General features: G+C 41.5%; 1 protein-coding gene and 1 pseudogene across 2 annotated transcripts; one reads left to right on the plus strand and one right to left on the minus strand.

Annotated features, from left to right (window-relative positions):
- Window positions 1-7693: 7693 nt before the first annotated feature.
- Window positions 7694-47257, minus strand: Chic2 (cysteine rich hydrophobic domain 2). Of its 2 annotated transcripts, none has more exons than XM_021163817.3 (6): window positions 46845-47247; window positions 28305-28359; window positions 28012-28167; window positions 12445-12501; window positions 12223-12282; window positions 7694-7948 (listed from the first exon to the last, which is right to left on the minus strand). In XM_021163817.3, the coding sequence occupies exons 1-6, from the start codon at window positions 46961-46963 to the stop codon at window positions 7898-7900; spliced, it is 498 nt and encodes a 165-aa protein (XP_021019476.1). In that variant the 5' UTR covers window positions 46964-47247; the 3' UTR covers window positions 7694-7897. The 2 variants fall into 2 exon arrangements, with proteins under 2 accessions (XP_021019476.1, XP_085692892.1); XM_085836766.1 differs by lacking the exon at window positions 7694-7948 and adding an exon at window positions 7958-12136 and having other exon boundaries at window positions 46845-47257.
- Window positions 47258-51059: 3802 nt separating this feature from the next.
- On the plus strand, window positions 51060-52578 carry LOC110294870 (histone-binding protein RBBP4 pseudogene; annotated as a pseudogene).
- Window positions 52579-72089: the final 19511 nt, after the last annotated feature.

Consider the following 72089-nt stretch of genomic DNA (forward strand, 5'->3'; position numbering starts at 1 on the left):
TAGCTGGGATGGGATACAAAGGAATATAAACCCAATGTGATCAGTTAGTCTTTTTCCAAGGTGATGTGAGTATGTCAGTCCTGAGGACAAGAACTCACTCATGGAGGACTTCATTAGCAACTTAAGGTCAAAGGGCACATGGAGGAGGCCTGGCCTCTGCAGGCCTGGGACTCAAAGGACTGAGAATCATCTCTTGCCTGCTTGAGAGCCTTGCTCACTTTTAAGTGGTCCCGTACAGTGAGGTAATCTATGGTGTGTCAGTTTGGGCTCCAAAAGTGGGTGGTCTTTGCAGAGGGAGGTGCTCCCTCACTCTGCCTCTGGCTGGAGCCAGTTCCTGCAGCTGGCCTGAAGGCAGCCCACAGACTGCACTCACGCATTTCTTCATTTCTCACTTGAGTGCCCTTCTTTGGGTCCCTTTCAACTGCCCACTTTAGATCGGCTTCATTACACCACCGCTCCGTTTGTCATGTAAATTGGGGGACTCGGGGAAGTTTTTCTTTTGGCCTTGTCTACTGAAGAATACCAAGAGGTATTCAAAACGTATTAACACAAATCAATGGCACCAATAAAAGCGAAATCTCCTTAGCAACATAGTCTTGATTGCAAAAGGAGAACGGAGAGCATTTAGCAGAACACTGGCCCACATGGAAGACGCATTTGTCTGGAAGAATCCAGCACAAAGCCTAAAAGAGAGATTTTGAAAAAATCCAAAATTAACTCACAGGGAACAGTTACTCTTTTTTTCAAAAGTCCACAATTGGCTACATTAAATCTATCGTGTGCTTTTGGCTCAGCAACATTGTATCTCAGCTCTTTGCAAACTGAAATTACAACACCCTGCATGCTTCACATGAGTTACAGGGTGTTTTTTGTTTGTTTTGTTTTTTGAGGTTTTTTTTCCTCGGTTGATTTCTTTGGGAGAGCAAACAAAAAGTCTTAAGAAATATTCATCTCACACACAATGTGAAGAAAACTGAATGGCTATTTAACAATATCTAAGGCTGTAGGTACAAAGGTTGGGCTATCTTAGACTTTCTGCAATGGAGTCTAAAATACTAACTATACTGTGGGCAGCAATGGCATTTTGCTGCAGTCTCTATTTGAGAAAAAAGAAGCAGAATACAATTCTGAGAATGCTCTCATTTTTGTTTGGATAAAAACAGTAAAAAGAAGAGAAATTCAGAAAGTAAGGTATCAGGAAAAAAAAAGAAAAAGCCCCCCAAGTCCCTCTAATAGAGGTGATTCAGCAAAACAAACAAAAATTTCAAAAATTAAGCTTCTCTCTTAAAATGTTTCATTTTCATTTTGTATCTTATGTAAAACAATTCCGTCAATGGAGGTAAAAAAAAAAATCTTCAGTGCATACTACAAAATTTTGAAGCAAATTGAATTGGGTACTTTTGTCAGAATCCTACCTCTATGTGGTATGTAGACACAAATGCAACACAGCTGAAAACAAAAACTGACTTTCTTATGGAGGATAACTGACTTGGTGGGGGGGCGCAGGAGGGCGTCAGCCTAATTACAATTTCTCCTGGGCTCTCTATATCATTAGCCACTTAGTGGTCATCTCTCACACCCTTTTAACAGGTACAACCTTTCGTGTGTATTAACACACCACTGGCTTCCACCAACTAAAAGGCTAAGAATGTCAACAGACAGCATCTGAGACCCACAGCTGACTGGTGGACTCCACCGACCTGGTATTTCAATAGTTTTATTTCATCGCCTATGTAAGTTCTGCAAGGATAAAAACTGTGTTTTAGTTTAATTTGGCCACAGCCTTACAGGTTGAAACCACATGCTACAATTGATTCTGCTAAAAAACGGCACTTTTACACCAGGTGTGGTAGTACACCTCCACAACCCCCTAACTTAGGAGGCTGAGGTGGGAAGAGCATGAGTTTGTACAGGCCAGTTTAGACTAGAGTGAGCCTGTCTGCAGATGACCGGTCAGAGCAAGCAGAATAACACAGCATAAACCTGTAATTCTCCAGTCCATACTAGATCTCTGTTTGAATGTTTAGTCCAGAACTCACTCGGTAGCCCAAGCCCGGGCTAGCTTTGAACTCAAATCCTCATGCCTTAACCTTTCCAATGTAGGCATGACAGGGGTGCATTCCTACATCCGATTTGAAGAGTTATAAGAAAAGTTTACAGTTTGTGACGTTTAATTTTATTAAAATTTTTATACAGTTTACTATAACCTACAAGAGATCACAAACCATGCCACCATAACTACAATCCAGCAACATAACCCATCTACGTACCTTCTTAAGTATGGATCAAAGTCTTAACTAACCAAAAAAGAAAGCTACTTAAGGAAAACAGACCGTGTTTTGTTTAGCAATGGCTTTAATTTGTTAGGAATAGTAGAATATATATATATATATATATATATATATATATATATATATATATATATGCTTTTGAAATTCACCTCTGTACTTTGTCAACTTTGAAGACTGCTACCAGCCCTCCTTGTATGCTTCAGTTAGCCAAATGCTCAGGCAGGAAAGCACTTTTCTCAGGACAACTGCCTGCTCAGCAGGAGTTCTGAAAACTACCCAATGATGCCCATTTAAACAGCTAGAAAGATTCCCCTACAACATACTAGAAGGTTTGTCTGAAAGTTATCACATTAAAAAAATAAACAATAATTGCCGGGCGTGGTGGCGCACGCCTTTAATTCTAGCAGTTGGGAGGCAGAGGCAGGTGGATTTCTGAGTTCAAGGCCAGCCTGGTCTACAAAATGAGTTCCAGGACAGACAAGGGTACAGAGAAACCCTGTCTCGAAAACAAACAAACAACAAACAATAAAAAGAAGTATTCTGTTCTCAGTGGCCTCCTGCTACTCTCTCAAAGAGCATCAACACTGGAGGGAAACTCTGTCTGCAGCAGTGTAATTTCAGATAATTCCTGTTTCGAGTCTGCAGAAAAGAAAGCACAAGGCTGTGTGCACTCCTGGCCATCCTTGTGAGCTAGCCCAGGGTACCAGTGCAGTAACCTCTCTGGGTGGGAAGGAGATTTTAGCATCTTGTCTTCTAGTCCTGCCTCGCTTATTTCTATTGTCACTACTAGTAAGTTTATAATACTGGAGTTTTTTGCTGTTGTTTTGTGTTTGAGATGGATCCCATTGTGTGGACCAGGGTGGGCAGGAACTCTTTATCCTCCTGCCCAAGTCAGACTACTCAATGTCATCACGCCTGGCAGTGGTTAACTCTTCTGGGGAGCCTCAACACTAAGAGCTTTAGCAGATGAAAAGAAACAGAAGTTAAATTAAAGGGTTTGATATAATGAGAGAAGGCAAGTCCTTTTATGAAGACTCCATTCATAGCACTGTTATTACCTAGTTAAATCGACTCTTAAGTGGAGGGAATGGTCCTATCAATGTAGTATCTTGTAGATTTTTTTTGTGGGGGGTAATAAGAACCTAAGACAGGTTCTCACTCTGGAGCCTTGGCTGGCCTAGACAATGCTCATTATGTAGACTTGGCTGGCTTCCAAATCACAGTGAATTCCCTCCTTCTGCCTGCTGAGCTATGGCATTAAGGGCATGCACCACCATATCTAGCTTTTCCTTCTAGACTTTTAAGTCTGTTACATCAAGAGAAAAAACTGGACACGTTTTACTAAACTGAGAAGCAAGAAGAAGCAACCCATGCTCTACAGCACTCTGTTCTGTCTTGCTGCTGGGTGAGACTGTCTAGCCTCAACTGCAGCAACTAGCCATAGCCTCCAGAGTGCTGGTCTCCCAGGCCTGCACCAGGCCCTGGGGGAGGGAATCTACTGTTGGAGATCGGTTGATACTGTTTCTTTACACGACAGTAACAGAGCAGAAGTTAGATAATTCACCAAAAGCTACTTAGTGTTCAGTTCACTAAAATACTTGAGATACAAAGCTAAGAAGACCTTATATTATTTTTCAAAAACAGAAAAAACAGTTAACTCTCAAATGAAGAGCATTGTGTTTGAGAATGCAAAGGGAGAACATAGTCTGTGTATCTCAGATGCCTACATTCTAAAAGATCACAGATAATTTTCTTTCAATATTATAGCCGATATTTTCCCAATCTTTAAACACACAAAGCATTTTAAGTACACACGGGGAGTACCGCACCTCTAATTTTAAAAACACAATTTAACAACAGTATGCTGTCACTGTTAAGTACGGCCAAACCATTACCACTGAACTAGACGTCTAGGTAAGTACTCACACATAAAACTTACTAAAAAGAAAAAATAAGCAACAGCTGAACAAAGATAACATCATGAGGTAGTCATAGCACCCACCATCCTGTTCTGGCAAAGTAAGTGAAAATAAAGAGGCCAAATAATTTGATGACCTTGTAGACCATCAGAAATGTCCTGCAATCAAGATGGGCATCTTGCTGGCATGGTCATGGCTAACGCCTGTAATCCTCAGCTGCATAAAAGGTTTCAGGCCACCCTGGACTACATGGAGCCTGTTTCAAAACAGAACGCAACACAAACACAGCATCAGCATCTTGAAGTCTGTTTTCAGTGCTATCAGGATCACGGAAATATCAGCCTGGCACAAGCCTGTGATCTCAGTACCTGGTAGGTTAGGAAAGGGGACTGAGAGGTGAAGGCTAGCTCGGGTTACACAGTAAGATGCTGAGAACAGAACAGAACAAGAGTAAAATGGAATTAACATTTTCAAGAATGAAAATAAAAAGCTATTCTCAACTATTCCCAGGTCTAGGTGGAAATTCTAGATCCCCAAGAGGGCAGCAGTGCTTGAGAATACAGCTCAGTAACAGAGCGTTAGGGATCACCAGCCAGGCCTTAGGAACATACCCAGCACCACAAGTTTTACGGGGACAGAAGGGCCACGACTGGATGCTGGTGTAGTGTCAATCAAAAGCAAATCTGTACAGTGGAATATCAGGCATGCAGCTAAACATCACAGGGTCAACTGTGAAGTCAAATACCATAAAGTCAAAGGGTCCGATTATGTACAGAGCCACATATAAACCCAGTATAACTGGACTCTCGCAGACACAGGTCCTCCTGCCTACATCCCCACTGAGCATCTTACATGTGACTGCAGTGGGAGCTCCAAAACCTATGTGGCTAGCCTGTGTGTACAAGGAAACAATCAGATACACTCCATAACGACCATAGGAGCAGCTGTAGTTCCAACTGACTGAACTGTGCACCTAGAAAACTAGTCTAATAATTAATGCAAATTGTTGTTTACCATTATTCAAGGTTTTGTTAAATTTATTTTGTATATTTTAAGACAAAATTCCATGGTTTATATTCTAGATGACTGGAATCTAGTTATTAAAATGATTGTTGGTCTAGTATCTGCTGGTAATCTGGATAGATACAGTGAACCCTTCACAAGGGAAGGGCAAAGTCACCTCAAAGCTAAAAATGTCACATCAGCTTTACCACTGCTACTGGACTCTGGAATAACTATTTTAATCCAAATATCCACAGTTGTGTGCAAAATAGTTTGTAAAATACATTGTCAGAAAAAAGAGTTTATATACAGTAATAGTGACTACCTGTAAAAAGCCAGTGATATACCAAAAAAAAAAAACCATAGGTCATTCATTAGCTTATAAATAAACATTGGGATTTCTGGCCAGTAATCCATTTTATTTTATTTTATTTTATTTTTGGCCAGTCTAACCACTGCCTATGGTTCATGACTTACAGACCTAAAGCCAGAGAACAGGAGCTAAGAAACATCCCCAATGTTTCCTTGGTCATATAACAAGGTTCACTGTAACAAGTTTGCTTTAGACATATAATTCCCAGCACATGGTAACACTATGAGCTATGACCTGAAACTTTAAATGTCCGGAGCACGACTGGTGTGTGGTAACACACACATGTGCACCCTAGTTTCTCTGTGTGTGTATGAAGTATGGGAGTGCACATTTCTAAGGAATTTTTTTCAGCACTGAAGACATTTTTAATTACAGTTATAAAAGCTTTTAAAATCCTATACTTAATATTAATTGTGAAAATATTCTTACAATGTAATTTTGAAACTACAACTGGCCAACAATAAAGGGTAAACGACCTCTGCACTCGGTCAGTCTCCTCTCAAGCCCACAGCTGTGTCACTCTACAGATTGACAGCTGTACACAGGGAACACTTGCATAGACTGTGTGGTCATCGAGGAGTTCTGCTCTTTCTGAAGCCTGAGGCTAATTCAGCTCTGTGTGAATATACAATCACTTCACACTGAAACACTGCATTTTGGAACCGCATTACTTTGAACTACACTAATTATGGTGGTAGGACACACCTACCCTGGATAGACAAACGTTAAATAAAGATGTGAAACCATTAAAATCCTTTGCACACTTAGTGCTTCACAGAAAAGTTTTCTATGGATTCAAGCTGTTAAGTTCCTGTGGTGGGGGAAGGAGCTGGGGGTGGGCACAGACGGAGACTTCCTTAAGTCAAAGTTTTAAAGACAATTCCTAAAGTCCCATATAGGATATGAGATACTGGCATTTAGCTATTAAAGTGTGTGTGTTTGTGTGTGTGTGTATGCACAGTACTTTAGAGAAGTACAAAGCAACACTTTTTTAAAATATAGGTATATAAATTAACAAAATTGGTATTTAAAAGGTTTAATACAAGGGGGAGTATCAATTCTTTTTACAAATTATTAAGCATAGCTTATATAATTTCAAACGTTATTCATATTATTGCTCTAGACCACAATGGTATGTATGGAACAAGTTCTTGACACACATTAAAATGTGTATAATTTTAGGCTTATAAAAACCAAAGTCTACACATAGGTCATTCAGAAATCTATAGTGTGGAGATATGTACAACCAAGCAGAAAAAAAATACATGTATGTGTATATTTAAAAGCAACAAGCTAACCTGATCTGAACTTAAATATCCAATTTTCAATAAAATTAAGTATGTAACTAGATGAAAGTGAATGGGAAGACTGAAAATAGTATTAAATATCCCCTCTATTTCTTAGTAACTACCTGCTCTATATAACTATATACCAGTGGGGTATCAAATATCAGATGATTTTTAATTCTAGAACTTTTTCTTTCCAAACTATTCAGAAACACATCCGTTCTACAATTATGTTAGATTGGGACACGTTTTACCTTTAACTTTAGAAGAACAATCCTCTACTTCAGTAGGTAAGTAGACACTAACTGGAGCACAGCTTCCTCGCTGCCCTGTCCACTGGAACTCGGGAGACTGAAGCCACTCTATGCTGAGCCTGAAGTCTAGCAACCATAGGCACACGCACACCATTTGTGATGTGTCTACTCTAAAGAAATGACCACTTTTGAAGACAGGTATTTTCAAACCGGCTGCTAGTTCTTCATAAGGCTAAGCTGTATCTACTGAGACAAAGGATCCGGAACTGTGAGGTTCCTGGGAAGGTCAGCTCAGGGCCCAAAAGACCATATGAGAAAATTTACAGTTTCCAAACAACTGCTGTGGCCAATTCTAGAGGGAAGCCCACAACAGTGCATGAGCATGTTGTAACAGATAATATGCTTCTCTATGGTAAGGGACCAACAAGTAAAGGACTGTGTGTGTGAACCTTGTTGACAAAATAACAAAGGCTGCCCATTTTTATGCTAAGTTCGAATGTATTTTTTTTGAGAATACAAAAAGTAACCCTTGAAAATCAGAATATATAACAGAAAAGAGCACAATAACTTAAGTATTAAACATCTGTATGAAATAACTTGCAAAGTTTGACAAATATGCACACATAGAACATGCGGTTATTTAAAAAACAAAACAAACAAGAACACCACCCGATTCTGTAGAACCAGCATCATGTCACCAGCAGGAGAGCACCAAGCAAGGCACCATTGGAAAGACAACACACTTGGAAAGTCTCTATAAATAAAGCAAATGCTAATCTGGTCGAAAAATCGGTGTCTTTGGTAAAAATTCTATGAGGATGACCTGTAAAAGGAGAAGAAAAAAAGTTTTAAACAACTTAAAACAGATTTTTTTTTTAACCTTAAAACAACATCAGTGGCACAGTCGTACCCACTGGGAATGGCGAGCACATCAGTCTTAAACCAGACCAAACCAGACCTACGACCACAAGGCGCTCTGGGAAAAGCAAGAAGGGAGGGCACAGTGGGACAGAGCAGGGACAAGAGGGTAAGGGAAGAATGCATACAGACCAGACACATCATATACTACAGAAACGTCATGATGGAGCTCAGAGATAACAGATGCATGCTAACAAAACAGTGTTCTTTTGGAATCCATGCATATTTCAAAACTTTAATTTTATAATCTTTTTTAATGACAGGTTACTATGTGACCCTGGCTGGCCTGTAGCCTCTATGTATATCAAGTTATTTGCTTCTCCAGTGCTAGGATTAAAGACATGTGCCGGAGCGTCCACCCTGATCTTGTCATTAAAACAGACATTTAGCTGATAGCCTAGAACCTCATCGATGATTCTGGAGGCAGAGAGGCAGAGGCAGGCATGTCTTTGAGTTTGAGGCTAGTCTCATCTGCATAACCAGTTTCAGGACAGTCAGGGATACACAGTCTCACCCCCCAACCCCCAAATCCCTTTCACAAATTAAACATTTTTATTGTTAAAATTTTATTTGATGTCAGTAATTTCTAAAGTTGGAAGCTCATTTTTCTCACAAACTTTGTCTTGACAAGGGAGGATCTGATCATGTGCTCAGTTAACCTCTTGGGTTGATTTGCCTCAGGAAAGAACACTTCCATTCCAGGTTAAAAACACTTCTCTTTCTCTAGTTACCCTACAGGAAGGAAGCCTTAGGTGAAGCTACTTCTTAATGCCCTGGGACAATGGTTCTCACTGAGAGTGAGCCTGCTGAGTGCTCACCTGCGCGAGGGAGGAAGTAGAGTATCTCTATCCCTCTACCCACAACAAAGGCTCCACTAACACTAAGATGAGGGAGAAGAGAGAGGGAGACCCCTGTCTTCTGGAACCATGCTCACTGCACGCTTGAACCCACACCAGCTGTGGTTACCTGCACTACATTTTACAGGTCAAGACTCCAGGGCGCCTGTGGAAAAGGGATCACACAGCCTCACCCCTTACTGAGGAGTTCCTGGCAATTCATACATAGCTGCTGGGAGACATAGGTGCCTAGTCACATAGGCACTGGGGAAGTTGCCCAAGATCCAGTAAATAATCCTTTACTAATGCACAGGCCAGCACCCTGATGAAACCCAGCAGGTTATTTTTTAAAACAAAGAAATGATAAGTAACAGTGAACAGGAGGAAGCTGTGCAGGGAAGAGGGTTCCTGAGGAGTTGGGAGAGGAAGAAGAAAGAGAAACTGAGGGGAAGGGTGACAAATACACTGTATGCATGTTTGAAATTGTCCGAGTATAAGGAAAACCAATGTTAACATCGGTTCTCAGGGCTGGAAAGACAGCTTAGTAGAGCATTGGTTGCTCTTATAGAGGACCTGGGTTAGGTTCCCAGCACCCACATGGTAGCTCAAAACACTAACTCCAGTCCCAGCATATCCAACGCCCTCTTCTGGCCTTCAATGGCACCAGGCATGAATCTGGTACACAGACACACTTGCAGCCCAAACACTGATAAAACAGAAATGCATCTTTCCAGAAAGTCCTTTTCCTCCACCCTGCTTCTTCTTTGTGCTCCTTTTCCCTGTTTCTCATCATCTTCACCCATAAATAGACTGGACCAGATGGAAAGGTTCTTTGTAGCTCTAAAAGTTAATGATTCACTACTTAAATGATTTGCAAGTTCATACTGAATTAGTACTTAGGTAATCAAACACATCTTCTACTGTAGGGTTTTTAAATTTCAGGCTTCAGGGGTGAGCATACCATATTACAGTATAAAATTTTAAAACGTGAAACAGTAGTTATTTTTTATTTTATTATTTTATGTGCATTTTTCTTCATGGATACACACACACACCAAAACAAACAAAACACATGTGTATGCCTGGTGCCCTAAGAGATTAGGAAAGAATGTCAGATAGTCTGGGCTTAAGCTGTAGACAGCTATGCAGTGCCATGGAGCTGCTGCTGACTGGCCCTGGGCCCTCTGTAACTGTAACAGGTGAGTGCTCTTAACTGAGGAGCCGAACCTCCAGGCCAATGTGGCTGTTTTTGAGTCCGAGTTTGCCTTAGTTTTTAAAGAACAGTCTTCTGAAAATGATTTTGTTCACAAACCCCACAAGTACTTCATACCCAAGTAACAACAACAAAAATAATAGTTTTCATTGGTATTTTTTGTTATTTTATTTCTAACAATCAAAATATAATCAAGGGGGAGAACCTTAACAAAAAAGTTGTATAAAGCTATAGGCAAAAGTGTATGCACAATAGAAAAGTTCAAATTAACTCACTAAAGAGGCATTTTCTCCTTACTAGACTATGTGTGGTCATATTTAAATGCTTTAAAGAGCTTTTCAAGCTTTGTTTATTCCTATTTTTAAGTACCACAAATACACATATTCTAATATCTTTTTAAAAATCACTTTAAAATCAATTTTAAGCCAGGCATGATGGTGCACACCTTTAATCCTAGTATTTGGGAGGCAGAAGCAGGAGAATCTCTGCGAGTTCGAGGCCAGCCTGGTCTACAGAGCAAGTTCCCAGGTAGCCAGTGCTACTCAGAGAGAAATTGTCTTGGGGGAAAAATAAAGGAGAAAGAAAAAAAAATTACTTTTTGTATACCTTCTATGATTATGTGACATACAATTCATTTAAAAGTGCTTAATTATATAAAATTTCAAGGTAAATTAAAAATTTTCATGACGTATACAGTTCAGAATGTTTTAAAGAACTACTAATTTAATTGTAATGAGAGAATTTCTTAAAGATAAAAGAAAGTCCAGTGTATATACTATATGAATGAACATTTTTCATACAGCTCCACTTGGAAATCACAGAATTTAGATTTTTCTTTTCCCAATGCAAGAGATCCAACCCCTTGTGTGGTAGGCACATGCTCTATCATTGTACTATATTCAGTTTGGGATTGGCTTTTTTTTCCTTTCCAAAGTATATTTAGAAACATCAAAGAGTAACTAAAGCTTCATGTTTAAGTTTGGTGTTTTGGTTTATAAATGCTTAATAGCTAATTATTATTATTATTATTATTTCATGAAACCTTTGAAACGCCCCAAATGGCTATGGCTGTTCTCTCAGTAGGTAATAGACCTCTGACCCTCAATGATGAAATGATAGCACCTGCCAGGTCAAGCTCACAGGAGTCTTTCAGCTGTTTCCTTTTTATGGTTATAAAAAAGCAGCATGTGTCTTTCTCAACCTCAAAATTAATGTGATGTCATAAAAGTAAACCCTAAATTACTTAGTTTGTGAACAAATCGTTTGGAGGTTGCAGAGAGAACACATAAAATATCTCTGATGTTCAAGAAGAGAAAGATTTGGCTATTTAATAATGAAAGAACCAGAAAATGGCTTTATGATCATGTTCAACTATTTAAACATTTTAAAAATCAATCTGTTACACACACACACACACACACACACAATATGACAGTTATTTTCAAAGAACAGAGAAAATTTCTCAAAAATATAACAGTGCATCTTTCACAAAGACTAGTTTCAGTTTCAACAATTAACTCCTTTCTTAAATCTTTCTCTTTAATCTAATAGCCTCTACATGTTACACATATGTAAGTGTAGGCAAAATTAGCCATCTTTTAGAGGGCAAGACGGGTTGGCCAACATCTGTTTACATTTAAGGTAAGTGTACAAAGCAATGTTCTAGTAACACTTTGGAAAACCCACCACAGCCATGAGGAACACAGACAGTCAGTCTATAAAGGCGTCTCAGGCTCCAGCGGCCTGGCTGGAAGGTTCTCTTCCATACTTGGAAACTCATTAGCATGATATAAAACGCCATATCTGACGTGCTGCGTAACCAAGGTTGTGGTTATTCTTTATACAGCATCTAAAATTTCACACTCCATCAACACATGTTCAGGCCATTTTATCTTGGCAATTAATTTATTATTTTTCAGAACACAGTGAAGCCTTGTTTTCAAGTCATTCATAACTTTATAAATCAGTCTTGCACATGAAACCCAGGCATCTGTGAACCGTAGAAAATCCTTGCACTAGGGAGATTAAGCTCCTGACACCTTTGCTGATTAATAATCATGGAAAGAATAAGATCAGAAAGAAAATAAATGATCATTTAATAGAGAAGCTCACAAACAGCCCTTAACTTACATATTCCATCATGTTGTTCGTTTCACATTTCCTTTTGCTCAGTCTCCAGTGCAAGCACAGCTAGACATGAGGATGGCAAAAGAAGAGAAATGAGCTCCATTTTCCTGGGCACAAGACTCGCCCATTCGTCCACCTTTCATATTTTCAGTCCAACAAAAGCATCTGTTTCCATACTGTGCAATTCAGACCCAACAGTAAGAAGCTGCTCCCTGCAGGACTCACCTTGTGGTATAACCTATTGTTTTCCCATTCTAATAACTTCTCAATCGATCTTCGTGTCTGGAAGACAAATGAGGGGAGAGTTTACTCTTGACTGGTTTTAGAAAAGCTGTTTTGCAGCTGCTTTTTGTGTGAAAAGGGAAGAAGTATAAACCCACGACAGGGCAAGAGTGGTCTGTATTCCCATGCTCTAGCACTAAGCAGCAACCTCATCACAAACAGTAGTTTGTAAACAAACATGAATTTTCTTTTAAATATATATATTTTAAAAGTATTTTGCACTTACTAGCTTCTGATTTAAAAAAAACTATTAGCCTTAAAAGCAAATATCATTTGCCAAATTTAAACTTAAACCCCTACTTCTTTAGGAAACATTTCGCAGTATTTAAATAGTAATGAGCATTCCTTAATCTCTACTTTAAAACAATAATAATTTAAATATTAGCTAACAAAAAGCATATGGCCTTTAGGGTAAGTCTAAAAACATAATAATTGAAGGTTAATAAAGGAGGAAATGAGCTACAAAACCAAACTGATTTTAGGACTATATGAGAAAACCAGTATGCTGGTTAGTGCAGTTTCCAAACAGAGCCAGACTTTTATTTAACGCACCATGAAAGTAGTATCTGAGACTACAATCCACTTGGTAATCCAACAGTACTGTTCCAGGCGTCAGCTGAGCAGCTGACTTCCCTAGGCTGCTGAAATGGAGACTGCACAGCATGGAAGCTTCTTGCTTGGAAGTGTGACTACAGAGCTAATGCGTGGAGCCAGGTAACAGGGTGAGACTAACACTGCAGGTGTGGAAGAGAAAGCACTGCCTCGTGATCAACTGAGCTATGATGCAGCTATGGCTTGAAGGAAGAGATGGCCACTGATTTTGAATGTAAGTAAATAATAATATATATTATATATTTGTATATTATAAATAAGTAAATAGGTAACTAAATAAGTACTGATAATCACATAAAAACTTGCATGCCAAGCAAGAATGAGTGAGGTGAAAAACTGGTAGGAACAGCTGGTTTTGAAGACTGTTAATAAAAACATTAGGATTTATTTAAAGTCTCTACTGAGTCCAGTTCCAGCATTACATTCACTTCAGCATGCTCAACAGCTATAGACATTGATGTCACATAGATGCCAATTATAATTCATAGCTATCAACAAATTACCACGAGTGCTTATATTTTCCAATTTTATGTCACAAAAATAAGAAAATCAACTACTTTCTGACAATAATATGTCAATGACTAATTTATTACAGTTTTGAACAGTCTTTTTGGCAAGAATGTTGAAGAGAAAGTGCCCTTGTTAGCGCTGATCAGCAGCTCTCACTTGCTTCTTTGTAAGATAGCCTTTTAGAGGCAGCTCTCCTTTTAAATGAAAATAGGGCAGCAGTTATGGTCACACTTTTTGTTAATTTAGTTGCCAGTCAGCCCCAAATCAAAAGAAAATAAGGCTGCAGAGTGTAATTAACATTCAGTTCAGTCGTTTTGTCCCTTGTCTAGCCCCCAAGCTTTGTTAAAATTGCCATCTGAATGCTGAAGGCTGTAGGGAAATCGATTTGATTCTAATCGCACCATGAAAAGAACATGATCTAACTGCTTTCAGCCCTCCGTAAATCTGTACTAGGTCTTTAGCACAATGCAACTTCCAATTTAAAAAGCACTGAATGTCTCGTCAATGACTTTGTGAAGAAAAAAGAACAAGGAGCAGACATAAAAATTCCAATAGTTGTTTAAGCATTAAAGTTCATTTGCATCACAGCGAACCTGAAAAGGGCTGACCTCTCAAACCGCCTCTCAGGTCTATGAAGTTGTAGCCTTGACAAGCTCACATTGACAGAGCTCATTGACTCTGAAAGGCTACTCTATCAATGGTGAAAAATGGCAATAGGTTCTCCTATGAGCAGGCATCTGCCTGCCCACCCGCTGCTAAACCAATGGTAAAACCATTTCAAAACCTGAATCCACCTTGTAATCTTCCTTTCGAGAATCTTTTAATAATAGATTAAGATTACTATACAATTTACTGATGGTTTAAAGGGGATGGGGTGAGTTAAAGAAATAGGGTAGGAAGAAGTAGCTTTAGAAGTCTGTTATTTAATATTAAAATTACATAAAGTAGTTCCTAAAAACTTAACTATATTCTACAAATATTTATTACTCAAAGTATTTTTTTTTACCATACCATCAAGTTATCAGAATTTTAAGAGATGCTATACAGTGAGATCATCCCATCATCATACATACATACACACATACACATGGCATTTACCAATTTAAAATGAGCTTTTACTTATATCAACTACTGTACCAATATCTGTATAAAAGATAATTATGAAGTATGAATCTGAAATTCTAAAATATTTATGTAGGAACTCTGAATTTATTCTTTGCCTCTAATTAGGAGCTTAATGATAGGGTTGGGTTTAAATAATCGTAACCAACAATAATACCAATTTTAAAGCAAACATTTGCTATGTCCTATTCTGTATAATCATCTAAATATTCAGTATTTCTATACTGTTGGAGTGTGAATCAAAGCTGTGAATTAGTGCTTCTTACTCTAAGAGTTCTCTCCTGCTTGCCTGACAGGTGACAAAGGCCGCTGCACGTGCAGCTCAATCCATCACTGCACTTGACATGGCAGTGACTTCCAGTGAGGAGCAGGTGAGAGCACACAAAGCCAGAAAGGACCCTTGGTCTGAGTACATTTCTAGCACACTGAGGTGACAAAGCAGAGTGGTTCTAGTAATAATTTTTTAAAAAGTAAAAAAGAAACTGCCACAAATTATTTGTTAGTAACAACAAAAGATCAAATTAAATGGAAGAAAAAAGGTTTAACCATAGAGAATGTTTTATACTATGCAATTATTTTTAGTTCACAAAAATCAAAATATATTTTCAGGATGAAATACAATACTAATTTGGCAGATAGTGGGGAAAATATGACATTTCAGCATTATGAAAGCTATTTCAAAGCTTTTAAACTTCAGAGAGAAGAAAGCACATTTTAATTACAGTCATCTAGAAATAAGAGTTAAGAGTTTATGTCCACAAGGTTGTCAGATAGCTATTCTAATGAAATAAAAAATTCAACACAGTCAAACCTGCTATCGATTTACTAGACCAGAAACCTCATCATATAAATACTTGTCATTGAGTTTTACGTGATTATACTGCTTTGCAAACTCAAAGTATTTTAAGTTAATATGGATCAGAAAAAAATATACAAATCATGAAAAATGAAATACCAACAAAACATTATCCTTCTAGGCTACCTTCTAAAAATAAGTCATATTAGCTTTCTTAAAAGAATGTAGTGCTTGGGAAAAACAGCAGGTTGATAGCCATGGGAACTAAAACCCTTCTGTCTAGCTGAAAGCACCGGAGAAAGGGCAGTGAAGGCAGGCTTCAGTACAAGTTCCCTACAGTGGCCTTAATCCTTTTCAGTACTCACCCTGGGGTGGAAAGACAAGGTTAGTAGTTCTTTACCACGAATCTCCAGTCCTTTTTGCCTAGGCTGCCAACAAGAAACCTACTTTTATCACATGGAGTTTTGAGTTGAAAGGGCCAAGACCACCAGCTTACACCATGTAAGCAAAACAAGTCTTTGTGAGATGCTCTCATGCAGTGACCCTGATTGAGAATGCCAGTTCCAAGCAGCTAGACCCCATCAACCTGCCTCATCAGAGCCATTTTGAATGACAATTTTAAACAGTAATATTAACATATTTTTCATTTCAACATCTTTACGGTTATATTTTTCCTTACTGTTAGCTAGTTCTAATACAGTTGCTTGTCTATTCAAGAGTGACTAAAATTCAAAAATACTTCAATTACTGAACAGGCAGTGTAGACTTAAGCTAAGCATTTGGCTTTATTTTTGTTGCCTTCGGTACAACTGTGGAAAAGAGTCAGAACATAAAAATTACAAAGAAAACGAAAAGATCAGAATTCATAAGATGGCTAAGAATATTAATCAACAATAGTAAATATGGCATACAGTTTTTAAATTCTAAAGAAGAACTGAGAAGTAATTTAAAGTAACCCTAAAATAGTAAAACATAAACCACAAAAAAACTACTAAAATAGAAAATTAAGATTTCCTCAAAATTAAATTTTGATTTGCTCTAAAGCCTTTTTGTTATTGTCCCTAAGTGCTCTACCTTCCTAAGGAATTATTACTGCCATGCATGGTCCACACTCTGGGCCACTAAACATCCCTAAATTTTCCAGGACAAGGGACCAGTTAGACACATTCACAATCAGCTACTTGGGAAAAAAAATGGTTTTTAAAATTTTTACAACCATTTACAAAAGTTCAATAACTTAAGCCTGCAATTAAAATTTATTTGAACTAGATTTGTTCATTATATTAAACAATGTCAAGGCAAATTTCAAATGTTCAAGATCTTATTTAAAACATTTTGAAATCCAAACTGTTTGTAACTCATCAATTAAGATTTAACTAGAACAATACCGGTAAAGCATTTGTGATTTTATTTTTAACCCTTACATGTTTTTAAATAAGGATCTGTGCTTATGCATGTATACAAATGGAAACTGTAGAAATAAGTGAGACAACAATGGTTTTGAGGCTTTCAGAAGGAAACTGTATATAATTTGGAGCGAACTACTTTGATTTAAAGAGACAAACGATTCACTTCTGTTTGTTCTGGATTAATAATGTTAAATCCCATATTCCAGTGGTAAGCTGAAAATCAGAAAGTGTATCTCAATGTAATTACACATACAAAAACTGGAATTTGCCAAGATAAACAAAAATATGAGCTGATTCCTCAAAGGAAATTCCTTTCCTATATGTAAAAACTCCTCTAAAAATCTACATATGAACACTGACTTTCAAATAGTGTAGCCACAGTGTTACAGTAAGACAGCCTTGGCCAACGTGTGGAGCAGTTAGATGGGGAGAACCCAACAACTGGAGACATGTGCCGAGTAGGAACACTCAGGGTGACTTTAAAGGAGCCCAGTAACGCACAGTTGCATGACATTTCATCAGGTTAGCAAGTGCATCTTATTTTTTTAAAAGGCTATACTGGTATTTATGAATAATAAAAGTTTTGAACTTTTCCAGAAAAGTACACATGAACACATACATACATAAAATGCTGCACAAAATTTTAAGGAAATTGATATTTGAGAATAATATTTGAAAAAATTTCCTTGGTAAGATTTTTTTAAACTAAAATTTAATTTCAAGTAACAGTAGAAAATCAGAAAAACTTCGTAAGTCAAATAACTTTTGTTAAAAGATACAAATGCCATTAAGGAGTTCAAGGTTTTGTTTTGTCTTAGTGAGGAAAGATGGACAAACTAGAAGGCTCCTGCTGTAATAAGACTGTAATAAACAACAGGAGAAACAAAAATGAAAGCAACAAGTATGCAGCCTGTCACTCAGGAGTCTGACCAAGCGAGGTGCTTTGCTCCCAACAAGACGATCAGGCAGCTTGAATTGCTTTCATTTTACATACAAAAATGGAATTCGCTAGGACAAGGAACTTAAAGCTACAGTAGAGCACAGTGGTGCTGTGACCTGAAACCAAGGTTATATTCTAGAGCTACCAACCTCATGTCCTTTCCGTCAGAGGGCAGAACTACGAATATGTAAAGAATATGTTTCTGAAACTATCCTAACAGAAATGTCAACTATTACATGCAAGTTGTCTAAGCTACTAACCAGGTTATCTGCCTTAAATAACCAACTCAAACTAAAAGTATGATTAATATAGTCAAGAAAACAGAAGAGAAGTTCTGATTGAAAACAGAACTTCAGAAGAGAATAGAAATGTATAAAAACATATGGACGGGCTGGAGAGATGGCTCAGTGGTTTAGAGCACTGACTGCTTTTCCAGAGGTTCTAAGATCAAATCCCAGCAACCACATGGTGGCTCACAACCATCCGTAATAAGATCTGATGCCCTGTTCTGGAGTGTCTGAAGACAGCTACAGTGTATTTACATACATAATAAATAAATCTTTATCAGCCAACTGAACAGAAAAGGGAGACCACATCTTTCTACAAGCTACCACATCAACAATATCATGCTGAGACACATGTTAAAATTGCAAATGTTGAGTTTTAAGCATTCATAGTGTTACTGGAACCTTACAGATGCATTTGAATCTGAGAGCTAGGAAAATGGTCCAGTTAGTAAAGTGCTGTAAGATCCCAATAACACTATTAAACATTTGCAATATTTTTATTTAATTAAAAACAGATGATCAAACCGGGCATGGTAATGAGTACTAAAAATTCCAGAACTGAGGGGGCTGAGGCAGGAGGCCTAGGCCAGCCTGGGCTCTATAATAAAAATCCTATCTCTAAACATCAGTACTATCCCTATGAATACCTTAATTTACATAAGAGACACGTCCTTTAAAATGAAGCAACAGTAAATATACTGTTCAGCTACAAGCAGTCTTCTATGAGAGCACTTTTCTAGAGTTACTAATTTAAGACTTCAAAAAAACAAAATCTCACAATAAGATTTTAATAAGGAAAGAGCAGACATGCCCAGACCCCACACCTAGAATTAGATAAGCAGCAGTCACTTCCTTCAGTTTGGTCTCCTGTTTCTTGCGCGCTGCATTAACATTACATGCACTCTCAATCTCTGCTTTCTCTTTGAGATGATTTTATGATTTTTAATTGTGTGTAGATGCGTGTATCTGTATCTGGGTATGTGCACATGGGTGCAGGTGCCTGAGGAAACCAGAGTCATTGGTTCCCCTAGAACTAGAGTTATAGAAAATGCCCTCACAGACTTGCCAACTGATAAATCTTATTATAGAGATATTCTCAGTCGGGTCCCACTTCCCAAATGACTCTAGCTTGTGTCAAGTTGACACAAAATCAACCAACATAATAGCAAAACTTTGTCTCAAAAATAAAATAAGTATTTGTAGGTTGGTATCACCACTCCAGGTAGGAGCTAATGGGAGAGGACCCAGGGATAGACTTATGGCCTGAAAGACAGAGGTAGAAACCAGGAAAAAAAAGGCGCGGGAGGGGAAGTGAAGGTAGGAGTGGGGAAGGTTTGGGGGTGGGACTTCAGGCATGCTTTTGTCTTCCTGTTTTAACAGCATACTGGTATACAGAACTGTGTCTGTGGGTGTGAGCGTGCTTTATCTCTTCCTCTGTTATTCAAACATGATCTTTTCTAGCACACCTACTCTTTCCAGACTCCACCACAGTCAAATCTCCAAGTCTTTGGTTGTGGCTACTAGTTTCTCCTTGGAGACCATGCACAAAATGCCCAGTGTTGAGTTTGTGTATTGACCAGTGATACAAGAGGAGGAGGAGGAGGGAGAACACATGGAGTTGGGTGGGTAGAGAGATGGGGAGAAGACAGAAGAGTTGGGGGAGGGTAAAAACATGATCAAAATACATTGTATAAAAATTTTAAGTAAGAAATCTTTTAAAGATTTGTTTTCAATTATGGGGAATTGGCACACGAACGTGTGTTTGCTGAGTGTAGGTGCCAGTGAAGGCCACAAAGGGGCCATCAGAGTCCCTGAAGCTGGAGTTAACAAGTGGCTATGAGCTATGACATAGGTGCTGGGAACCAAATTCAAGTCCTCTGCTCTTAACCACTGAGCCATCTCTCCAGCTCCTGAAAGCCCTTCTTCCTCAATGAAAAATGGCCTATGCTATTTTCTTCTACAATTAGGCTTTAATATATAATTTCTGCCTTTACATTGAGGACTCCAGTTCTATACTTAACTATTCTAAAAGTATCAATAAAGTTCAGGGTCAAGAGTATTGACTCTGTTGCAGGGGAGACTTCTCTCTCTCTCTCTCTCTCTCTCTCTCTCTCTCTCTCTCTCTTTCTCTCTCTCTCTCTCTCTCTCTCTCTCTCTCTCTCTCTCTCTCTCTATTTATTTTTAGTTTCTCGAGACAGGTTTTCTCTGTGTAGCCCTGGCTGTCCTGGAACTCACTCTGTAAACCAGGCTGGCCTTGAACTCAGAAATCCGCCTGCCTCTGCTTCCCAAGTGTTGGGGCTAAAGGCATGCGCCACCACTACCTGGCAAGGGGAGACTTCTCTTTACAGGACATGATACATAGACATACATCCAGGCAAACTTTACTCATACACATAAAACCTCAGTGAACAAGCTGAACTTAAAATTTACATGGAAAAACTAATCATCAAAAAAAAAATAATAATAATCTTGGAAAAAAAATTCTCGAGGCAGAAATGTAGCACAGTTGGTCCAGCCCTGACTCAGTTGCAAAGCAGAGTCGGCTCCCAGACCCTAATAATAAGCACATGCCTGCAACTGGGAAGGAAATAATGGCAGAAAGATCACAGGGTTTGGATCATCTTCTGCTACACTGTAAGCTAAGACTAGTCTGGGCCACATGAGACACCAACTCTAGGAGGATGGGTGTTGACACACAAATTTGCAAGATTCACACCACTGAACATAATTCTAAAGTAAATAAGCTATAGTAAGTAAGACAGTGTGACAGTGAGGTTAAGAGCAACACCAATGGAACATAATGAAATTCAGTAAGAGATTCATACAATTATGACTTATAAAGCCGAGAGAGTCATATGTCAAAACATGAACTTTGACCGTCTCTTCTTGTCATACCTATATACAAAATATGGGAGAGATCAAAATCTTCACCACTTTGCTTTAGGCGAAAGAGTAGACATGATAGTAAAGGCACTTTTTTTTTCTTTTCGGAAACAAAATTTCACTACAAAGCCCTGGCTGGCCTAGAACTCACAATGTAGACCAGGCTGGCCCTGAACTCACAGAGATGCACGCCTCAGCCTAATATAAACTGGGATTTGTGAGCCTGGCATAAAAGCACAATTTTTTAAGTGATAAACTAGATCACCAAAATCAAACCGTCAGCTCTGCCAAAGACACTGCTAAGAAATAGGAAAGACAGGGTATACGCTAGTATATGCTAGAGCTGACACTCTCTAACGTCAGAATTACATTAACTAGTCTAAAGCCTGCCACAGTGGTGCATGCTTTATACTCCCAACATGTCAAAGACTGAGAGGCAAGATAATACTAAATTCAAGCCTTGTTATAGGTTACATAATGAGACACTGTCCAAATTTAACAAAGAAAACACCATTTTAAAGAGATTCAAGGTTGGAGAGATGGCTCGCAGGTTAAGAGCACTTCCTGTTTTTGCAGAGGACTGGGGTTCAATTTGCAGTGCCCACATGAGGCTCACAACTACCTGTAACCGGTTCCAGAAGATCTGATACCCTCTTCTTGCCTCCATAGACTCACGCATGCATGTGGTACACATAATTCACACAGGTAGACACACAAACAAACAAACAATAAAAGAACCCTTTAAAATATTCTTTTATATTCTTTACCCTGCCCCCTCTTCAGTGCTGGGGTTCAAAGACAGGTCATTCTGAATGCTAAGTAAGCACTCTGTCACTTAAGGAAATAAACTACCTTATACTAACAAATAACTAGTTTTAAACAGGCAAGATGTCTTTTCTTCCATCTTGGAGTCACGAGGTCTGCTGAGAAAAGGACTTGTAAAGGCAAATATGTCTACAAGTCTTTGAGGCCATTTATTTGTTAGCTGTAGTTATGGGGTCTCCAAAATCAAAGGGACCACACAGCTGGTCTAAAATAAAAAGTATTTATGTGAAATCAAATTCTACTTGGGTAAGAAATATAATTTGTTCAAAGTAAACAATAACATAATCCTTCTGGTGACAAACTGAGAAAAACCAGTATAATTTGGGATTACCAGAGCCCAACAGTGGCATAGCTTGTGTCAAATTCCAAAGCAACCTTCCTGCTTTCTGCTAAGGTCATTGGACGAGAATCTGAGTGATGCTACATCCTCAAGGATTTAAACTAATGACAAGTAGATAAATAAAAGTAGGTCAGTGCTCTTACAATAAATAAATAATTGAGAATGCTAAGTGTGCTGGCATCACCTTTAATCCCACATGCTAGCATGGAGTAGCAGGTAGATCTTTCTGAGTCTGAGGCCAGCCCGAGTTGTGAGCTGCTGTGTTAAAATCAGGGGGAAGAGGGCAATTTGTTTCCACTGTTTCATTTCTTACTTTGTTTTGTTTTTGTGGTACTACAGGTTGAAAACCTTGCACATAGTAGCAAGGCACTCTACCACTGAGAAATACCTCACAGCCCTCCCTCCAATACTAAAAAAGAAGATGGACAAGTAGCAAATAAACACACTATCTACCATTACTCAGCAAGAGCGGGGCGACAAGAAGGACCACAGCAGACCATCAGAACACTGCCACTGCTAACCACTACCAAGCCCTGGCCGGACACTGAGCAACTGCGACTCCACACAAGGCTTGTGTGGATGCAAAGCACTCGCCACTCTGGAATAGAGTTTTCTTTTTTACAAGTTTCTCTTCTTAAAATAAAGCACACACTTACTATGTGACCCAGTAGTGTCACTTTTATGTTCACATGAAAATAAAGCAAGTCTTACTCAGAATCACTAAAGCCACACACAATCCAATGTCTTCCAACTGACAATGGTTAGACAAACTGTGAAGGACTCAGCCATACACTGGAGAAGATATAGTAAAAACTTCTTACAATGAAAAAGGAACAAACCACTAATATAGAAAACTAAATAGATACATTTCAAATGTGCTGAGCTAAAACAAAAAAGTCAGGATGGAAAGGCTACATAAACTAAATAATCTCACTGATACAATACTCTAGAAAAGACAAAACTATACGGACGGGACAGACAGATCAGTGACCAACAGTACAAGCAAGGCTTTTTGGGAAAAAAAAAAATGCTATGTACCTTGATTATGAGTAGCTTTGTAAAGTTGCATTCATAAAAATTATAAAGCACTACAATGGAAATTTACTTTTTTTAAATTATAAAAAGTAATTCTCAAACCCTAAGGTAGTATTAAAAGAAAGGCAATCTGGAAGGCTTAAAAATAACTGATAATAGCAGATTGTTAACAGAGTCTGTGGAACATGATCTAGGTGAGAGGTGAACCAAGCTGGAGACAGGGCTTTTTTAAGGGGGAAATGGGAGGAGATTGTTGTTGTTCTATTTGAGACAACATCTCACAGTATAGCCCCAGCTGGTCTCATTCTATGTAGGCCAAGCTGGCTTCAAACTCGGAGATCTAGCTGCCTCTGCCTCCTGAGTGCTGGGATAAAAGTTGTGTATCACCACCACCTGGCATCACGTTTTAAAGGCAAAGCCATTTAATTACTTAGTGATTACAGTGAGGAAGATGATGAGCTTTCAGTTGCATAATAAAGTGTACTTTTAGTCCTGACTTATACTGGAGTCAGAGACCATCCCAGCCATGTAAAAAGATTCTGGGTTACACATGCAGAGACAAGAGGGGTTCACAAGCTAAACACCAAGCCACACTTTAGCCCACTTTTAAGATACTAATGCCAAGTAAGTGTGTAGGTGTGTGTGCGGGTGTGTAAGTATATGTGTATATCTTTGCATGTCATGATGGGGAATCAAACAACAGACCTTGCAATCTTGGGCAAGTGTCTTACCACTGAACTACATCTCTACCCCTTCAAGGTCTCTTAATAAGGAGTGCCTAGATAGAACTGTCAGAGTCCACAAAACCGACAGGAATAAAACTGCATCTTGATATTGATTGATTGATTTATGTATGCATACACTGTCACTTTCTTCAGACACACCAGAAGAGGGCATCAGATCCCATTACAAATGGTTGTGAGCTACCATGTGGTTGCTGGGAATTGAACCCAGGACCTTTGGAAGAGCAGACAATGTCCGTAACAGCTGAGCCATCTCTCCAGCCCTGCATCTTGATTTTTAAGCTCTAGTTGAAATGCAGCTTCTTTAGCTATCAATATGAACACTAACTGGAGTGACCAAACAGGAATGGCGCTTTCATCACTTGTAGAAATCATAGATTCTTTCCATCAGACCAGATCACCATGGATCTGTTATTTTATTTCATATATATTAATAAAGAACAATTTGATAAATTTGTTTTAAAGCATTTTAGAGGTTTCTTGGTTGTTTTGTGGCACTTTGCTTTGTTTTAGAACAAAGTCTATTTTTATCTGGCAGGAAAGTACACACTTAGAGTAAGCATAGAGTAAGCCAAGATGGAGGGACAAGTCCCTCAAAGCTAGATCTATAGTTTGGGTCTACTATTTGTCCTCCTCTTGCCTACGCTGTAGGGTAGTCACTGTCCTGGAATAGGTAGAGGCTTCATAGACATCATCCTTACCCACAATTCATTCTGATACACTAGATGTGTTAGATCTAGGACTTCATATAAAAGTGTAACTACTACAAAGTTGAACTTGCTAGGGGGAAAGAACAATAATTCCTTACTATATTCTTCAGGAAGGGTTTCCACAGAAGCCAAAAGGAACCTGCAGAGACTAGTTGCTGTTCACAGAGGCCTGCCCTTCCTCTACTTTGGTTACTTTGGCTGTCTCTCATATCCCACCTGTAGGCACTCTTATTTCTATTTCCCTAGCACTAGTTTTAACCCTATCATTTCCCCTCCAAACCCCAAGGATCTGAGATCCGACTGACTGGCTGCTTCTGCTCTAAGGGGGTCGTCACTTGGTTGGGTTCTCCCTGAGTCTTGCTTGTTATGAGGAGAAGAGATTGGTAAAAGGGACATCTAGTGTGGATGGGCCTGGAGTATACTGTGGCCTTTGTCTTCTTTTATGACATTCTCCTTTCCTAGTTCTCAGTGAAGCCCTCGCAGCTTGCACATTACCAGAATGTTGTCATTGCAGTCACTCAACAGCATCTTCTCACGTCTTCAAATACTTTCCAGCTCCTTATTTTAGTTGTTTGATATATAATTGGGGTTTTGTAATCTAAAATATTATTTAATGTAGTATTTAGAATATATTAAATGTTATACTAAAATAGTACTTATAGGCTCTAGCATTATTAGACTACCAGAGTGGTCCATGACAAAGAAGGGTTGGAAATCCCTGCTATCTTGTCTCCCATCTTTACAAAGGTGTTCTAGTACTCTCCATACATTCATGACATGGTACAGAGAAGTTATACTCAAGGCAGGAAATGTATAGAGAACTATAAGGTTTCACTTTTGTTTTTTAAATATATAGCATCCACATATTAAAATATCTTGTATTACTCATTTAAAAAGTAAAAGAAGGGAGGAAAGAGGGAGGGAGAAAGGGAGGGAAGGAGGGAGAGAGAGAGAGAGGGAGAGAGGGAGGGAGGGAGCTAGGGAGGGAGGGAGGGAAAGAAAATATCAGACCAGATCTGAAAATCAAGGCCAGATCCAACAGACAAAGCCCACCACCGTAACTACATGAACTGGACAGCCACTCAGACAACAGCAAGGCCTGAAATGAGGAAGGCAGTGAGAGACAGGGCCTAAAGAAAATCAGAAAATACAACTGTGAATCCAAACACTGCCAGACAGGTTTTTTGTGTGGCCTAGAGGCAATCTGGCAAGAATTATGGGGGTAAAAAAGTCTCTAAGAAAGTAGGGCCAGCAAAAAACACTTCCGCCACACAAGCTCAATGACCTGAGATCCACCCAAAACCCACTCAACGGCAGAGGAGAACTGACTGCACAGTGTTGTCCTCTGGCCTTTAAACACTTCCGGCGGTACCTGCACCTCCCATGTTCAACACACAAATAATAAAATAGTTTATGAGAAATGTAAATATTTTAAATATTATAAAAAAATAATACACAATTCTATTATGAAAGCATCATTTCCTTTCTAGCAATAAATCAGCTCAAAATTTTTCAGTAGAATATACCTCTAACTCTATAATAGAAGTCAAGTAAGAAATTAAATGTGGTTTCCTTCATTTCCTCGCCATTATTTAGCACAAAAATTAAATGTCTCCACAGAAAAACATTCAAGCCAAATTGGTTGACACCTGGCCCCCTCCTTTGGTTTTCCAGGCTGGCATTAACTTACTATGTAGCAAATTCACAATCTTCCTGTCTCAGCCTGAGTGTTAGGATTTCATACCTGAGTTACCATACATGGCTGAATATTACATCAATTTCACACGTGTAAGTATAATATTTAAGATAACAAAAACAATGGTGACATGTTAGGCATGGTGGCACATGCCTGGAGCATTTGGGAGGCAGAGGAAGGCAGATCTCTTAGTTCAAGACTAACCTGAAGTGAGTTTCAAGCCAGTCAAATCCAAGGAATAAAACAATGTCTTCAAAAACAAAACAAAAACCACCCAACCAACTTTTGATTTGTATTATTTTGGCATATCTATAACTAACATCTTGGAACTTTTTCATTAAAAGCAATGAAAATTAGGTTTTCCAATGATTTTTCCTAATCAGAGTCAGTGTATATTCATTATAGAGAAACTGTAAAGTACAAAAATAAAATAACCCGTATTATTTTACTGTAAGCATTTTATCTCCTCCATGGGTACTCTCATAGTACTAGTAATAATATTAGTCACTCCTTATTGACAACTTCTGTTATGGGTTGGATTTGAAGGACTCCCTCCAAAAGCTTGTATGTTAGGGGATGGAGAGGTGAGTTGGGAGTACTGGCTGCTCCTGCAGAGAACCAGGGTTCAATTCCCAGGACCACTAGCATCTGTAACTACTTCCAGGGACTCTGACAGGATAGACCACAGAGACTCAGGTACTGAACGTGAGTGCACAGGAGACACTGACGTACACCAATGTCATTTAAAAGTAAGAGGAGAGCTGTGCGATGGCTCAGCTGACAGCAGAGCTGGGGAGACTGTGGACTGGAAGGTGATCTGGATTACAAGGAATACAACCTACTCAACAGACTAAATCACTCATAGATTCCTAACATGAAGGCATATTGGAAAGTGGTTCAAATGTCTAGACATAGGATCTAGAGGAATGGGTAGGAAGGACTCTGTTCTTAGGGGCTACATCTTGTTCCAATCTCCTCCTTCCCTCTCTGATGCCTGATGACTACGAGGCACGCAGCTCTACTCAGCCATCATGATGGTTTTGCATGGTCAGGCACAGAAGTAATAGAGTCAGCGTAACAGTCCATGACTAAAATCTCTAAAGCCATGAGCCAAAGTACACAGTTCTTCCTTTAAACTGTTTCTCTTATACTTAAAACAGCATTGAAGCTGATAGAATTTCTCATAAGCTGTTCAGCTAAGAGCTTTATAAATACTATTTTACTGTATCCTTACAATTCTACTCAAATCACAGATGAATATTATTATTTTATAGCTGTATCAATCAGATTTAAAGAGGTTCAGAAGTATGTCCATGGGCACAGAAATAAACGGTACCATTCTAGTCCATAATTAATGCATACATATAGACATAGGGCTGCACCTTTTGACTATAATTTCCTAATGCACAAAAATTATGACTAGTGTTACACAGCTGTTTATAATATTTGAATATATGATTTAATTAATCTTGCTTTACTATATCAGATTACTTCTATATAGTATTCAGAACAGTGTGGTTCATTAAACAGGAAAAAAAAAGGTAAAAGTTAAGACTTGTTTCACACTTCTAAATGTAAATTAAAAGACATAATTCAACTTACTCTTTTACTGAGGCAAATAACTGGCCACATACTGCACCCTAACGTGCAGCAGCAGCACAGGCAGCCACAAAGCAACCACCGCACGTTAACAGGAAGATTCTTCCTGAGACAGCTGTTAACTCTGTTGATGCTGGCTTTAAATTCTTCAGGAGCTACCTACAGGAAGGGAAGAAACGTAACACTGAGATGCTGAGTGACAGTAAATGGGTCTCAGCACACATGAACTCATTTCTATGAGAAACTAATTTGAGATATATAAACAGTAGATTAATAACAATAAGAGAGACACTCACTTTTCCAGTTAATGAAGAAGGGAATTCTGATTCAAATTTGTTGCTCAGTCCAAATCTGTTTTCAAACAGGAAAAAATATGTTATATATCACTGTGCCAACATCACAGATGCTTAAACTATCTAACTTAAAGGTGGTGGAACATGGAACATGGATCCCTCACAGAGTGTCGAAGACTGAGTGAAGGTCTAAGATACCTTTTCTAAGTTGCTCATTAAGATAATCACAATGCCTCTGGTGGAATCACCATGCCTGACCTAAAGCTGTACTACAGAGCAATGGTGATAAAAACTGCATGGTACTGGTATAACGACAGACAAGTAGACCAATGGAACAGAATTGAAGACCCTGAGATTAACCCACATACCTATGGTCACTTGATCTTTGACAAGGGAGCAAAAACCATCCAGTGGAAAAAAGACAGCATTTTCAACAAATGGTGCTGGCACAACTGGCGGTTATCATGTAGAAGAATGCGAAATGATCCATTCCTATCTCCTTGTACCAAGGTAAAATCTAAGTGGATTAAGGAACTCCACATAAAACCAGAGACACTGAAACTTATAGAGGACAAAGTAGGGAAAAGCCTCGAAGATATGGGTACAGAGGAAAAATTCCTGAATAGAACAGCAAAGGCTTGTGCTGTAAGATCGAGAATCGATAAATGGGACCTCATAAAGTTGCAAAGCTTCTGCAAGGCAAAAGACACCGTCAATAAGACAAAAAGACCACCAACAGATTGGGAAAGGATCTTTACCTATCCTAAATCAGATAGGGGATTAATATCCAATATATATAAAGAACTCAAGAAGGTGGACTCCAGAAAATCAAATAACCCCGTTAAAAAATGGGGCTCAGAACTGAACAAAGAATTCTCACCTGAGGAATACCGAATGGCAGAGAAGCACCTGAAAAAATGTTCAACATCCTTAATCATCAGGGAAATGCAACTCAAAACAACCCTGAGATTCCACCTCACACCAGTCAGAATGGCTAAGATCAAAAATTCAGGTGATTGCAGATGCTGGCAAGGATGTGGAGAAAGAGGAACACTCCTTCATTGTTGGTGGGATTGCAAGCTGGTACAACCACTCTGGAAATCAGTTTGGCGGTTCCTCAGAAAATTGGACATAATACTACCAGAGGATCCAGCAATACCTCTCCTGGGCATATATCCAGAAGATGTTCCAACCGGTAAGAAGGACACATGCTCCACTATGTTCATAGCAGCCTTATTTATAATAGCCAGAAGCTGGAAAGAACCCAGAAAATGTAGTACATTTACACAATGGAGTACTACTCAGCTTTTAAAAGGAATGAATTTATGAAATTCCTAGGCAAATGGATGGATCTGGAGGGCATCATCCTGAGTGAGGTAACATATTCACAAAGGAACTCACACAATATGTACTCACTGATAAGTGGATATTAGCCCAAAAACTTAGGATACCCAAGATATAAGATACAATTTGTTAAACGCATGAAACTCAAGAAGAACGAAGACCAAAGTGTGGACACTGTGCCCCTTCTTGGAATTGGGAACAAAACACCCATGGAAAGAGTTACAGAGATAAAGTTTGGAGCTGTGAAGAAAGGATGGACCATTTAAAGACTGCCATATCCAGGGATCCATCCCATAATCAGCTTCCAAACGCTGACACCATTGCATACACTAGCAAGATTTTGCTGAAAGGACCCAGATATAGCTGTCTCTTGTGAGACAATGCCGGGGCCTAGCAAACACAGAAGTGGATGCTCACAGTCAGCTATTGGATGGATCACAGGGCCCCCAATGGAGGAGCTAGAGAAAGTACCCAAGGAGATAAAGGGAACTGCAACCCCACAGGTGGAACATTATTATGAACTAACCAGTACCCCAGAGCTCTTGACTCTCGCTGCATTTGTATCAAAAGATGGCCTAGTCGGCCATCACTGGAAAGAGAGGCCCATTGGACTTGCCAACTTTATATGCCCCAGTACAGGGGAACGCCAGGGCCAAGGGATGGGGGTGGGTGTGTGGGGGACTGGGGGGGGGTGTATTGGGGACTTTTTGGATAGCATTGGAAATGTAATTGAGGAAAATACCTAATTTAAAAAAAAAAAAAGAAATGGAAAAAAAAAAGATAATCACAATGAGCAACATACAAAATTAGCATAGAAAGAGTTTCCCAGTAGAACCAAAACTTTTATAGAATGATGAAGCATGAAGCACAATGTTAAATAACCAACAGTATGTAAGTAAAAAAAGATGGTTTATTTCATGAGCTACCATAGTATCAAAGCATAATATATTAATCAAATAGCACATTTTCTAGCTTTCACTGTTTTAAATTCCTACTGCATTTTGTCTTTTAAATATCAAATGACTAGTACCCACTCGCTTCAATTTATTTCAATCTGAACCAAAAACATTTGTCCCATGTTTATTTCCCTTGCTTCTGAGTTGTAGTGCTATTTTTAAAAATGAAAATTTTAAAATAGAAACATTTTACAATGATATTAATCATAACATATGTAATAATGTATTATAGCTAAAAGCACATACACTAGACAAGAAAGCCCAGTAACCCATTACCTGAACAACTAACTAACTAGGACATCTCTACTCTGGATAGTGAGCACACACCTAATCATAGGACTGGCTAGCAACACAGCAGGTGGCAGGGCTCAGCAAGGCTGCTCAACTCAGACACAGGTTTTGTGTTTTTTTTCTTGACATGTATGAATATAAGGTATTAATAAATGATGGTATTGTAAGGGCTGAAATATTAAAAAAGGGTTTAAATTCAAGTCAAGATACAGTAAAATTGCAAAGCCTGAAAGTCAAAAATGAAGAGCAGACAGTAGGAAGCACAACTGTCCAGCGAAGGAGAAGTAGTCAGTCAGCAGTTCCCACTGCACGAGCAGACGCTAGGAGAACTAAGTCAGCAGATCTCCGTGAGACGCATTAGACCAGGGAGCAAAGAAAAAATCAGAGCCACTGAGGTGCAGCTGTACGATGGTAGAGTCCTGTCTCTTAAGCCCCCTTGAGTACTTCTGCTCTTTATAATCTGATAGAGTCTCACTATTCACATTTGTAAGATCCCATAATGATAATGGTGAATGCTCCCAATATAACCCTTAATGAAAAATGCAAAGAACTAAAATACTATTGCCTAAATGTTAATGTAATTATTTACATATGAAAACAAAATCAAATCCATCCCATAGTTAATCCTAAAGAATAGAGAGTATGGATGACATTTCTTATTTTCATGTTTTCAATGACTTCTCTAATAAAATCTATTAGTATTTAAGACTAAGGATAGACTGGGAAGATTAGCCAGAGCCTGCATTTGGATCCCCGGGACACACATTAAAAAGCCAGGCCCAGCACCCACAAACCTAGCACTGAGGGAGAGAGACAGGAGGAAGCGTCTGAGCTTCAGGTTGTGTGAGTTTACATCTCAGGAAATAAAGATAGAGCGACAGCGATATAGGAAAAGACAACCCATGTCAACACACACACACACACACACACCATTAAAAGATCATATGACACACATGGATGCACACACACACACCCAAATGCATACTTGTACACACTTTAAAAGTACATATAACACACACTGCACATACATGCATATCAAAAAAGAAAAAGAAAAAAAAAAACAACCTAGGAACAATTACACAAAAAACACGAGCCATTTTGCCCTTTTTTGTATCTTCATGATCCTAAGTTTCATTTTTTACTTCATTGGGAAATACAACTTACCAATTTGTGAGTAGTTTTTATGCTTTTCTTTATAATTATAAAAAGAATTAAAATATGAAGAAAAATGAGTTTTGTTTTTAATACAAAAAAGAAATGTATGCACAAATGACATGCCAATATTTAGAGACAACTCTACTGGCTTTAGAGTATACCTCAGGGCTGGGAATGTAGCTCGGTCATAGCGCTGCCTAGCATACATTAAACCCTGGATTCAATCCCGAGCACTACAGAAACTACGAAACTAAGTGTGGGGGCACACATCCATAATTGCAGAACTCCAAAGTGGCAGCAGGAAGATCAGGAATTCAAGGTCAGCAGAAGCTACACATCTGAATCTGTCTTCAACAACAACAATAAAACACCAACCAAAAACAAAAGAAGGCATTTTAAAGCACTTTTGTCATCTTGGTTTGGGGTTTTTATATGTATCTGTCTCTGTGTCTCTGCATATGTACTCTCGCGCGCACACACACACACACACACACACACACACACACACGGAGCCGAAACAGGGGGTCAGCTATGCTCCTTCACCACTCCCTACCTAGTCTTTAGACAGAGGGTCTTTCTTCCTGAGCCTGGGGTTGGTGACCTCTGCTAGCCCAAGACCAGACAGTTCCCAACACTGTCTTGTCCAGTCTCTGCTTCTCTTGCAGCCTGAATCCCAGCACGCTCCTAGGTGCTGAGGTCCCATCTATATCTAGCTTCCGTATTTCTCCATTGCTCTGTTTTAGAAATTTATTTATTTTTACTCTATGTGCATTGGTGTTTTGACTGTATACATGTGTGAGGGTGTCAGACCCCCCTGAAACAGGAGTGGCAGCGCTCCTATGTTGTGAGCTGCCATGTGGGCGCTGTGAATTGAACCTAGGTCCTGGGAAAGAGCAGTTAGTGCTCTTAACCACTGAGCCTTCTCTCAGGGGTTTTGTGGTTTGTGTTTTTTTATAGGATTTACTTATTTTATGTTTCTGAGTGTTTTGCCTGCATGTATGTCTGCACACCGTGTGTGTACAGAGTGTCCAAGGGGTTCTGAAGAGGGTGTCAGATCCCCTGGACCTGGAGCTAGGGATGGTTGTGAGCCACCATGTGGGTGTTGGGAATTGAACCCAGGTCTTCATTAGAGCAACAAGTCCTCTTAACTGATGAGCCCTTCCTCCCCCTCCATCTCTTATGCACCTTGAAATTTCCAACTTTTTAACCAACCAAGGTCATGAGGTAGAATGTAGAAAACAAGGTATGGAAAACATGTTGATTTCAAGAAAGCTAAGCAGTAACAGCAGGCTTTCAACTGAAATGGCAGCTTGCAGCCAGCAATCCAATTAGATAAAACAAGAATTGGCAAGTACAGAAAGCTAATGTGGTGCAGCTGGAAGAGCAATGTAATGCAGAGGGAATGCCTGAATTCTAATCCTGGTTTAAGGATCAATTCAATATATTATCAGAAAAGCAAATCTTCCCTTCAGTTTTACTTGTCTCCCATAAGACAGCAGACCTAAGGGCAAATGCTGTGCCGTCCTCCTAAGTTTCTGGGTTTTACAGTTGCTAGGGCTCACATCCAGAGCCTGGCAACTGCGCTCTCTCTCTCTCTCCGCTCTTCCTCCCCCTCCCCCCCTCAGGCTCCATCCCAGTGCCAGCTCTACTTTATTTATTTACTTACTTACTTTTTTGGAGGCATGGTCAGTGTGGCCAGTGTGCCCAGTGTGGCACAGAACTAATAAGCCTCCTGTCTCAATCCCTCACTCTCATTTTTAAACTTTATTTGTGTGTGTGTGTATGTGTACTTTTGATATGGTGTTTGTGCTGGCTGGACACAAGTTAGAGTTAGGTAAAAGGAGGGAATCTCAATTGAGAAACACCTCCCTAAGATCTGGCTGTAGGGCATTTTCTTAGTGAATGAATGATGGGAGAAGGCCAGCCTGCTGTGAGTGGTGACTCTGGGTTCTATAAGAAAGCAGGCTGAGGAAAACATGATGAGCAAGCATTTAGCAGCACCCCTCCATGGCCTCTGCATCATCAGCTCCTGCCTCTAGGTTCAGGAGCTGTTGAGTTCCTGCTCCGACGTCTGTCAATGATGATGTAGATATCAAAATGATATGGAAGTGTAAGCTGAATAAAACCCTATCCTCCCTAGATTGCTTTGCTCATGGTGCTTCAGCAGAACAACAAAAACCCAAACTAAGATAGTGTGCATTCTTGGACACATCCATGCTGCAGTTCATATGGAGGTCAAGGGACACCTTGGTGGAACTGGGTCTCTCCTTTCACCTTTACGTGGGTTCTAGGGATCAAACTCAGGTTGCTAGGCTAGGGTAACAATCATGTTTATACACTGAGCCATCTCATGAGCCCAACTTTCCCCAGTGTGTTTTGTTTTTTTTGAGAGTCTCTCTGGATAGGCTTGGTTGTCTAGGAGTTTGCTATGTTGACCAGGCAGGCTTTGAACCCACGGGGATCCTCCTGCCTCTGCCTCCCAAGTGCTGAAATTAAAGGAGTGCCTCACCATACCCAGCTCCTCAAATTAAAAAACAAAAAACAAACCCTGCAAAATTTGGGCTTCACTTTACACATAGGACAGTTGCTATACAACAGTAAATGTTTTAAGAATTTATTTATTGGGCTGGCAAGATGGCTCAGTAGGTAAGAGCCCTGACTGCTCTTCCGAAGGTCCTGAGTTCAAATCCCAGCAACCACATGGTGGCTCACAACCATTCGTAATGAGATCTGACACCCTCTTCTGGTGTGTCTGAAGTCAGCTACAGTGTACTTATGTATAATAATAAATAAATCTTTGGGTCAGAGCAACCAGGGACTGAGCAAGCAGAGTTGACCAGAGTGAGTGGAAGTCCTAAAAAGTCAATTCCCAGCAACCACATGAAGGCTCACAACCATCAGCTACAGTGTACTCACATACATAAATAAATAAATATTTTTTTTAAAAAGGAATGTATTTATTCTTATAAAAAAGTTTACTGAGATCTCTCTTTTTACAAGAAGTTTCTCTGAAGTTTATAGTCTAGACTAAGATGTAAAGGTGCGTGTCTACTGTACACCAGGATTAAGAAAGGGGAAGAGGATTTGATGTTTAAGGCCAGCCACAGCTACATAGTAAATCTTAATAGCAAATAAATAAATAAGAGTTTGTGCTCTTACATATCTAGCTAATTCATGCTCTGACAGAATACAATTATGGAAAAAGAAAGATGCTGTACACACTAAGGAGGAGAGTTCTGATTTTAAGTGGGAGGATAAGCTTCTCCTTGACAGATCTGAAGATACGGACCTAGCTTCTGGAAGTTGGAAACAAGTATTCATAAAAAAAAGAGCTAGCCAGTACAAAGGACCTAGGTCAGAAATATGCCTAGAATAATTCAGAAATGGAAAAGAAGCCAGTACAATAAGAATGGAGTAGGTAAGCAGAAATAAGAAACAAGTCAGAGACATGTTCACACGGTAGGAAAGCCAGGTCAGGTCAGGGAGAGTGCTGCAGGCTACTCAAAGAACTCTGGGAGATGTGGCTCCAGGAAGCGGATACAGAAGAGATACAGCTGAATTACATTTCACAAGCATTCTCATGGCAGATGTGCCAGTGAGGCTTTACTGTAAAGGGAAAAATGCAGAGTGTAAAAGGAAAAAGTAGTAAGTCTTAGGCAAAAGAGACAAACCTTGTTAGGTCTCAAAGAGAACTAACTAATGGGTTGCTTGACACACTGGATACAGAAAGCCTTCTAAAATGTGCCAAATTTTCTGCTCTATGAGACACTATATTGGCTAGTTTTCTGTAAATTTGACACAAGCTAGTGTCATCTGGGAAGAAGAAACCTCAATTGAGAAATTGCTCCATCAAACTGGCCTGAAGGCAAACCTGTGGGCATCTTCTTCACTACACTAATGAGTAGTGCAGGAGGTCCCAGCTCCCTGGGGGTGATGTGGGTGGTGGCATGTCTAGGCAGATGGTCCTGGGGTGTATAAGAAAGCAGGCTCAACAAGTCATGGGAGCAAGTCAGTAAACAGCATTCCTCCATGGTCTCTGCTCCAGTTTCTGCCTTAAGGTTCCTGCCTCAGCTCCCCTAGAAGACAGACTGTAACCTGTAAAACAAAAAAATCTTTTCCCTACAAGATATGGTTTTTACCCAGCAACAGAGACAAACCAGGACAAGTGCCTACACCTGTGGCCAGTAACTGCCACTCCAGAGAGTCCACCAACCTCTTCTAACCTCTGCAGCACACACATTCATGGAGACACTCATATACACACATTCAAACAAAAATCTTTCAAATTTTTGTTAGTTTAAATAACACTAGGTCCACCATCAACTAGAAACAAAAAGGCTGTACTTGAAGCTGCTTTAAACAGAGGATTATGTATTCAGTTTTAGATAGAAAAAACTCCTGCCTAGCATTCCTCTCAGACACTCAGCCTGTCTAGAAACTCATACTCACAGAATTTTACCTCCAATCACTATGACAAGACCTATGCACAAATGAACTAAAAATTTCAGACTCAAACTAAGCACATGGGTTATACAGACAGTAAATGAAAGAAGAACCTATTTCCTAATGTTGGACTTTGAGCTTAATGGAATCTTTTTTTTTTTTTTTTTTTTTTTTTTTGCTATTTTTGGAGATGAAATCATAACCATGGAAGAAATTAACAGACTTTGATGTTTATAAACCATGCTTTAAACACCAGCCATCGCATATGTGTTTGAATTATCAATACAGCTCGACAAGGACTGAAAGAAGATACAACCCCCCTGCAGCTGGACAGACAGACAGGCACTGACATTGCATGCACACACACACAGAATGCTTTCTACCAGAAGACACAAGCCTCTGCAGTTGTAGACTAGTTTCATTTTAACTTTGCAACCACATTCTGAACCATGTTTAGGCTCATCTAAGATGATATCTAATAAGATATTAGATCCTCTGAGACCCGAGTTACAGCCAGTTGTGAGCTGCCCTTTGGAGGCTGGGAATCTAGCCCATGTCCTCTGGAGAGCAGTAAGAGGACTGCTGGTAGAAAGGACACTTTTAGAGTCAGTCCTCCTTCACTCTCCCCACCCCATGTGTAAGCCAAAATATAACTAAGTTAATTATTCTAGGCATTTTACAGTAATGGTAAGCTAATTAGCACAATAGACCTCCAAACCAGTAACTACAAATAACTTTTACTACTATAAAAAGGCAGATAAGGAAGGCTGAATATATAAAAATTCCTTCACTGAACAAACCCAGAACTGACTTCATCATAACCACAATGCAAGATAAAAGAAAAGACAGAAAGCTTTTGCCACTCAGTGTGGCATACACCTACAATTCCAGCACTTGGGAGGCAGAGGCAGGAGGAATGTTGCAGGGTTAAGACCAGCTGGAACTACAATGAATTCCAGGCCAGGGGAACTTTGTTACACACGTGTAATCAACAAAAGGAAAAAAAGGAAATTATATCAAAAGTCTAGCCATCTCTACCAAAAGTAAGTTACATGAAAGAACATAAAAAATAAGAAAATAAAAGGAGACTGGAGAAATGGCTTCTACTCTTCCAGAGGACCTGAGTTCAATTCCCAGCACCCACATAGCAGTTCACTCCTGTAACTCCAGTTCCAGGGCTTCTGACACCCTCATATAGACATACAAGCAAGCAAAAAGAAAAAGGAAAAACACACATAAAATATTAATAAATAAATAAATAAATAAATAAGAAAAAGACTTTTTTTTTTCAGGACACACCAGAACATTTCAGCCCTAGAGACTCCCAAATCAGCTTTAAATGTAGATCTTTCCCTGAAATCTAAGAAACAAATAGCCATCAAACACCACAAATACCATAGTGAAGAATGTCATTCCACAAACATCCTCACTTCAAAATTATGAGGAAGCTCCTCTGGTATATTAGCTGCTCTCTTGGCATATTAGCACCCATAGCAACAGGAGATCCAAATATGTCATTAAAAATGGTCCCAAAGCAGCTTATTAAGGGCAGACCCAGTTCTTTGACTTCATCTCAGAGCCAAAAATCAAATCAAATGAATCACAAGTGGAAAGGTAAAGGAAGTCACTACTACTGCTTTTCTCTATCTTATGGAAAAGGTTTGTAAAATTTGATGGTTTCTACCTAAAACTGTAATACCTCCTTTACGTAACTATTGCCCACAAACCCAGCCAGGCTACTGTCCTGTTTCACTCAGATTGCTTAAGCAGCCTCTTCAATTTAATGCTAACATTCTCCTCAGTCGTGGAGCCGCTACAGTACAGACTGTGCTCTTAGAGATGGCCTGTCATTCATAACCCTAGAAGTAACCCTAATTCTGTCTCTGTCTCTCTGCTCCTCCCCCTTCCATGCCCCCTTCTGTCTGTCTGTCTGTCTGTCTGTCTGTCTGTCTCTCTCTCTCTCTCTCTCTCACACACACACACACACACACACACACACACACACACACAAGTTGGGGAAGAACCTTTCAAACCATTTTACATCCATCCTCTCTGGCCCATACTGAACTCTCCAATCTTGTTTCAAGACACAATCCTGTTTTCTGTACGTTCTAGCTATAAGCTAGACTCAGCTCTTCATAAGAATGTTTTATCTCTTAACGCCATTCTCCCAACCACATTACTTTCCATCACAGAACTCTGCACTGGTCATCTTCACAGCAATTCTTCATTTATAACTCAACTACTTACGGTAAACCACATGACGGGAAAGTCTTCATGTCTTTTGAAAGCTTGTATAACACCTGACATGAAATGGGAATTTAAGGAATATCTGTGGAGCTGGAGACACAGCTCAATTGGTAGTACTTGTCTAGAGTAAATGAAGCCCGGAGCCTGCTCCCCAATACCACATAAAACAGGTTTGGAAACAACAATGAAACAGACAAAAAAAAATATGCCAAATATAAGGTGGTAATAAAGAATTAGAGCCAGCCGTGGTGGCTCAGACCTTTAACCCCAACACTTAGGAGGCAGAGGCAGGTGGATCTCTGAGTTTGAGGCTAGCCTAGTCTACAAAGCTAGTTCCAGGACAGCTAGAGATACACAGAGAAGCCCTGTCTAGAAAAACAAAATAAACAACAAAAAAAATTTAGTTCTTAAATTCAGAATCTAGAGTAACTGTGTCCTTATATAGTCCTCTTGTAAGATGGGCTGTTTCACTGGCCAGTACAACAGTTTAGTTAGTGGCAGGAAGCGAAGCAGCAGCCCACACAGATCAACTGTGCCATTGGGAAAGGGCAGTTCTCAAACCAACACAGCCTCCAGGGACCCTCCCATAAGGTCGACTGTGGATTAAATATTCCTTTAGTCAATCTGGTCATCTGCTTTCATGTCCAAGATCTTGTTTTAAAGTAGAAAACACAGCACCCAACTAAATTCCCGGGGGGGGGGGGGGGGGGGGGGCGTGTCTCATAGTTCAAAGATAACCAAAGCTACACAGAGAGATCCTGTCTCAAAAAAAAAAAAGAAAAAAAGAGAAAAGAAAAAAGAAAAAGAGAAAGAGAGAAAAAAGAAAAGAAAAGAAAGGAAAAAAGAAAAAAGAAAAGAGAAGAAAAGAAAGTAAAAAGAAAGCAGGAAAGTAATATGCCACATTTTGGATGATGTCTTTTTTTCAAACAGTAAAAAATAATGAAATCTTCTGTTGAGGGACATCTGGGTTCTTTCCAGCTTCTGGCTATAAGGCTGCTATGAACATAGTGGAACATGTGTTCTTATTACCAGTTGGAACTTCTTCTGGGTATATGCCCAGGAGAGATATTGCTGGATCTTCAGGTAGTACTATGTCCAATTTTCTGAGGATCCTCCAAACTGACTTCCAGAGTGGTTGTACAAGCTTGCAATCCCACCAGAAATGGAGGAGTGTTCCTCTTTCTCCACATCCTCGCCAGCATCTGCTGTCACCTGAATTTTTGATCTTAGCCATTCTGACTGATGTGAGGTGGAATCTCAGGGTTGTTTTGATTCGCATTTCCCTGATGATTAAGGATGTTGAACATTTTTTTCAGGTGCTTCTCAGCCATTTGGTATCCCTCAGTTGAGAATTCTTAGTTTAGCTCTGTACCTCATTTTTTAATGGGGTTATTTGAATTTCTGGAGTCCAGCTTCTTGAGCTCTTTGTATATATTGGATATTAGTCCCCTATCGGATTTAGGATTGTCCCTCAACAGAAGAATGGATACAGAAAATGTGGTACATTTACACAATGGAGTACTACTCAGCTATTAAAAACAATGAATGTATGAAATTCTTGGACAAATGGATGTATCTGGAGGATATCATCTTTAGTGAGGTAACCCAATCACAAAAAAAGTCATTAGATATGCACTCACTGAAACACAGAACACTCAAGATACAATTTGCAAAACACAAGAAAATCAAGAAGAGGGAAGACCAATGGGTGGATACTTCATTCCTCTTTAGAATAGGGAACAAAATACCCATGAAGGGAGTTTCAAAGTTTAGAACTAAGACGAAAGGATGGACTATCCAGAAACTACCCAACCTGGGAATCCATCCCATAATCAGCCACCAAACCCAGACACTATTGCATATGCCAGCAAGATTTTGCTGAAGGGACTCTGGTATAGCTGTCTCATATGAGGCTATGCCAGTGCCTGGCAAATACAGTAGTGGATGCTCACAGTCATCTATAAGATGGAACACAGGACCCCCAATGGAGAAGCTAGAGAAAGCACCCAAGGAGCTGAAGGGGTCTGCAACCCTATAGGTGGAACAACAATATGTACTAACCAGTACCCCCAGAGCTCGTGTCTCTAGCTGCATATGTAGCAGAAGATGGCCTAGTCGGCCATCACTGGGAAGAGAGGCCCCTTGGTATTACAAACTTTATATGCCCCAGTACAGGGGAACGCCAGGGCCAAAAAGTGTGGGTAGGGGAGCAGGGCAGGGGGAGGGTATAGGGAACTTTTGGGATAGCATTTGAAATGTATATAAAGAAAATATCTAATAAAAAAAAATACTCATTAAAAAAATAATGAAATCATGTGTACACAGGGATAAAAATAAAATCATGATAAAAATAAATTTGTTGAATCCCTATGATGAGTCCAGGTCATAAAATTACAGTTGTACTTCTGATTCTCATACCTTGCCTCCAACGTAGGTATTATCCCCTTTGCAGAGGAGCAAACAGAAAATCAGAGAAGTTTGTCTATGGTCAGTTAGGACATATCCAAGGATCGAAACCATTACTGGCATCTTTCCAGGGCATCACCCACTATGTATAAAATATGTCTGATACAAGAAACATCTAGAGTCTCATTAGGCACAAAACACTCAGAAGGCCAAACTCCCATAGTCAGCTCAGGAGTCCAAGAGCAGCCTATCAAGATCCTGTATAAATACACATATCCTAGACTCTCAGCCTGATGACTCTGGCTGGGTCAGGTGAGCAAAAGAATCTTCTACAGAAAACAGTAGTGTACAAATGCTCAGGAGCATCAGTTGTTCAAGTTATAGTTAAGGCTTAACCTTGCTGAGAACAAAATCTAAGACAGCTATCTTATCAAAAACCTGCCAGGAGTAGTAGCTAAGGCAGGAGGATAGCTTGAGCTTCAAGTCAGGGCACGCTAGAAAAAGAGACACACAGAGACAGAAACAGAGAGACAGAGACAGACAGACAGACAGACAGACAGAGGCATGCAGGCAGGCGGGCCGGCACTCTAGTGCAGGCTAGCTTCAAGCTCTCAGTGGTCTCCCTCTCTCCACTCATTTAATCCATCAATCAATACATCTAATTTAAAAGATTCCGGAGCTGAGCTCTTCCTCAGCTCAGGGCCTGTAACATAGTAACAGTATAAACTCAAGGTGTCTCTCAAATTTTTAGAGCTATATTATTTAAGTTATTGTTTGGAGTATTGTTTATCAACATAAATAAGTATGCACAATTTATTTTTCATGACTTAGTCCCTGTATTCTTCTTAGCCAGTCATATAAAAATTAAAGTATTTGTCGATTTCACACTAGATAAGCTCAAATCTAACTAAAACTCTGAATTCAAACCATATGTTAATTTTCAAATTCAAGTACAGTAAAACTTTGAAACCTCAGCTCATTACCATATATCTCATTTTTTTGGGGGGGGGGATGTATACCACAGTGGATATGTGGGGTTAGAGGGCAATTCGGTTGTGTCAGTTCTTCCCCTCCACATTTGTATGGTTCCAGGGATCCAGGGACCCAGTCTGGTCACCAGGCTTGTGCAATAAGGGCTTTCACCCACTGAGACACTAGCTGACTCTGGTGTTCTCATTTCTTCAACAAAGTTCACCCATTAAAATTGAATGGTTGTCCTATTAAAACACATGCATAGCCTGTCTTCCTTCATATTCTTCATCACACTAATTGCCTCTGTAATTTACTTTGCTCAAGTTTATTTACTTTTTCATAAGCTAGGATTTCTCTTTGTAACCATGGCTGGTCTGAAACTCACTAAAATAGACCAATCTTGCTCAAATGCAAGAGATCTGCCTGCCTTTGCCTCAATGCTGGGTTTAAAGGGTTTTATTTTACTGAACAAATTAATGAGAAGACTTAAGTTAAAAATCAAACATGAGGCCCACTCTAGGAGAGCCTCAAGTCTGGTTCAGATACGGGATGAGTCTGAAATAAGATACCAATGACTATTATACACTCAACAATGGTAGATTATCAGCTAACACAAGCTTTGAATTACTTTTAAATTCAATTCCTCAACTTTTAAAAATTCTTTTATACAAACACATTCCTTAAGAGTTATCATCCTTATGAGACATCAAAGTAGGATTGGAAAGATGGCTCAGTAGGCAAAGGTGCTTGCTGCCAAGCCTGACCCATAGGAACCTCACATGCCCTCACACATACATGAAGTAAAGAATATGCTCAAAAAAAGCTTGAAATCTGAGATAAAGTTCTACAAACATTAAAATTATAAACCAGTGCCATCCAGCAAAGTCATTTGTATGTCCCTTTCACGGTTTCTGGGCCTGGCCCCTGGCTGGCTAAACTGTTCTTCAACATGGTCCGAGAGGCTACCAGCTACTAAACCTAACTGGCTAGAAGCTGGCTGATCTTGGGCACCATGGCTTTGCTGTGGTTCTATCCCATCAAACAACATAATGAAGGTAGTTTAGAGTATAAAAGAAATAGGTTGGACTAAAATTAGTAAATACTGACATATTATGTGATATGTCTGGTAATGATCACACTGGTTCCTATAGACTCAGCAGTCTGTTGAGCTGTGACTGTCTATAAATATGGGTCAGTTACATCAGTGTGTTTTACATTGCTTATGCCCTTCCAATAAAGAGTATCAATCAGTTTGACCAGCAGTATCTAGTAAGTTTGTCACTTCTTTCTTCTTCCAGTCTTCCAAGTTACAGGTATGTACGTAGTATGAAACCATGGGAATTTATCATTTTCTTTTCCCATAAATGTTTTTTTCTTCAATATGTTTCTACAAAAGATTTCTCCTATCACATGCAAATCAAAAATAAAAAACATTACTCATCTAGAATATCTAGAAAGAACGTATCACAAACAAATAAAATGATTTCTCAAATTAGAGTACTAGTGAGCTTATTAAGAAAAATTAGACGAAAAACCAAAAAAAAAAGGAAAGAAAGAAAAGACAAGACAAGACAGACTCAACTGCAAAAGCAAGCACACAGGCAGACCTGAATCTTTTCAGTCTGACCTGGATTACAGACAGACAATACTGTAACCATTTATAATATTTTTTTTTCAAAGTAAAAGGGAAGAATGCTTTAACCAACTCCTTAGCAAAAAGAGAAGTAAGCTTATGTGGTTTACTATAATTTTAATTTTTAAAGATTTGTTTATTTTATCTTTGTTTATGAGTATTTTGTTGAGCCTGCTGTAATTGGAGTTATGGATGGTTGTAAGCTATCATGTGGGTGCTAGGAACCGAACCTGGTCCTCTGTAGGAGCAGCAAATGCTCTTAAATGCTGAGCCATCTTTCCAGCCCATGGTTTACTGTAATTATTAATCACTTTTCCTGATTATACTTGAAAAGGAAAGTGAAACACAGTTATAACATATGAGCACAAATTTCAAAACCTCTTGTAGGTGCAAACTTGGCTACATAATCTAGTATGCAAAACATTATGCATGATTGTCATATATAAGCTTTACATTATTATAGAATTCTATATCACCACAAAACAGGGTTTGGCTTTGCTGACCAAAGATTCTATATACAAGTTGGTTCAAAGTAAAAAGAGAATTAGCTAAATGAATCACTGTTTGGTTTGAAAATGGCAATGTTGAATTCTTAATCTATATTTTACACAATGTTTCTCAAAGCAGAGTGCCACCTGAGGAGGGTAATAACTAACAAAGGCTAGTGTTTCCTGAGCACAACAACACACACTCATGTATTCTCTGCATACATTATCTCACTCCTTAATCTGGAAAGGTATGAACTAAAGCTGTCATCCTGTGAACTGAGGAGACACAGATAAGTAATTTATATAAAAGTGGCAGAGGAAGGTTACTACCTATCAGAAGTGTCTAAGGGAGATCACAAACATATTAAGGCTTCCTGCAAAGGTGGCAAACACCACCATCACTAGTGTCTGCAGCAGATTCCGACAATCAAAACCACCTCCAAGACGTTCCTCCAACCCCATCCAAGCCTATTCATGAACTAGAGCTCCACTCATATGTGGCCACTGGCCTGGAGAGAGGGGGCTGGAACAACAGCAGGGGCTCCCCACATGTTCTTAATGGGCAGATAAACTAGACTAAATGACTGTTAGTCCTGCAAATGGAAGTACTAATGCTTTCTAATTTCTAATGCTTATAATAATAAAGGCTAGAAGTTCCTGAGTGCAAGCCAGGTGATTCTGAAAGACAGGATGAAAAGACCACTAATAATTACTTCACACTCTTGTTAACCACTCCAAATAGTCAACTAGAATCCAACTTTCTATCTGAGCACTTTGACTATTCTATTCCCCAACAACGTGTTTAGCTTTTCTTCTTCTTGAACAGAAGAGACATGACAACTGCACTTGAACCTTATTTGGTTACTCTGAACCCAGGACAAGCACTCTAGCACTGAGCTACATCTCCAGCCCTAGCTGAACCTCTGCAAATAAACTTCTGCCAGCTTTGATTTGACAGGAGGAGTTTAAGGATGACCACAGACAACATGAAAAAGTTCGGAAATCCTTTATGTAGTCCTGAAGACCAGGGGAGTCTGCAACTCACAGATCCACTTGCCTCTGCCTCCTGAGTACTGGGACTAAGGATACCTATCACTGTGTTGGTTTTTTGTTTGTTTGTAATTGCTTCTAAAAGCACCCATAGCCCTTAAGTTTAAAATAAAAAGAAAAAAGTCCTAAGAGTTAAACTAAAAATTGAATAGCAGGTTATAACACTATAAGCATTATGATATACATTTAAGCTGTATTATTCATAATTAGCTATATTCCTTAATTAAGTTTGTGTTGACAGTTAAAACAGAGCTGTTATTATGGTGCGAAGTCCCATCTCCTTATCCAGGTACTGGGACAATGCTTTATGCAGTGTTTTTATCCTGTTAAGTCACCTAAATACACACATTAACAGGTGCGAAGACACCAAGGCGTTACATAAGCACACCCCAACAACAACATGGCTAGTCAGGATGACTGCACAAGGGCCGATCTTCTGAGAAGCCTCACTGACCGCCTTGCCCACAGCACGCCCCACTCATCCTACACCAAGACACAATGACAAGCGCTCCAGACAGCTTCAGGCTCGCTGCCTTTTTCTATCAGTGATAAAGTGATATGCAAGTACAGGAAGTTTGAGCTATGACTTTTCAACTGGAGATAGCAGCTGCAAAGGAGTATCAATACCCTAAGTTGTACAAACTCCGGATTTTATCAGGGAAATGTTACAAAACGTCCTTCTTCCGGACAACTCATTATTTGCCCCAAGTCTACATTCCTTTATTAGTCACGACCTTTCAGAACGCTTTCGTCCCTTATTGTTTGAATAATATTGGGACTTCTGATGTTGCTAATAAACCTCACAGGGGCCCTTATCAAAGAAGCCAACCTAGGTCCGTGCCCCCAAACAAACCGGATTACAGGAAACTCGGTAATTCCTTGTAAACAGATGTATCCTCCTCTTTTTTTTCCGTCCACCTGTATATTTCTATCATACATAATTGACAGCAACTCGAATCAGTTTTGCAGAAATGTACTCTTGAGGAACTGGGAAGCCCCTACGTGTTATGTGTGACAGACACAGGACAGTGAATCTCATTTACCAACTGCCACTGGGATCTTAACACCTCAGATCTGACCTCTGAGCCATATGTCAATAGGCTGTTAAGTCAGGCAGAGTCCCAAAGAATAACAGGGGTGTGGGGGGTGTTACAAAGATGGATCCCATAAGATGTGTGTGTGTGCGCGCGCGCGTGTGTGTGTGTGTGTGTGAGTGTGTGCACCTCTAGCCTGTACCGATGGCCCATCAGGCAGACCCTAAAGAGCCATTTTCCCGGCTGGGACCCCACACATCCCCGCGGGCCACGGGGCCTGCTCCGGGGCTATAGGAGGGAGGGGAAGCAGTGTCTGTCCCCACTTGGGAGTCCTAAACAAATGGAAGCAGATCAAGTTCTCACTTCCTGATCGCCGGAGCTTCCCCAAGGCCCCCGTCCCGCGCCAGTCACCGGGGACGGGGGTTCAAGAAAAGGAGGACCCCAAGGGGTCCCGGGGCCCACCCCGCCCGCCCGCCCGCGCCTCGCCTCCCGTCCTCGTCCTAGCCCTCGCAGGGCCTTACACGGTGACGTGACCGGAGCCGCGGACCACCACCGGGTCGGGCGAGTACTTGAGCAGCTGCTCCTCCAGGGCCCGCTCCTCGTCCTCCTCCTCCTCGTAGATTTCATCGAAATCCGCCATCCCGCGCCGGCGAGCCCCCCGCCCGGGGCCCTGGCTCTGGGGCGGCCGCGGGGAACGGCTGGTGAGGCGGCGGGCGCGGAGGCCGCGGAGCTGGCGCTCGGCAGTGTGGGCTCCGGCTACTGAGGAGACCTGGTCCCGGCCGCCACCGCCGCCGTTGCCGCCGCCACCGCCGCCATTACCGTGGGCAGGAACAACAACACAATGTCAACATCCGCCGGGGCCGCCACCCCCGCCAGCGCCGCCGCCCGCGCCAGCGCCGCCGCCGTCGCCGCCGCAACTCCGGCAACCACAGCAACAGCCTGAGCCACCCGCAGCAGGAGCAGCCGGCTACCGCATCGCGAGACTTCCCGGGAGCGCGGGCGGGCGCGGGCGCGGGCGTGGGCGCGGGCGCGAGGGTGGGCGGGCGGGCGCGTTCACGCGGACGGTCTCGCGCGCTCCCGGGACGCCGGCCTCTTCCTCTGCTTCCACCCGGCGCGGCCCCGCCCTCTGGATCCAGGGTCAGCGACCCGGAAGGCGGCGTCTGTGAGGACCGGGGGCGCTGACCCGGACTCGACTCCTAGAGCCAGGCCGGAGTAATCTGTAGCCCAAACATCGACAGCGGGCGAAGCCCCTGGCCGGACCAGAGGATCTGACTGCCGGTTTAATAAAACGTTTTTAGTCCACGATGCGAAGCAAAGTTGGTTGACTTTGCCAACTTGAGATCAACAAAGCAGTGCATTCTTTTTTTTGTTGTTTGGTTTGGTTTGGTTTGGTTTTTCGAGACAGAGTTTCTCTGTGTAGCCCTGGCTGTCATGGAACTCATTCTGTAGACCAGGCTGGCCTCGAATTCAGAAATCCCCCTGCCTCTGCCTCCCAAGTGCTGGGATTAAAGGCAAACTGCCACCACTGCCCGGCAAACAGTGCTTTCCTGTCTACTGTCCTACCTGATTTTCCAAATTATCTCCAAATATCTCCAAAGCCAAATATTCTGTCCTCACCATCATACTATCAAACAAAGTTGACAAGTTCTCTGTGTTCCAATTAAGAAGTGCAGTTGTATGCGTCATCTCTCTAATGAAAGATGTTTTCTCCACAAGAGATGATGGGGGAAGGGAGGAGCAGTGGACTCGATAGATGGATCACCTTGGTCCTGGTTTCACCATCAAGAGTCCGCCAAGCATCCAAACAGCATAGGAACAGGACTGGACTCCTACGGGCAATCTGGACCATGAGGTAACAAGAGTTCCTCATTGGTCTGGAAAGGAAAAAGGAGTTGTACTGGACTCAGTGTCCACAAACAGTTCTCTATGCAGTTTTCGCATCCTTCAAGTTCGTTTACCGGTCTTTGTCCAAGCAGAAAATGTACAAAAGTTAACATGAGAGTGAGAAATGCTGGACAACTTAATCCTGGAAAGATCTGGAAAAAAAAGGGGGGGGGGCAGTGAGCTAGGAAGGGAAAAATAGTCGATGCGTCAGACTTATGCTTTCCCAGATTTATTCATTCAATAAACACTGAACCTGCTGCGTGGTCAGCTGTGTGTGTGTGTGCGCGCGCACACACACGCGCCTATGTATGTTATAGTCTCTGGCAGTAACTTTTCTGTCATTAAGGCAAGCAACCGTAATTCTCTAGGAGGGTGGGAGTCAGAGGGTATGTCAAAGGCTCCAATGGAGCACACACACAGGAGGCAGCTTAGCTTGGTAGTTCTGAAGGCTGACTTTGAATCGCCCTCTATCACTTCCTATGGGACCCTGGCCAAGTCCTTTAACCTCTTGGTCTTTGACCTGTCACAGGAAGACAAAAGTGCAGCATGGTGGCACACATCTATAAAACCCTAGCAGGTGGGAGATGGAGACAGGAAAATCAGGCCTTGAACATCACTCTATATAGCCAGTTTGAGCTATAATAGAGCCTTGTCTCTAAAATAAAATAGATATAATAGAACCTATCCCTTGGGCTACTTGACAGAGTCTCTTGATGTACGTGGAATGCTTAGAAGAGGGCCTGGCACTTGGTGAATATATAGTCACAACAGGAAACATTCTTGATTCTCCCCCGCTTCTCTGCCATGAAGATCACCACGTTCCTTTGGCATTGTGTAATGTTTCAGTGTCCGTGAAGTATTAGTTTCAGAACTATGTGAACTTGCTCTTGATCCCGTGTGTATGTGTGTATTTAATACTCTCATTCAGGACTTCAACTTCAACACATTGGCTGCAGAGAGTTCCTGAGCCTCCTCCTTGACAGTCATCAAGAGCCCAGTGGCCACATTCAAAGAGTGGCTGCAGAAAGGATCGGGGAGGAGGAGGAGGGAAATGGGCCTGTTTCGGTCACGGGCCACACCCTGCATGCTGTGTACAACCCAGAATTCACCTCTCAGTCAACACAGCTGCTGAGCATGACCCAGCTGACAACTTTCCAAGGACAGAAGAAACTGGAAGAGCCCCTTCCTTCTCCAGCACCCTCCACAGATCCGGCTTCAGAGGAGAACCTACAAGAATGTTTTCTGAATGGAGGTGGATCATGGCTGGCACTGCCCGCAGAACACTGGGAGTTAATTAGGCATCGGAGGACTGGCAAGAAGCTCACTCTCGGCACTGACTTTGTGTGGGAGGAGCTCTCTGCCTGGACTCCGACAGAGAGATCGGTCTGACTCTCATTGCCGAGGTGTGAAGAGAAGTCATTGTTTTTAGTTGTTTTCTTTCTTTTTGACTCTTCTTCTTCCGGTTTCGGGGGAAAAAACCTGCTGGTGTCAGTAAAGGGGCTCAAGACCTGGGAACGAGGCCAAGAAGGCGAGGAAGGATGAGTCAAGCATTTCTCTATAATAGTTGACATCATAATTCCAAACTCCACCCCCAACACGCCAGGATTGCTTCCTGCCAAATGACTCCCTCCGCCTTTCCTGAGTATGAACCAACCTTTGCCAAAATGTTCCCCCTCTCCTGTGCCCGCAGTACACACCCCTGCAAACATGTCTCTTCTTTTGTATACCTCTTCATGCTCCTCACATTCACATGTTCCTTCAGATCAACTGGCTTAAAACAAACAGGACAGCTCAGTAACCCCAGGAGCCAAGACTTTACTTGCTATTTGAGGCGGGGAGTGGGGGTGGAATGGGGGTGAGACGGCAACTCACTTCATAGCCCAGGCTGGCCTAGAACCTGTCATGCAGCCCAGGTTGGCTTCAGATGTGTGGCAATCCTCTTGTCTCATTCTTCTGGGTGGTGAGGAGTCTTATCATTCATAGATTTAAGACCTCCAACTAGTCAAGCAATGGTGGCACATGCCTTTAGTCCCAGCACTCATGAGACAGAGGCAGTCAGATCTCTGTGCGTTCAAGGCCAGGTAGATCTACAATTCCAGGGCAGCCAAGGGTAGACAAAGTAACCCCGTCTCAACCCCATACATGTTATCTATTTATTTATTTAGACATCGGTGTTTTGCCTGTATCTATGTTTGATATGTTTGTGTGAGGGTGTTGGATCCCCTGGAACTGGAGTTACAGACAGCTGTGAGCTGCCATGTGGGTGCTGGGAATTGAACCCAGTTCCTCTGGAAGAACAGCTAGTACTTTTAATTGCTGACTCTCCAGCCCTCACATCTATCTTTCTAAGTTTCTTCACCCTCACTGGAGCCTTTGCCATGGAGTTATGAGGGGTTACATGAGATAGTTCGTGTGCTGTGGCTGTAACCCTTCCCTAAGACTCATACATCAGCTTTACCCCTCAGCGTCATGACAGGCTTTGGACATGGGGCTTTGGGGTAGCTAAATAGGTTTAAAATATAACATCAAAGGTTTAAGAAGAACATCCATACCTTGATAGAGACAGCAGAGACCCTGACCTCTTCCTACCTGCCATGGAAGAAGACAGCAAGCAGAAAACTACCTGAGAGCCAGGAGAGAGCCCTACACAGGCTGGTCCTTGGCTCTTTGACTTCCTCTTTCCAGACTACTAGATAACTTCCTCTTATTTGAGCCACTCTCAATCCAGGTGGGCAGTCTCCTCGCCCCTCCCACAACATAGAGCCCCAGGATTTCTCCCATGCCCATTCTGGGCCTCACCAGCAATCACTGGTGACTATAGGAAGCAGCCTTTGCCTACTCAGTAGAAGACCATGATCAATGAGGAGTACGAAATGTGGAAAAGGAACGCCCCTTCCTTTATAATTTTGTGGTGACCCATGGCCTGGAGTAGGCCAGTCTTACTGCCCGGTGACTTCCAGATGTCACCAGAGCAGACATGAAGGGAATGATTTCAGCATCCATTGAATGTCCTAGGGACACATACATCAGATGAACAGGGTGCTCACTTTGTGATTGCCCGTGTCTAGCTCCCCAATGATGATGTGCAATTTGATGGATCACACCACAATAGTTAGGAAGGAGAATTTGAAAGTTTGGGCTCTGTCAGTGAGAAGCTGAAATAGAAATCAGGATCAACCATGAAGAAGTGAACAGGGCTTGTTATATTCCCCCAGAACCCTTGCTTGAATCGTTGCAAGAAAGACTCCATCCAGTGACAGTCTGGAATTTGCCTGAACAAGCATCCTTCTAAGCCAGACACCCTTGGCGAGTGGAACATCTGAAAGGAGGCAAATCTTAGTGGGTACTTAGTTCTCCAGATGACAGTAGCATCTGCCTATGGGACAGCAGTTCAGCTTCAAAGGAAGGAATAGCGATGGATGCTGAGCCCATCGTGACAGGACACACAGCTGTATTCCACATTTCCTGGCATCTGTCTTGGTCAGTTGTAGATGATCATAAACATAAAGACTCGTGATAGCCACTCAAAGAATACTTCCAAGCCACTGAGAAGATGCCCATGCTGCTGAGGTAGACTGCTTGCTTTTCAGTCCTTAGAGTGAGCTTATTCTTGCCATGGGATCTGCTGGCAAGACTGCAGCCTTGTGGGATCTGAGAAATCTGAAACTCAAGCTGTAATCATATGTCTTAGTCAGGGTTTCTATTCCTGCACAAACATCATGACCAAGAAGCAAATTGGGGAGGAACCGGTTTATTCAGCTTACACTTCCATACTGTTGTTCATCACCAAGGAAGTCAGAACTGTAACTGATGCAGAGGCCATGGAGAGATGTTCTTTACTGGCTTGCTTCCCCTGGCTTGCTCAGCCTGCTCTCTTATAGAACCCAAGACTACCAGCCCAGAGATGGTTCCACCCACAAGGGGCCTTTCCCCCTTGATCACTAATTGAGAAAATGCCTTACAGCTGGATCTTATGGAGGCATTTCCCCAACTGAAGCGCCTTTCTCAGTGATAACTCCATCCTGTGTCAAGTTGACACATAAAACCAGCCAGTACATCATATAAGGATGAAATAGTCCGAGTTCAGTCACCACCTCACAATGAGACTACTTTGGCTTCTGGTAGTACTGATCGTAGATGGGATGGCTGGGGTTTAAATAAAGCTAGATAGGAACAGGCCACAAGAAGTGGAGGAGAACCCACCATGGAGGTCACACAGCCACAATCTCTGAATTCTCCTGGAATCCCAGTGAACCTAGGTTGGTTTGTTCTGTATCGAGAAATAATATCATGCAAGTGAGGCAGATGACCGAGAACATTTATAGTGATGGATCCAGAGGACAAGGATCCGAAACATGTCTGAGTTTGTGACTTTTAGATTTCCCCTCCTTCTCCTTTGAACCATGAGATCAATTAGTTTTGAGACTCAGACTTTGCTCAGTTCTCCCTTTAATGTTAGTGCCACCAAAAACTATTAACCCAATCTGGGTGTCCTCTAGTATTTCTCAAATTACTTTTAGATTTTATTTATTTTAAGTTAGTGAATGTTTTCCTGCATGTGTATCTGTGCATCACATGTATACAGTGATCTCAGAGACCAAAGAAGGCATCAGACCCTGGAAGTCCAGAATTAGACTGTTATGGAACACCATGTGGGTGCTGGGAACTCTGTCTGGACTGAGCCATCTCTTCAGCCCCTGTTTTCTAGCTCTTACCGGGGGTACTTTATTAAACAAGGCCACAGACTTATATTTAAGTTTTCTAGTAGCAAAGCCAGGTCTAAAGTGGCTTCAGAAATGGGACATATGATGGGATTATTTTTCTCCTTAAGCTAAATGCTCAAGTGTTTCAAGCCTTTAAGCAAAGGCTAGAATGAATGAGGAATGGAGCCAAGTAAGGTAGGCTTGCAAGTTGTCGTTTTTATTCATGAACTAGGGGCTATTTGAGTTATATAGATCCCTACTTTAAGGTCCTTCAGTTGACTCCCAGACACACTTTCCTATGCAGACCAGTCTGCTTGGTTTCTTCAATAAAACTTCGTGTTTTGCCCTCCCCAGGGATGTTTTACCCCCTCATGTATTCCTTGAGCTGTTTTCATATTGTTCTTTTCCTTTCTGTAAAATGTTGCTGCTGCTGTTGTTGTTGTGATTTTTTTCCTTTTTTAAAAAAAGATTTGAGACTACCAAGTTTTAAAGATGCATGGTTTTACGTGGCAGTTGTACCACAGGTAAACTGTCATTGAGAAATATGAACTGATAGCTGTATGTTTTAAATTATATTGATCCTTGATAAGAGTTTACTTTTCTTGGCTGGAGGACCATTTAGTTTGATTTGACCATTGTATTTTTGATACCATCTCCATGTTGGTTGACTTGTCTCACCATCAAGCCTATTATTCCTCGTGACTAATCATGCAGTGCTTATAATGAGAATAAATTGCTTTTCTATATTTAAAAAAAAAAGTCACTAATCCCAAGGACTGCATGTTTGTATCCCCACAAAACTTATATATAGTCCAGATGTGGTAGCTCTCACCAGTGATCCCAGAATTTGGGAAGCTGAGGCAGGAGAATCAATGGTTCTAAACCATCCTGGGTTAAATAGTGAGACTATCTCAAAAGCAAACCAGGAGCTGCAGCTGCAGCTGCAGCAAGCCTGTACCCTGAATCCCCAACTCAAAAGCTGTGCCCGGAGCAACAGTAAGCCTGTATCCTGGAATTCCAACTCCACTGTGTGCCCTTAGCTCACAGTCCCCAGAGAACTGACCTGACCTTCTGTTGCAAGAGGATACAGCCAGAAGACAGCTATCTACAAATAAGGAAGGTACCAACTCTCTGAGATACTTTCCCATTGCCATGACAAAACATCATGACCAAGACAACTTATAAGACTTTAATTCAGGGCTCACAGTCCCAGAGACTGTGTCCATGACCATCATGGCAGCAGGCAAATAGTTCTGAGAAATTGCATCTAATCTACAAGCATGGTGCAGAGAGGCTGGGAATTAGCATGGGCTTTTTAAACCTCAAAGCTGATCTTCCAATGACATACCCCTAACAAGGCCACACCTCCTAATCCTGCCCAAATAGTTCAACCAACTGGTGACCAAGTATTCAAGCATATTCAAGAGTCTATGGGGGCCATTCTCATTCAAACTCCCACACCGCACTTGTGATCCTGGGCATCCCAGCTCCCAGAACTACAAGGAAAATAAACATATAATTGTTTGTAAGCCATCCAGCTTACTATATTTTGTTATAGTAGCCCAAACAAGTTATGATACCATGTATGCTATCTTATTATCAGACCAAGCCAAGTACTAGGCTGCATATTAGACCCTGATTTGTTCACTTTTCATTCATTCATTCATTCATTCATTCACTCATTCACAAATATACATTGAGTGATTGTCATGTCTCAGAAACTGTGCTGAGAACTATGGCATTAACATGAAAGTTGTAAGCAAAACCTAGCCCCTGTCTTCACAGAGCATGGCATTCTACTGGAGAGAGCTGACACAATTACATATATAATTGTTAGAGCCATGATCAGTCCTGTGGTTAAATACAGAGGTCCATGAGCATGGCCCAGAGACCTAGCTCACTCTGAAATACTGAGAATTCTCTGGGAAAAAGGCATTTAAGCTGACGACATGCTAAAGGAAAGTATGCGGTGGGGAAGAATAGCTTTGCTTAAAAAAAAAAAAAAAGAGGAAGTTCCAGTCAGTGAGAAAATCACAATCAAAGCCCCTGAGGTTGAAAAGAAGCTAGCCAAGGCCAGGGAGTAGGCCAGAACGAGAAGAGCCAAATCTGAGATCAAGCCAGCAAAGTTGGTGGAAATTTGGCCTTTGAAACAAGTCTGAAGGTCATCTTAAAAATAAGGATGAAGAGGGTGTGGATCCAGGCAGTGACACTGTCAGGTGTGCACCTGTGAGTCCCCCAAAGGAGAAGCCCAGGGGCCCCACCTACCCTGCAAGCATCATCCTCACCTACCACCACCAGGACACTATGACTTTTGGTAATTCGTACATTTCCATTTTCAAGTGCAGCTTTTCCGTTGGATCAAACTGATTGTATCCCTAATTCCACTAACACACATGTGGCCTAAAATTTGTAGTATGAGCCCCAAGCCCAGAGTTTTGGCACCCACTATATAAATTGTGGCAAGTAACACAGGTCCTTTGGTGACTGTGAAAAGTAAATCACACATGTTTGGGAAAACCCTCTGGATTGGAACAGAAATCTTCTTCATTGTCCACAACTATGGTGACTAAGGTAGAGGGAAAAAATATTAATCTGAAGTACATCAGGAGCCCAGTACGGTGGCACCTATCTGTAATTTTAGCCTTTAATCCCAGCACTTGGGAGGCAGAGGCAGAGTGAATTCCAGGCCAGCCAGAGCTATACAGAGAAACCCTGTCTCAGAAAAAAAAGAAAAGAAAAAAAGGATTTGAAGGATAAACCAGCCTGAGCTACACAGGAAGATATCGTATGTACTTGCTATATAGGTGTTTACATGAGATACATTTTAAAACTAAGCCAGAGTTGGAGCTTCATGAAGGCAGAACATTTAATAAGCACTTTATTACATTTACTTATATATTTGTACAAATACAAATATTCTCATGCACATGCATGTGGGTCCACGGGTGGGGCTAAAGAAACTTCCTGGAGTTCTTTTTCTACCACAGGGACTCCAAGGATGGAAATCAGGTCACCGGGCTTCACATGTGCCTTTACCCGAGGAGCCATCTCAACAGCCGCAGGACTTACTTAGGTGGGCAAAAGTAACTGCTTCTATAAAATATTCTAGGCGTTGTTCTTTTCTCTCCTTTTAAAAACGTCTTAATTTTTAAATGAGCAAAGTGTTAGGTTTCATTTTGACCTTTTAAAATACAATTTGTTTTTCTCATGTTTTTTTTTTAATTGATTTGTCCAAGCCTTTTTATGTTTTTAATTTACTTATGTGCCTGTGTCTGTGTGGATGTATGCAACCTGTCTACAGGTGCCACAGAGGCCAAAGTAAGGCATATGATCCCCTGGAGCTGGAATTCACACAGTCGTGAGCCACCCCACACGGGCGCTGCATAGCGAACTCTGGTCTTCCGGAAGGCCACAAACCCTTTTTCCAGAGGCAGCTCTCTCGTCCTTCCGGTTTTATGATTTTAAGGTAAGCACTCAGATAGCTGGGACTGGTTTTGAACTTTCTGTGTAGTTAGTGATAACCTTGATCCCTCTGCCTTAGCTTCCCAAATACAGAATTATAGTTGTGAACCACTAAAACCATACCAGGAAGGCACTGTTTTATGCACTTTGCCCATTGGATGTTACCAAAACTGGTGGTTCGTAGCATGCACGAAGTTGGTGGGTCTGTTTTTGAAGTACAGAATAAACCCCAACAGGATGGTCTCAGTGTTTCAAGATGTAGGGGAAAGTGACTCTGGAATTCATGGTCATCCTTAGCTACATAGTATCTTCAAGGCTAACCTAGGCTACAAAAGACTGCCTAAAGAAAAGGAGGTGATAGAGGTGGTGGTGGTGGTGGTGATGGGAGTAGTGGTAACGGTGGTGGTGATTGTGGTGGAGTTATGATTAGAATCCGGACTTGGATCTAAGTAGTATATTCCCTCACCGTATGTTCTAGATACCAGTAGAATCCAGGTGTGGGGGTACACATGTATAATCCCAGGGCTTGGAAGATAGGGGCCAGAGGACTGCATCAAGTTCCAGGCCAGCCAGGAATGCACAGCAAGGCTGTCTCAAAGTCACAAACAAGTAAAACACCAGACAACTATGTGGGTTACTGACACCTCTATCTTCCCAACACCAGCAGGATAATTAACTCGATTAATAAAATAGAAGGTGGCTATGTATATGAAGCCATTTGCTTCCCTTTTTTCTAGGTCATCTCACACTATGAAAACATATTCAATTCAGATCCTGTCTCCAAGATATTTTCATCATAAATCCAATAAAACCCAAAGGGTTCTCTTACAGCCCTTCAATACTGTCTGATTAAATATTATCTGATTTAAATTCAACACTGAAGCATAACGTGCAAGCTGTATTCAGTTTGCTTCTTTGCAGTCTTTTAAGTTCACAGAGTAATTTCTCATAAAGCAGAATGGAGCCAGAAGCCATTTGGTCCACACTGTCCTTCCAAACCATGGATCAGAGCTAGATGTGGCTACACCAGAGGTGGAGGCAGAAGGATCCCTCCTTTTAGGCTAGGTTGAACTACAGAGGGAGACTCCCCATTTCAAAAGAGAAAACAAAAGAGGGGCCTGGGTTTGTAGCTCAAACTGTGGCCTAGCATGCATGAAGCTATGGGTCTGACCTCCAGCGTTACCTAAATACAGCAGTTGGTCCCAGCACTCCAGAGGTGGAGGCAGGGGGCTCAATTCAAGGTAATCCACAGCATGTTCACGGCCAGCCTGAGATACAAGAAACTTAAGAAAAAGAATGAGGAAAAGAAGAAAACTAAGCACAAATGTATTAGTCTGTATGATTCTTCTGAAACTACACACTTTAATTCTGATATTAAACATCATGTCTAGTTGAGTATCTACAAAAGTAATGTCTGCTCTGTCACAGGAAAAGCTAGATTCTTGATGATGAAGAATGTCTATTATTATTATTAGCCTTTGAATACTCCCTGGATCTAGGGTCACTCAATACTTGTTCATCTGTCACTTCTCATTATAATCTCTGAGATACAAAACTATTGTATTTCTGTATGAGCCCAACATGGAAAAGATATCCCCACCCCAAAATATCCTTCAGCATGTTTGGACTCCCAAGTAGACACACCTTGATTTAAGGAGTTTGATGGGCAGCCTCCAAAATGGTCCCTAATGATATCCTCCCAAGTGATGGGACTGTAGGCCTGTGACAGCTGACACAACTCAAACATGACTTTAAATAAAAAAGTGGGGGCAAGCAAGAGGGCTCAGCTGGTAAAGGGGCTTGCTGCCAAGCCTGAGAACCCTAAGCTCCCAATTGTTGGAGAATCAACTCTCCCCTGACCTACACACACACACACACACACACACAATCGCAAACTGCTAGTATGTCTATGGTTTAAATTTTTGATGAAAGGGAGAGAAAATAGAAAGGGAAAAATATGTTCACATAATGAAAAAAGGAAGTCACCCTTTGCCTCGGTATAATGAACATTATTAAGTAGTTATAATGGACTTTACGTGCTTCCTTCCTCTTGAGGTTTTGTTTCAAATATTGTTTGTTTTTTTAAAAAACAACAAACAAACAAACAAGCAAACTTGGAAGCCAGGTGTATCAGAGCACTCCTTTAATCCCAAAACGTTGGGAGACCAAGGAAGGTAGATCTCTGAGTTCGAGGCCAGTCTTGTCTACAAATCAAGTTCCAGGACAGCCAGGGCTACACAGAGAAATCCTATCTTATAATAAACAAACACGCAACAAACAAAGTAAAATTTTAAAATGTTAAAAAAATATGTGAGAAAAGAAAACTTGGAAAATAGTTGAGTAAACTCCCATTGTCCTCATGGGCGCTTAGAGCTAATTATAAAGTCCTCACTCAGGGTTGTTGCAAGGATGGAAATAAATGATTCATGTAAGGAATGAGAAGCACTTGATACAAGTTAGTTATCACTGATGATGTTTTTAATCTGAATGGGTAGGATACTAGAGAGAAAAAGGCATAGGTGTTTCCATGGCAACCTTGGGACTCTGTTCCTTTCTTTCAGTTCTTTCATTTAAACAGTGAAGACAACGTTACCAACTCCTCCTTCCCAGAGGTCCTTCTCCGAGCACACTCCACAGAGATTTGGAAACGCAAGATGTCCGGTGGGGGTGATGGCTCAGCAGTTGAAAGCTCTTGCTGCTCTTGTGGCTGAGCCAGGTTCAGTACCCAGTACCCACATGATGGCTGTAACTGTCACGTAACTCGAGCTTCGGGGGATTTGATGCTCTCATCTGACTTCTGTGGGTACCATGCTGTACATACATATGTGTAAGTGAAACATTCAAACACATAAAATGATAAGAGAGAAGATCTGTATTTTAAAAGGGAAAAAGTAACTTCCTGCAACATTGTCTCCCTTCCAGTCTTTTCTCTTCCTGTGCCGTAGAGAACCATGCTTTTAGGCAGTGGGAGAGTGGGTGAGCAGCCACCAATTCAGACCTGTGCAGCTGTCTGACAGTCCTGAACAGGAAAGAAGGGTGAACCTGGCTTTATCATTTTCCACGACTCAAGTAAGTAGCTTGCATTGTCTATGATAGCCTAGCTTCACTCCAGTAACAGTGTCCTGGTCATCTGAGAGATGTCTACGGTATTATTTAGCTGTTGGTTACCATGGTGATTAGATATGATAAACCATTGGTAGAGTGGGATCTTTGGGCCACATTGGGATCATATGTAGGGTGAGTAGCATCCTCATCAGACTTAAGAGTACATTTGGAGCATGCATCATCAAAGAACACTTTTACAGACTAATCACTATACACCAGTGCTGAAGAACACCCACTAGTTTCTGTTCTCATTGCAAGGTGATGGAACCCACATTTTCATGGCTGGGCTGCGTGCAGTTTAATTCAGTCAGATTAGTTTCTGCCATTAGGGATAATTCTATGATGACTCCAAATCCCTCATTCGTTTTTGGAATTATAATGAGAAGAATACAGGAAGAATCTTATTAACATAGTTTGAAATATTTATCTACATTGAGATTTACATTTTACTTTCCATCAAATCTTTTTCCTTATTTAAATAAAGAGCCTCATGTCACCCCAGCTGGCTTTAAATTACTTAGTAGCTAAGGATGTCCTTGAACTCCTGATTCCGCAGTGCTGGGATTACTGGTGTGTGTGTGTCTCCAGTCCTACTTATCCACTCAAAAGTAAGAGAACTTTTGTGACTTATCATTGTTTTTGTATTTCTCTTATGTGACATCACAAGTCTCATGCTCTACTAACTGAGCTAGTTGGGCAATGCCCTCGTGACATTAAATTATAAAATTTGGAAATTTTACTGTATACTTTCTTCTCCAGGCAGGGGTTAAAACTTCCCCTTGATTTTTATTTGTCCTTTCTGAATTTTTTTCCATCTTTTCTTTATTTTCTATTCTCTGGTCTATTTCTTCTTTTTGGCTATGATCATGGAACCTTTTTGCTTTCTCTTCTTTTCCCTGACTGGTAATGCCAAAGGTGTTTTAATTGCTCACAGAAAATGATCTTAAAACTTTAAACCACATGCCATTTTTGAGGATTAATATTTGAGAAGATTTCTTTTGCATAATAATAGATATTAAAATATTTCTTAAAGACAGGATTAAAAAAAAGATTCTGGTTAATTTGAGTCCCTTTTATCTTTTCTGGGATATTGGCTGGCAGCAGTCATCAGCTGACAACATTAATGTAATGAGGTGATAAATGTGTTAACTAGCTTTACTATGGTGATCATTTCATTTATGTACACAGAAGTCAAATCGGTAGTGTTGTTTAAGCATGTCTACCAGAGAGGCAGGTGTCAGACTCCTGACCCCTCTCTGATGGTACAGCCTACCTTCACAGGTGGAGCTTGATGGCTGCACTACACTTGGAAGATAATGAACATAATTAATGTAATCCTCCTGGGACCCTGGAGACCAGCTCACACACGTGGCCCTCCTGCACACAGCTGGCTTGCCCCCTGCTTTTTAGCATGCTATAATTTAGTGTGTTGATGCCAATGCCCTTTACTAAGGACCCCCCGAACATGCCTGTCAAAAGAAGCCCCTTTTTGTTGTTTTTGAGACAAGGTCTTACCATGTAGCCTTGGCCGGCCTAGAACTCTCTATGTGGACCAGGCTGGCCTCAAACTCAGAGCTTCCCCCAAAGGTGCATGCCACCACAATCCGGCTCTAAACAACCATCTTCATTTGGTCTGCAATCAAATGTTCCACCCTGAACAACCTCTCCTCCTTATGATGGTTAGTCACAAACATTTTGTTTTGTTTTGCTTCTCACATTGGTATTTACTTGGGGATAGGGTGGGGCAGGTGGAGGTCAGAGGACAACTTTCAGGAGTCTGTTCTCTCTTCCCACCATGAGTCCTGGACACTGAGTGCAGATCATCAGGTTTGGCAGCAATGGCCCTTACACTCTGAGCCATGGAGCCAGCCCAGCCTTGGGTATTTTGTTCTGGCAACATAAATTGAATAGGCAGAACTGAAACACATACCATTTTTGTCATTTGTAACCTCAATAAAGCTAGAAAAAAGGACACATGCTTGAATCTAGTCATGGCGGCCTCTTAAACAAATAATCTCTTTCAACTTCAGTATCCTCGTCTGGGAAACAGAAGAAAGAGCCTCCTCAGTCTTGATGTTGGAGATCAAATATAATAACATAAATAAATAAATGCTTAGTGCAGCGTTTATCAGTGTGATTCTCATCTTAGAATCCTGATTTGGCATAGTCAAATGGCCCACTTACCTCATCCCTCTCTGTAAGTGAAGCTGAGGACCAATCTGAATGATATGCCCTAGGCACTACTCTCACTTGTACCCCACTCAGGAAATGAACTATTGTTACCTCAGGGTGAACTATGGAGAGAGAAACCTTAAGGTAGCTGATATGACCACAGAAGAGTGTGGAATGATGGCGGGTTTTAGCATTAGGAAAAAAAGAAAAAACTGCAGAGAAGTGACAGTTTGGGGGTCATAACTCAAAGATTATTAAAATGTGGTAGTGAAGAGCAGGGAGAAGTCTGTCAAGTGGAAAAGTTAGCGATGGATCACATATGGGAAGGCAGCTTGTGTGCTGCAAACACCACGGCCTGGCGGAAGCGAGGGTTGATCTACACTTGGTTTTCTCATGACGGGATGGAAAGGTTATCCAGAATGCCACCGGCTGAAGGCAGTTACCCAGATGGCTATGGACAGAATCAACAGCTACGGCTGAGGGGCGTGATACCAGATTTAATCTTTTCACTTCTCCCTCCTTTCCTCATCCACGTAGGATCTCAAAGATGGACGATTTTCTCCCTGGAGGTGGACAGGACAGACCATTTTGTAAGCACTTCAGCCTCTCAGGAAATGGGAGCAAACATCCCATGACCTTGAATGGCCACTGAAGACTGACTCAGCCTGGGTAACGTGATGCTAATTAGCCAGGGGAAGGCCCGAAACACGTGGGTGCTCCACTCCGTGAAGCCCTGGCATGCTGAGTTGATAACAGGTGTGTCAAAACTAAAGTTGACCCAGTCAGAAGATGTGCGAAGAACACATGGACAGGGAGTCTTTTGGGAAGAGAAGAAAGCAAGGAACCTGAACAATATACTAGGATTTCTCTTCTCCGTGCTCGTTCTACAGGGATGGATAAGGAGGCTGCCGCCGGGCCGCCAACTTCCCAAAACCACCCGGAGGCTACTAGTCACTCATCAGCTGAGTGCCCCCTCTCCAATCCCACGTTCACACCGAACTGTCTTACAATTTGGTTGGTATCCCAGTCTATTCCAGCCACCTCACCCCCAGTCAAATGGTAAATACTTGATTAACCCTAGACAGACTCACTGACAGATCACACAGTTCCTGGAATCAACAAAGTAAAACCAGAATAGACTCAACATCATCGCTTTTTTAACTAAAAATTTTGGTTAGCACACAAAACAACGGGTCTCAATTTTATTTAATTTTTTCTTTTTTTTTTGGTTTTTCGAGACAGGGTTTCTCTGTATAGACCAGGTTGTCCTGGAACTCACTCTGTAGACCAGGCTGGCCTCAGACTCAGAAATCCGCCTGCCTCTGCCTCCCGAGTGCTGGGATTAAAGGCGTGCGCCACCACACCCGGCTCAATTTTATATTTTTATATAAATATAACTATACCACATTCATATTCAGTCCCCAAACCAGATCTCAATAGATATATTATATACTATGTGTCAACTACTGAACAGGTAGTGGGCCATGTAGCTTTAAGGCCTTTCTTAATCATCATTCCCACCATGGGTAAATTTACCTTACCATTTCCAATATTACATATAATTTAAGCACTGTAGGCTGCTGTGCTTACATATTTATTGCCAAATCCCAATTACCCTTAAAGTCAAATCTCTATTTCTAACTGCTAACATATAAAATTAAAATTATCCTAAGCTTGTCTTTAAGAATATTGTTATTTTTGTAATTAAGTATATGTGTGTATGTCTCTTTGTGAGTTCATACACATGAGTGCAGGTGTCTGCAGAGGCTTAAGGCCTTAGATCCCTCGGGAGCTGGAATTACAAATGGCTGTGAGCCTCCTGATGTGGGTACTAGGGATAAAACGTGTGTCTTTTGCAGAAGCAATATGCATTCTTAACCAATGAGCCATCTCTCCAGCCCTACCCTTGGCTAATCTTACATTTCCAAATACTTAAAACTAAATACTTTGGGGCCAGCAAGATGGCTCAGGAGGTAAAGGCACTTGTCACCAAGCCTGACAAACGTAAATTCAATCCCTGGGACCCATATGACAGGTGAGAGAACGAAGTCTTCTGGGTTGTTCTTTGGCTTCCACGCCTCTGCTGTGGCACATCCATGATCTCCTATAAACATGCCTGAGTAACATCGACCAATCAAACAAACAAAACCCAACACTTTACCTTCCTTCTGGTCTACCGACTCTACCACAGTCTCATCTGAAACGAAGGAAACCTGCTCGTCCTCCATGCACAGCCAGGATGTTTGACACCAACACTGTTATCTGAGCCAGAAACCCCAAGCCCCACTGCACACACGCACACACCCCTTTTTGTGCTCTTGTTCTATCCGATTAGCAGCCAACACACACCTATGTGAACAAAGGACTCTTGAATGTATCCTCTCCTAGTGTTGCCACCACTGTCGAAGGAACATCTTCTCAGGTCTAGAATTCTGTATTGTCTCTGTCCTTTGCATTGACAAAAGTAGACAGACATGCCTCAAGTTCGATGATCTGATGTACCTTTGAATTTTTGTATTTATTATAAGTGTGCACAGATGCCACAGAGCGCATGCGGAAGTCAGAAGTGAACTTGTGGAATCACTGTTCTCTATGTCCTTTTTCTTTAACGTGGGTTCCAACCATTAAACTCATGTCATCAGCCTTAACCCTTTATTTTTTATTGGTTTTTTTTTTTAATTTTTTTTGGTTTTTTTGAGACAGGGTTTCTCTGTAGTAGCCCTGGCTGTCCTGGAACTCACTTTGAAGACCAGGTTGGCCTCGAACTCAGAAATCCACCTGCCTCTGCCTCCGGAGTGCTGGGATTAAAGGCGTGCACCACCACGCCCAGCCCAGCCTTGCCCCTTTAAATGAACTTTTTAAGATTGTCTCACATAGCCCCAGTGGGATTCAAATACAGTATGTAGCTGAGGACAGCCTTGAACTCTTGATCCTCCTGCCTCTACCTCCTAAGTGCTGGCATTACAGGTATGCACCACATCCAGCTTGCTTTCAAATACTTTCCACTTGATAGGGAAATCCTTCATGTGTCAGTCAAATGCTTTGCTTCTGGCCACCAAACAGCTCTTACTTCTTCCCTCTCTTGCATGCAAATACAGTCATCCCCTGGGTCTGTGCTCACTCAGGACCTTTGGCCTAGGGTCTTCTCCCACTGTTTCTTGTTGTTTTTAATCTGGCATTTCCTGTTCAAAACTCAGTGTCAACATCCCTGATGCTGGCAGAAAGAAGAAATGGTACTGCTTTCCCCCTTGGTTCCATAAATTGTTGTCTTCCACTATTATACCCTGGCATCTATTATACCCATTGATATCTAAGATTAAACTGTAATCATCTTGCAAAGCTGATTCCACCCAAGGCTGGAAGATCTCAAGGTCAAGACCTGCCTAGGCTACAGGGGAAGTTCAAGGCTAGCCTAAAATGTAGAGAGACCCTGTCTCAAAATAAACAAAGCAAAGGGGGCACTAGAGGATATAGTTCAGTGGTCAAGCACTTGCCTTGCACACAGTAAGCCTAAGTTAGATGCCTTAAAAATAGAAAAAAGTGGGGCTGGAAAGATGGCTCAGTAGTTGAGAGCACTGACTGCTCTTCCAGAGGTCCTGAGTTCAAATCCCAGCAATCATATGGTGGCTCAAAACCATCTGTAATGAAATCTGATGCTGTCTTCTGGTGGGTCAGAAGACAGCAACAGTGTACTCATGTATATAAAATAAATAAATCTTTAAAGAGAAAAAGAAAAGAAAAAAATGTTCTCTTTGCAGCCCCATGTACAGGAACTCTTAAACAATGTTGACTAAAGTCGAACTAAATTTCAGTAACAACTGCTTTCCAGTTCCATTTCCTCAGACAAGAGGAATCAGGCCCTAAAATAGGCATTATTCTGAAATATTTTGTCTTTGGTTGACAACTAAACACACTTAATGTCCTTGGGGGACCAAAGTTATTCTCCAGCCATATATATGGTGACCAGCATTAGCTTCATTGTGTGGAATATCATTCACATGTCTGATCTCAAGCAAACAATGGAAAGAAAAGCAAAACCCCAAGGTGACAAGGCCTCTCTAGAATGGCAACCTCTCACCGAATCTTTTTCTCTTTTCCTGAGATAAGCCTACTTTTAGTCATTACCGCTGTCTCTGAAGTATTGGAAGACAGAAAACAGAAAAGAACTATAATTAAGATAAGCAGTAGACTCTTTATGGTGAAAATCAATCACCAAACACTGAATAAAATGTCAGTAAATACTGATCCATAAACAACTGTCTTAAAATTTCTAAATGTTGTACTTCCTGGTTCATATAAAAATGTAGTCATTTGAGCTAGGGATGTGGCTCAGTGATAGAGCCCAGGGAGACAATTTGCCCTTTAGATGATAACAACAAAATAACTGTTCTGTTTTGCTGCATATAAATTCTCTTAAACAAAAAGTTAGCACCTGAGACCTTGTCCAGAGACCTGTGTAGATGGATTAGGTAGAGGTGCCACTGCGTAAGCCTTAGAACCTGAGTTAAGATCTACAGAATCCCTGTGAAGGTAAATGCTGTGAACTGGCCCTCAAAAGTGGTTCTCTGACCTCCACACACATTGTAGCATGCATACAAACACACACACACACACACACACACACACCCCTGTATACACCATAATAAAAATTTCAAACTATGTCCAGAATTATTTTAAATTTATATTGACTTCTGACTTAGTTAAAAATTATTTTTAAGATGTGTGTGTGTGTATATGTGTGTGTGTCTGTGTGTGTGTCTGTGTGTATGTGCCTCTGTGTGTGTGTGGGGGCGTGTGTGTGTATGTGGGCATGTTTGAATGCAGGTGTTTTGGAGGCCATAGGTATTAAATCCTCTGCAGCTGGAGTTAGAGGTGGTTGTCAGCTCCCATCACAAAGGACCAAATTTGCATCCTCTGCTTTAAAAGCAGTATAAGCTCTCAAAGGCCCTCTTTCCAGCCCCCTGACTTCCTTCTTAAAACTCCTTTTGCAGTTTACTATGATAAAATTCTGCCCTGTCGACAGCTGTTGACTGAAGTCTATTGAGACACCACTGCTCTCTGAAGGGATGCCAGTGATTAGCAAGCATCTGCCGAGGACAATGCTACTGTGTGTGTGCCCAGAGAATCAGGGCGATTGTCTTGCTCAATCAGTTTGCAGTCACTGAGCTCATCAGCTAAATCCAATGGACTGACAGAGAGCTCAAACATGAGGAAGGAATGGTATGTATGAAGGAAAGCAGGGACTGGGTTGCCTAGAGCAGTCAGAGGCAGGAAGGAATCCAGCAGAGTTACCACATTCAGGGCAGACTCCAGGTCAGCTCTAGAACACAAAACAATAGCTCTTGTTTTCAATCTCATATAGATAATAGAAACAAGAAGATGTGGTTACCACAGTGTTGTCCTTTCTAGGCATCGGCCATCTAGCTGTAGCTTAAGCTGCTGCATGCTACCATAGGCAGACAGAAGATAACAGACCCTACCATGGACCAACCCAGCTCAGTCAGTTAACAGCCAAGAGGCCAAAAGTGATGCCCAGACTCTGAACTCTGGTTCAGGATCAAGGCAAGACCCCTAACTTCTCAATTCCTCTGCATCGTAGAAATAACCGTTCTAAGTGTACTGTCATGAATATGAATGTACAATTGGGACTCTAACTGGGAAGTTGGCTCAAAGGTGGGGAGAGGAACAACACATAATGGGGGGGGGGGTACAAAATGTTAGATATTTTCCTCATATTTGCAATCTAAAAATATATTTATATGAGCATGCTGTGTGACAAGACTTTTCCTAGGGAGATGTAACTATATACATCCACTAACCCGAGATAGGGAACCCACAACAGTCCAAAGTAGAGATACCACCAAAGTCCAACTTGGTGAACCAATGAGTTTTATTGGGGTTACTTACAGGAGTATGGGTAAAGAGATACCTACAAGAGCAGGAATGGCTCAAAGACAGCTGTATCACCAAGCCTCACCCCAACATGGGTGACAGCTCACAAAAGCTGGGCCCCTGGAGCACACCACACAGAGGCACCTAGAGGCAGCCGAGCACGTTGGAGAGTGTCCTCTCTAAATTCTGCTGCTTCTAGGTGCCTGGTCTGTTCTGAGTCTTCTTTGCAGCTCAGCTTTCTCCTCTGAGAAGGACTCTTGGCTTTCATTGCTTGCTCTGGCAGGGAGGGGCCTAGTGAATCTGGTCAGTTTCAGGGACTTCCTGAATGTATTTTGAGTTATTTATCTTCTTGCTGAAGGAGCTTCCCTGCAGGATGGAATGGTTCAGTCTCAGAGGAAACTGTTGTGCAAGAGTGTGAGTCTCTCTGTGTCTCTTTCTTTGTCTCTCTCTGTCTCTGTGTGTGTGTGTGTGTGTGTGTGTGTGTGTGTGTGTGTGTGAGACATCTCTCTCAGAAGGAGATGCCAACTGTTACTACAAATCATCAGAAGACAATGCGGCTGACTGTGCCTGAACTATCGGGTTGATATTCACATATAATCCGCAGCATGAAAGTGTTAAGTGGACTATTTGGTGGAAGTGACCAAATAGTCGGGAGGAGACGGGTGATAATTTTCTTGTTTCCTTTTGAGACTGTATTTTAATTACTTTACTCCCTTTTCCTCCCTCCAAGTACTCTCTCCTGCTCTGATTTTATACTGTTAATACTGTGTTTCTTTTCTGATGGAAAGTCTCTGTCTATCAAAGTACAGGCTGCAGCTGGAGTGCCTAGTTGCTAAAATTTGAGAGCATTTTGGAACCAGGAGAAAATAGAAAGAAAGAAAGTCTGTGGGATAGCAGCAGGGGGAGAGATGATCAAGACACACTGATATATGTCTGAAAATATCACAATGAAACCCATTATTTTGTACACTACATTAGTCTAATGTAACTGTACTTCTGGCTACTTTATTGGATTCTTATATCTACCATCCTTCTCTACCCCAATCCCTTCCAACCCCCAACACTAGGAAGGTGAGAAAGGAAAGGGGGCGTGGAGCTCTCTAGGCTACTTTCTGCTGATTAAATGTGTCCAGTTTCTTGGAGCAAGCTTGATCTTTGCCATCCTGATATGCAGTTTCTTCTTCCCATTGCTTTGAGCACAACCACTTGACAAAGGGCAACAACAGGAACCAGTGACAGCAGGGGAAGCAGAAGGCTTCTCCTCTCTCTGGGCTCTGGCACTTACACACCCTCTGAAGAGTTCCCAGAATTCCAAATGTAAACTACCTTCAGCAGGGAAAATCATGCTCCTACCAGAGCACGAGACAAATCATAGTCAGCTGCTGTGAACAATCCGAAGCAGCCCCACAGTCCACACCTGGGATTTAAAACAAACAAATATATTCCCATAACTAACTGGGTTTTAAAGAAACTAAAATTGTCACTACAGTTTAAGGAACTGGAGAGATAGCCCAGTAGTTAATAGTACTTGCTGCTTGCAGAGACCTGAGCTTAATTGTCAGCACACACACAATGGCTCACAACCATCAGTAACACTGCCAAAGGATCCCACACCCTCTTCTGGCCTCTGAAGAACACTGCACCCACGTGGTACACACAAACTCATGTAAAAACACATATAAGAATACGTTAAAAATTTTAATTTAAAAGTCAAAAACAAAGAGAACTGTAGTAAATTTAAGTCTCAGCAGAGTACCATGACTTAATTCTATAACCTCAGCCCTTGGGAGGTAGAAGCAGGAGGATCAGGGGTTCAAGGCCAGCCTCAAGTACAGAGCAAACTCCAGGCCAGGAAGGAGTTCATGAAACTGTTGAAAATAAGAGGTCCTGGGGCTGGAGAGATGGCTGAGAGCTCCAGTTAAGAGCACTGGTTGCTCTTCCAGGGGACCTGCACCTCAATTCCCAGCATGCTCTGACCCCTTCACATAGCCACATGAAACACCAATGTACATTAAAGAAAGAAAAAGTCCTACAGATTCAATAACATACCTTTTGCGAGAGTCTTCGTAAACTGCAAAGTGCTACGTGGAGGTAAGAGAGAATTGTGCCTCAGCAGGAGCTGTGGAGAACGCCTTCTCCTGCCTATCTCTTGTCCATCATTGAGTGAGTGTCCACGGAGCAAGGCTGTTTCCAGTCCCCCACCCCACCCCCATGAACCTCCATCTCTCCCAGAAGCTCTCATCCAGCAGGGGGATTCACACAATAAACCTACTCAGTACACCACATAGTATGGAAGAAAGAGATAACTGTCCTAAGAGAAGAAGACTACCTGGTATGGTAAGACTATACAGAGTATAGAGTAAGAATTTTGATCTAAAAAAAACCCCCAAAAACACGTGGGAAAATGATGTCTGGGGCAAGACCTCAAGTTGAGGAAAAGAAGAGGAGACAGAGACGGCCATGCCGGAAGCAAAGCTGAGGGGCCAGAAGGCCTACAGTTGGAATGGTCAGAGAGACTGACAGGCCTTGTCATGGAGGGCCTTTCTGTGTAGAGTCTCTGGTCTTATTAGCTACTCCATGCTCCTTGATTTACAGGCAAGAGGGCAACTTTTCTGCGGTTCACTGACATCTTGCAAAGCAGTCACACAGAAACAGGAAACCCCAAATTTCCAGTGTATGCAGATGATGCATGAGATGTAAAGCTATTTAATTTTAGTCCGTCCCCTCCACCCCCACCCACCCCCAGCGCCTAACACTGACACTCTGGCATCTGTTGGCACACCATCAAAGCAGGTCATGTAAATGAATGGAAAGATGATCTGCCAGGCAAAGAGCAAACTTTGAAAGAGTTGAGCCCAAGGCGGTGCATCCGGGCTCTGGAAGGGAACTCCCTTTAGATGGCCTAGCCACGCCCTCAGCTCACTCGTCCGTCTCACCCCCCCCCCCCCCTTCCCCCGGCGCGCACACAGTGTCTGCCTCGAACCCGCACTGGCGTGCTCACAAATTCGTATTGCACAAAGCGCATCCGTGGGTCCCCAAGTACTCCACACAGTGCGGACACACACACTCCCCTCGCACACACTATGTCTCACCTTCACACTGATTCTCAAGTCCATGTACTCCCACCTACCCTTCCTCCCCCAGTACACACATCACAGACTCAGGCGCTTGCCTACAAGCTCAAGTTCTCCCGCCCCACACCCACGCATGCGCACGGGCTCGGGGGCGGGGGGGGAGGGGAGGATGGGGAGCATGCGCACCTGTGGTGGCTCTGCCCTGCAAGGCAGCTGCTCAGGTGGGTTAGGGATTGATGGTGCCTTGTTTGGGAGGCTATGGGTCGGAGCAACCGTGTGGGATTCACTTGTTTTTATCCCGCGAGCTTGACAAGGAAGAGGGGGAGACCCGGGAGGGCGCAGCAGAGCGCTCGGAGAGCAGGGTGACCGGCAGGATACCCTGACGCTGGGGCTACTGTATGAATCTCTGCGCCCTGACGGAGCAAATGCGTGAACTTGGGATCGGTTCAGCTGCACAGCCTGGGTGGCCAGGTTCTGTCCATTTTGATCTGGGGGCACTGTCCACTGAGAGCTATGAATTGCGTGAAAAGAGAAGAGGGACTTAGCTTGAAAGTGCAGCACTTGGGAAGCTGAGGCCGGAGGATCGCAAGTTGAGGCCATTCTTGGCTGCTGTGTGAGATCCTTCCTCAGAAGAGGGAAGAAGAAACCATGGTCAAATACTCTGGCTCTGCTATTTTCTGGTGTTTCGCAGCCTCGGTTTCTCTGCCTGTGAAATGAGGAGCCAGACTTTCAGAGCAGGCATGGATTCTCATCTAGGCGGACTATGGACTGCCAGTCTGACAAACACTGAGAGTAAACACAACAGACCCAGTTTCTGCTTAGGTGCAATTTGAAGTCATCTGGGAAAGATACCCAACCAGAAGTTAAACCCACAGAAATTCAGACTGATTGTAGTGAGCTTTTGAAATAAAATAATGAGGTTTTGATTTCATTCAGAGCTTCCTGTGTTCTGGACATGGGTGCATAAAATAAGGCTCCGGACCCCTACCCTCCTCTTAGTTCCAGTATGTTCTTTTTTGTCACATGAACCATTTGACTGAGCCTTGGAACTTTAGTATGTTGGAAAACCACAGGAAGCAACGGTTGGACCATAACAAAAAAGAGTACATAATAAATGTACCTTCCCCACAGCATCATTGTGGGAGAGAAACACTGGGTGAAGTGTTAGCCTACTGCCAGGCACACATACATATTTGCTGGCAGAATTGTCTAGAACCCCACCTTAGAGAGATGAGATCTGAATCCTGGCCTTGACATCTCTACCTGTCAGACCTAGATTAAGCCTTTGACCTTGCATAGGCAGGGGCTCTGCTCCACAAACAGCTGAGGTGATGGCACCTTTTTCTAGGAGGGCTGCTGGGATTAAATGTGTTATGTGGGCAAGGCTACTTTGTCTCCCTGACACAGAACACTCTTGAAGAAGGTGGTCTTGTGAGGACCATTATACCCTCAAATGGAGCCCTCCTTCATACGT

The sequence above is a fragment of the Mus caroli genome, unplaced genomic scaffold, assembly GCF_978045245.1.
Source record: "Mus caroli unplaced genomic scaffold, Mus_caroli_1 scaffold_4, whole genome shotgun sequence".
Lineage (NCBI taxonomy): Eukaryota > Metazoa > Chordata > Mammalia > Rodentia > Muridae > Mus > Mus caroli.

What these genes read in the sequence shown, in the direction of transcription:
- Chic2 (XM_085836766.1), bottom strand. Translation starts at nt 46,963, where the DNA reads ATGGCGGATTTCGATGAAATCTACGAGGAGGAGGAGGACGAGGAGCGG. An exon ending in CTTCTTCATTAACTGGAAAA is followed by an intron (nt 28,168 to 28,304) that starts GTGAGTGTCTCT and finishes CCCTTCCTGTAG; the next exon opens with GTAGCTCCTGAAGAATTTAA. An exon ending in ACAATAGGTTATACCACAAG is followed by an intron (nt 12,283 to 12,444) that starts GTGAGTCCTGCA and finishes CCTCATGTCTAG; the next exon opens with CTGTGCTTGCACTGGAGACT.